Source organism: Balearica regulorum, chromosome 4, assembly GCF_011004875.1.
Source record: "Balearica regulorum gibbericeps isolate bBalReg1 chromosome 4, bBalReg1.pri, whole genome shotgun sequence".
Taxonomy (NCBI): Eukaryota; Metazoa; Chordata; class Aves; order Gruiformes; family Gruidae; genus Balearica; species Balearica regulorum.
The window spans coordinates 54,837,842-54,909,200 of record NC_046187.1 but is presented as its reverse complement, the minus strand read 5'-3'; the positions used below and the strand labels follow the sequence as shown (position 1 = coordinate 54,909,200).

The following is a 71,359-nucleotide window of genomic DNA, read 5'->3' as shown; positions in this document are numbered from 1 at the left end:
GCTATGCAATGCTGTCATTTTCAGATCTGTACATCAGAAATACACAGCAATTGGGATGAAGATGGCTTTGTTTGTTTTGTGTTGGAATTTTGTATCCTAAAGATGACATGCATTTGTAAAGAAGAAAGCTCAAACCTGGGACTCAACCCTTAACTCAGGATCATGGAATAAACTTCTGCAGGGTCATAATGCATCACCTGCCTAAGACATAACAATACATATATACATACTTAAAACACAGGTGTGTTTGTGCATACACACACGTATATCTATATATTGCACATATTATATATTGCATATGATAAACCACATGAGAATCAAAACTGAGAGGGTCTCAGTTTCCTAATAATTTTGTAGCTTATGGGCAGATTTTCTTGTGATGGATAAGGTGGAAACATTATTGAAGCTTTTTTCATGGTTTGCAATACGTAAAAGTATCTCTTCCATGATGGTTAAGAAGGACTGAGAAGACCTCCCACTTTACTTATCCATACATTTTAATAACATCTGAGGGAAACCAACTTTGAGGACTGCCCTTCTCTGCCTGTATCCATTCTTCCTGTATCCATTCTATCAGTGGAAACTGATCACTGGATGCCAGCAGTATTTGAACTGAACAGATACAAAGCAATACAGTGGAGAGAGCCTAACCTAGTGACGACACAACCCAAAAGTCCTAATGTTGCAGGTTGGTGACAGCTCACCAGCTCTAGTTGGAGAGCAGTGCACGCTTATGTGAAAGGCAGCCTCAGTTAATAAGACCTGTCTCTACATCAGCACCGTTATCCTGTTTTCAGGGTGACCTGGCTCGCTGCTGAGCTCTCCTCTGGTTCCAGTCCTCAAGGTCAGGTCAGGTCAGGTGCAGACAGGTTGCCTATATCCTCACACTGTCCCAAGTATTGGCCTTTTCCCCGCTGCTCCATTCGACCAGAAAGGAATAATCTAATCTATTCCTGAACTAACAGTGTAAGAGATCTTCCTATTTAGGTACAGTCCTTTGCTGGTATTTGCATACTACTGGTATAAAATAACCAGGAAAAATTGCTTCATCAAACAAAATGAATGATGGCTAGAGGTACTGTGAGAGAGCAATAGCAGCTCAGATTATGATAGAATCATGGAATCATTTTGGTTGGAAAGGACCTTTAAGATCATCGAGTCCAACCATTAACCTAACACTGCCAAGTCCACCATTAAACCATGTTCCTAAGCACCACGTCTATACGTCTTTTAAATACCTCCAGGAATGGTGACTCAACCACTTCCCTGGGCAGCCTGCTCCAGTGATTGATAACTCTTTTGATGAAGAAATTTTTCTTAATATCCAATCTAAGCCTCCCACGGTGCAACTTGAGGTCATTTCCTCTTGTCGTATCGTCTGTTACTTGGGAGAAGAGACTGACACCCACCCAGCTACAACCTCCTCTCAGGTAGTTGTAGAGAGGGATAAGGTCTCCCCTCAGCCTCCGTTTCTCCAGCCTGAACAACCCCAGTTCCCTCAGCTGCTCCTCATAAGACTTGTGCTCCAGACCCTTGACCAGTTTCGTTGCCCTTCTTTGGAATTATTATCAATTACAAATTTGTCATTAAAGATTTGTAGTGAGTTTAACATCCGCAATGGTTTGGGGACTCATTTACTACCAACAAACTAAGAAAAGCTCAAACAGAAGCAACAACTACAAGCTAATATTTTAGACTATTTGGTTTAGTGTATTTAATTATTCCACACTGCACTATTTAGTAATTTAGTAATTAAGAATTACTGAGATGGACTTGAAGGGAGCACTAGTACTAACAGCTAACTGAAATCTCCACTTGGTGAAATGTTTGATTTGTGGTGCAGGGGAATGAGAGGGAAAAAAAAAAAAAGCAGCTGAACATGTTGGTTCCAATTCTAGTCTTTCCTAACATATGTAAATATACTGACTCATACACGTGGGAATATTCCCAATTCACAGTGATGTAAGCAAAACCAGAATCAGGCTTGATTAGTCTGGCAGGCTTTGATGAATGGAAAGAGCTAAATTTGTCCTGCGGAAGGAACAAGGTTAGAAGAAAGTCAGACTTTGTGTGCTTGTTTGCATCCGCCTAGAGTGGGTACTACTATCCTTAGTTTAAGTGGATGGGGAAGTCTGATTTCATACCAATGACTATGTAAAATGCAAAGCAGATGAGACTCGGGCTTCTGCTAACTTTCACGTTGCCGTTGTTTCTCTGTCTGCAATGGAACTGCCCTGTTTTACGCCAGTATGAGGAAGATCAAGTCCTGCCACCAGGCTAACAATCCTTTCCTCTTTTTCTCTGTGTTCTGAAAGACCTGCTACCATTTGAAGAATATCTTTGCATATTTTTCCGTAGTTAAAAAGCTGAAAATAAATAAAATTTACAAATTATTTTTGGAAACAAGCTCTCAACCAAATGATGTATGTTCCTGGTGCTATTATAAGAGAATTATTCAAGTACAGAAGGATATCATAGCTTACACAGCTGAAGAGCCACTTTAGTATTCAAATGCATCTGAGATGAAATGAGCAGCCTGAATTTGTAAGATAGCCCATGGAAATCCCATAGACTTATTGCTGTGAAGGTGTGGCACAAAAACTCTAGATTGTATCGGAGGACTTCTGCTGACCTAAAACTGGAGCATTGAAAATAGTTGTTTTTCTAATGATACTTAAAACGCTTAATATCCTAGAATAAATATAGTAATTAAAGTACTTTAGTACTTTAACATTCATTATAATTGTTGGCTATCCAGGGAGCAAAATCAACAGCAAACATTTTTTCATTCCTTCTTTTAGCTTTCCTTCCATTTTCCTGATTATAATCAATTCAACACTTTCTCCTTTTATTTGCCTCATATCTTTATTTCTCCAGGTGGAAAATAGCCTGTCTTCTCTAGCTTCCCACTTTTTTTTTTTTTCCTTTTATTCCCTTTCCTCCTGCTGCTTCCACCCTTTTAAAGGATTTTTATTTTTATAGGGACATAAATAATAATAACACTTGCCATTTATATTGCAGTTTGCACATGCAAGGTACTGCACTGACATTACAAATTGAGTAAGAACTTGCAAGACTCTTCTGATTCAGCACTATTTATCACAGAGGAAATGGAGAATTAGAGCCCCGTTTCTCTCACCTCAGTTGCTAGAGCAGTAAAGCCCTTCCCAGACTGGTCCCACCTTATCCCTCTCTGATAAATTGCTGCCGACAATCAGAGCTGTACTTCAGCAGCATCAGAGAGCCCCTGTTGTCAGTGATAAATAGATGAATTTAGGAGTAGTGTACAACCCCTGTTCTACTTTCCTCCTGCAGAAAGCCATATTCATAATGAGGAAAGAGGTTAAACATAGGCTACCATATTTTGTTTAGCAGATGATGTTGAAAAAGAATATAAACTAAGAAAGCACTAGCACAGTTTATAGGAAGGTATTGCAAATTTGAGGCAAGAGGGAAAAGGCTGTTTCCACTTCCTTTTTCAAATTATTTTAGTTACATAATTTTTTTGTTATCTTTGCACTCCCCAAAGTAACATTGAGAGAAGATAATTTCAAGACAGTAGCTGGTCTTCTATGCCTTTTTACTCCCTCCTTTGAAACCTCCTTGCTAGGTCCTTACCTTGTGCCACTGCCACGCTTTGGGTGTTCAGAGCCTCCCCAGGATATACACTGCACAGATCTGGCCTTTGTTCGTATTAAATCCCACCCCCAAAAAATTATATGGTCTGTTATTTCCAGTGGAAGTAATACATCACTTCACCTGTATTACATCTATATTACATTTAAACTTTCTATAGGTACTTTCAAAGAAAGGAGACTTTTTAATTAATAATCTCAGAACAAACGGCAGCGAATGACTCATTTTATGCCAGTGCTACATCTTCTGCAACTTCATGTGCATTATCACCTAGGCATTAACTTGTTAGAAAAGAAATCTCGTAAGATATCTGCCACATCCTACCAGCAGCAGTGTTGCTCCGAGGGCTAAACAGAAAACCATAGGTCCAGTGAGGTCCGTCTCATTCATAATGCTGCCATCTGCAGGCTTCATTGGATTTAGAACTGTTAATGTTTTTTGCCATATATGCTCAAAATTGATCCCAAGTTCTGCAATGAGAAATTCCAGGATTGTTAATTGCTCACAAGAAAACAACACTATTACAGAAACCCATTCGCTACCACAAAACTCAAACCAAGCAAACAAATTAATCGTTTTAATGAAGATAATATTGTAGGATGGCATTTTCTGTAGTAGGAGCATGCTGTCCCTGCTATATACCCAGTATATTTGAGTCAGCTCTGATTCTATATTAGAATATTAATTTATTAAATCCAATTTTAGGCATTTTTGCCCTCAGCATTTCTGAGTTAATATTTGTTTTTCTTGTATTTAAAACACATATATCTAATGTCACACTAACTTAGATGTTGAAAAATATGCTAATTAACAGTAACTGCAGACTTCAAGATACTCTACAACACCGAGGACAGAGATATATGCCTTAATTCTGGCAAATCTGACAAGAGAAGTGCCTTAAGCCTGAACTGCCAGAGGCACTTAAAAATGACATTCTTTCCTTCAAGGCAAGTTAATAATACTTTGTGCAGTGCTTTATAAGCTTTTTTTGCATTTAAAAACTAATTACTGAGGACCCCTAGAAACAGAACAAAATTCTTCCCCATTAAAGTTGATGGGAATTCTGCCATTAACTTCACAGGGGCAAAGATTTCTCCTGCAACTTCTGCAGAAACACTTCAGCTTGCAGGAGTAATCAGCTTCCCTGAGATGCTCCAACAAGGGAGGTTCAGAACCGGATGCCAGAATTACTGAGACTGACAATGTGTTAGATCTGTTTGGAAAGCCAAGTCTTTATTCTACGATCCATCATCTCGAGCTAGGCCAGAATATTATCTAAATAAAGTTAGTCTGTATTAAAATGCGTGGCTTTGGTTAGATTTATGTGGTATGCAGATAGGAACATCTCTGAAGCACTGCGGATCAGAGGCGGTTGTATTTCAACATCCTCTTTCGGAGGGTGGGCTGCCTGTGGAGTTAAATGCTTGGAGGTCTGAGAGGTAAAGATCTAGCAGTTATCTACATCAAAGAGAGTGTTCTTGCTATTTTTAAGGCAGTAGGAGTATCTTTTGAGTAGTAACAAATCCACTTGCCTTCCAGTATGCAAAAGCAGGCTGAATATGCTCTTTTCATATTATACTGAAATAATCACAAGCAAATTCTTTGATTTTTTTTAATGTAGCACAAATATTTTGTAAAATAAAAAATTAGCCACTAGCATTAGGATGTTTCGATCATCATAAAGAATGATATTGTTCGTGTAGTTAAATGATCAACTAATTGAAGCTGAAAGCAGCTTTCTCAATTTCCCACTGAAACAAGTTATTTAGCATCTTCAAACCATTAAATTCATTACTAGATATGCAAAAGGGATTATTATCAGTATTTATTAATTATAGATGTTCCAATATGTATGGAGGATAAACACAGAGTGGGGAAAAAAATTTGGCAAAACTTATTGTTATGCTGTCATCTAGTGGTAGTAAAGTATATGCTATACATGCCATAAGGCTGAACAAATCCATGGTGAATTCAAATAAGAAAATGTAGGTTTGGGGGCCAGGGGCTGTTGGTTGAAGCTCGCACAGACAGGCTTGGCAGCTCTGCTGCAGTTTCTCCAGTGACTGCCACTCACTGGCAAAGAGAAGTACCGGCACCCCCAGGGTCCACGCGCATCGTCCGTGGTTTTACTTTTACCTTCCAGCAAAGGAGGTTCCTCATCAAATCCATCAGCGTAACTAAGGTGAGAGAGAGTGTCGGGACTGTACGTTGGCTGCAAAATCTGACCTGTGTAACTTGGAGAGGACAGATACATTTCTGATGGGGCAAAAGCACCGGCTGGAGGTTGCTCTCCTGTTTGGCTCCTAGGACAAGAAGCAAATCACAGCGAAACAAGTAACTGCAACGAGCAACTTCACAACAGCTTAAAGCTGCTTGCCTGTGTGCCTTGGTTTCAATTTTCAACTATTTTCAATGTGAGGAATTTGGAAAATTTTCTGGGCGCGGTGACCTCCATGTGTAGTGAATGGCGAGCTGCTGACCACGGCTTTGCTCCCCTTCGCTGCCACCCCCCCTGAAACCAGGCAGGGCTCCTTGCCCGTGTGCCAGCACGTTGCAGTCCATCGCACCCACTTCTGTGCCTGTCCAGCTCATGGCACAGCCCACGGCCCCAGGCTGGGGGCGAGGGAAAAGGGAATTTAGGAGCTGTGAGGGCACTCCTGACTTTTCAACCAAGCAGCCTGGTGACGTTCCTCAGACATGTCCGTATGGCTAATGAAAGACCCATATATTTAGATTTTTTTTTTTTTCTCAAATCTGAGAAAGAGACTAAAGAATTTGTAGCAATAACTGTCCCCAAATCCACATTAATAACATATAGCTCAGTCACTCCAATTAGGTAAATAACCTGTAACATCTGTACGTATAAGAGTAGCACAGAACCCAATCCTTCATATAGAAAGGTTTAATTATAAGTAATTCTGCTTTGGGAAAAGTCTAGATGATCTCTTAAAGCTCTTTTCAGCTCTATTTTCTGTGACTCCCTAATTATGATTATATATGATTTTTTTTCTGTATGACCAGAAGGCATAAACCAAGCCTGAACTCTCATTTCACTGAAACCAATACGTATGTAACAGCCAGTGACATCCAAAAAGGCTGATAGTAAAAATGAAAGAAAACCCCAAACAATGCAGAAATAGTAAGGATATAACACAGAAGAGCCCAGGAGCTCCTAGGGAGAGCTAGGGCCAGTCTCTCATCCTTTGATTCCTATTTCAGTGCTTTAACTAAAGCCATTCTTTATTTCCTGAAATTTTCCAGCAGGGTGGCGCAGACATTGTGGAGCACTGGCTCCATGGGCAGGAGGGACTAAATACCTTTGTGGGGCTCAGGTTTTTTTGCCAGGAGGCCCAAATGCATGGCTGGGAGGACACTGTTGGCTTGAGCTGGTCTCCTGCCATTCATCCCCCTCTGCAAGACCCAAAGCCAGCCAGATCCATCAGCTGCTAAGCAGGGAAGCTGCAGCAACACCCAGCCTCCTACCACACAGTCCTGTAGAAATCTCCTTAAGGGGAAACTCTCAGAACTTCTTTCCCTCAATGTCCCTCTTCCATGGCCCAAAGTCACCAATAGGTTTAAAAAAAATACAAGAAAAACATGAAAAAATAAGATTCATCCTGTGTTTCTACTGCTATGACTTGTATTTCTCCACTAAAACTTCCACTGTGCTGCTTATGCAATCCTTTTTTGGCAATTGCATGCTGGTTTTTGACATTAATTTCATTTGAACTTTGAGATATATCGCCTTTTTTCTCTCTCTCTTTTTTTTTTTTTTTTTTCCTTTTCTTTTATGGATACTTACTTTCTGCTTCCACAGAGGTTTTCATTAGACCCGTAACTGTTGTAACCTTCTTCCTGGTCATCTATGGTATAATTGGACTGGTAAAAGTCGAAGTGAAACTCCTCAAAATTTGACATTCTGGTTGGAAAAAAGATTGTAAGTATTGATAAGATAGCCTTTGGAACAAGTCAATATCTGCTTTGAACTGTCCTACACTGAAATGAAAACAATAAACCTTAAAGACACAAAGTCAAGAGAAACTTTGTGTATAAACTCAGGATGATTTGGAAGTGACAAAAATGGACTCTTTACTTTCATTTGTTGTAACAAGATAAATTAATCTTCTGTTATCATTAATGACTGTATATTAATTTGCAAATGGTATACAAGACTTCCTGTCTTGTTAGTGTTACCAAAAATAACTTAAGTAATTCTGGAAGATATATATCAAGTAAACTATTGTTTTAAATGGTTCATTTTCCTATTTTAAAAGAAAATTGTGGCCATGTGTAAATTCTTAGAAATTAATTTTTTTAAAAAGTATTTTGGGCTTCAAACCAATTACTAATTTCAGCTATTTGTGCTTAGCAATATTAAACATGACCATCATAAACCACTGGAAAAATACAAATATATTGATAGATTTTGTGATTTCTGTTTAAGAACCCTGTAGCTGGCATATTAGGAGTACCAGATAAATATGCTCACTGGTTAGCCACATGACTTTGAAGAGGAGAGCATACTGAATGATTGAGTGGAGAGTAAAGAAAAAAAAGCAGGAATGAAGACACACGTCTTTCATTCTTGCTGACCCATAGTCCTGCTCTGTAGGTACAGACTGATTAGATTAAAAAAGGCACAACTCGTCTGCTTTCCCTTCTACATTGTGACTAACCTAGGATGGGGTCGTTCCTGGTTTTGTAACGATTTGAATTGTGCACACACTGGGCCCATTTCATGTATCTTGTGTGTAGGCAGGACCGGTTGTCTGGGTCATATGTAAGCTACATAAGAAATGAAGCACATTGGTTCTGTAAAACATCGTGTACCTTTTGGCGTTATAAAGTGTTTCAGATTGCAAACGTAATTGTATTAAGACTTAGAATTGGTCTAGGTGCTTCTTATGTTATTACCATGGCTGACTATAAACAGCTTCAAAATTGCCAGGTCTACCAAGACAACTAATTCCATGCCTTGAATAAGAGTACCCACAAGTTTAAGGACCGACCTTGTTTTGCCTGAGCGTTACCTCTATGCTGAGCAGCAGCAAAGCCATTACACCTGCTCGGAGCAGTGCATTGGTTCAGGGAGTCCCCCAACCACCCATGGGTTGAGGCTGGAGAACCTGGAGGACGCCTCTGGGGATTCCCTGGTCCAAGCCCCTGACCAAAGCAGCCTCACCGGCAGCAGGCTGCTCAGGGCCATGTCCAATCGGGTTTTGAAAAGCCTGGCTTCATCATCTTTACTCCCTCCCATCAGGGGGTTGTATGCATTGATGAGATTCCCCCTCAGCCCTCTCTCCTCCCAGCTAACGTCCTTCAGTGATGTAGGGAATGGTCTGAGCTGGATTTGCCTGTAAATGCATAGATGTACGCATGTGTTTCACCATTTGGCTAGCATTTATGTAGTTAAACTCTTAAAAAATACAGAGAAGTTATATAACCTGTCTGATAACCATGACCATATCGAATTTACTTAGATTTTCATGTAAGATATTAATCTCCCCTAACATTTCCTGTTTTCTTCACTTTTGCCTCCTTTTCCAAATGCCATTGGCAAAAATACGCTTTTACTCTCGCGGTTACTCTCATAGGTATCTCTATATTTATCAAGCATACACTGCTTATGGAAAAGATCTTTGCAAATCTCTTTGTAAAAGGCAAAAGTTATAAAAAATTAGTATTTCATCATGGACCTTGAAATGCTGTGTATTAAAGTTTCTAAAATGTATCCCATAATCAGACTAATCTGTGGGGACCCAATTCCTTCATTTACCTAGAGCATTCAAAGCAGAAGTTATTCTTATATTATTTTCTTAACTGCTGACCAATCACGCAGGATTTCCAAATTTATAAGGGAAATAATTTTTACATTGTAAATATGAATTAATAGAAATTATTTGTACTAAGCTATTTACTGTGGTTTTATTTGGAATTGCAGACCAGTTATGCATTTGTTCAATAAAGATTTTACAGGGAATATATTTTTAAAAACTGTAGTTGGTACCTCTACCCCAATAGTTCAATTCTAGTAAGTCTTTCCTGTTCTTTGCTGTTACTATAAGGAATGAAATAATTACTTAACCAGGTATGCTACAATCTGTGTAACAGAGTTCAGAAAAGATAAATTTATTTTCCAAAAGAATTTGGAGTTAAGGTTACTTACTTTTTAAGATATTTGATGAAAACTCCAGCCTGTTGAATTTACATGTTGGAGAACACCTAAAATATCCTCTTGCTTCAACAGGGATGAGCTTAGTGCTATTTATAAGATTCTAAATTTGATCTTTGAACAGATGCATATGAAGGAAAAAACCCCCACAACCTGTCAATATCACGGCCATCATTTAACAAGAGCTAACAAAAATAAGCAGAAAAGGACAGGAATCTTCAAGGAAGACAGAACAAAATGAACAAATACTGTTCTATATATTTCAACCCAGTAATCTAGATTGCAGTTTAGAGCTTCCTTCTTAAGTAGGTATTTATGAAGATCTTGGTGGAGCCCTCATGAGCTGAGCTGTTGTATATCAAAAAGTTTTAACAATGTGTAATAATACATGTTAAATTAGTTGGGTAAATACATTTACTTGGGGGTACGTTTCTAGGAGACGCTCCCTCAGCGTGGGCTCTGGGCCAGACGCAGCCTTCGAGCCCTTCCTTGTGGCGGGCAGAGGAGCTTTCCACGGCGTGCCCCTTGGGGACAATGCAACGCTCCCTGAGACCCCAACAGCGCGGGGAGGGAGGGTGAAGGCGTCGCACATGGGGCCAGGTCCGCCCGCTGGTCCAAGGCCAGGGCCCCGTTCTCCAGGCACATCCCTCTGCCCCATTGCCTCTCCGGGAGCTCTCGTCCACGTGCAAAGCAGTCTCTTGCGGTGCAGCACCCGCCACGCCAGGACAGGGGCAAGTCTCTACAGGGAACCCTCCTTCGCTCTTTGAGGGCCTTTATTGAATGTGCAGGCATTAGAGTCACGGTTAATTTTTTTTCATGCTCAGCGTGATATCCCTTTCGGTACCTGACCCGTTATGAATAAAACATTAGGAACCTCTGTTCTATAGCGCTGGCTACTAGAAAACTTGTAGCACAGTATGGATTCTGAAATAGCATTTAAACTTCAAAGACAGCTTTCCTATTTACACATGCTTTAGTATCAGATACTTAACCAGTCATAACAGGTGCTGCCTTTTTCACTTATTTATTAGATAGCTTCCCAGTGAGCGGTTGGGCTGGTTAATTTAAGGAATGGGACATTAAATGGGATGTATTATCAGGCCAGTAATCTATGCCTCAGGTGCATATTAAATTCTGTGAGATTGAAGGCCAAATTACTTCCATTTCATTAGGAGAATAATCATGCTCTGTTAGTACATGACCTACAATGCTATGAAAGAATTATAATATAGGTGCATTTTTAAATAAGAAAAAATGAAGTATACCAAGTTTTCACTCAATATATACGTCAAAAAAAGAGCCCAGAAGTGAAGGATGTTGAAAAGTAGAAAAACGTAACATTTGTTTCTGCTAATTAAGGGTAATCTAACACGGTATTTATTACATCTATTGCTAAGCCTCCCTCACGCTCTTAAACTTCTCTCCTGCCATTTCCATCATAACAGTTCATGCTGCTACACCCACCACGGTGAATTTTCAGTTTCAATTCTTAGCAAACTGCTAATCCCTATAATGTCTAATCACCTCAATTTAGATAATATGATTTGAACTTGTTAATATCAAATCAGGGGTGGGAATGATATAGAATTAACTTGTCCTTCAGGAAGGTAACTTAAAAAAAATATTTAGGGTTAGAAAAATCTTAATTTACTAGGGTTATGCCTGTTTATTTTAATTACAAAAGTGGTTACTTTTGCTACTGTCTGTTAGAAAAAGTTTTATATATACACACACACATTGCATACAAATATATATCCATATATACATGCTGGCTGCCAGATAAGAACTGGGAATAACTATGAGACAAGGCACTTCAGAGAAGGAATTTAAATAATAGAAAAAAACCCCAATGACTGGTAGTGGGGAACGGTTGAAGAATATTTTGATAGCTGTTTAACATATGATGGTTAGAACAGAAAGCCACCTAAAAATTACCAAAAAAACCCCAAACATACATATATATATTTCTCTTCCTATATAAAATTAAAATATAACTTGCTATACATATTACACATGATTTCGATATGTATACTACATTAATATCCTTGTGTATATAGGTATATAAATGGACACCTAAAATACAAAAATGGAAAATAATAGTAGTTAGAAATTATGATGTAGACAATTGATTAAATAATAAAAGCATTAAATAGTTGATAGTAAAGTGACTGTTAGAAACAAGGACTGTCCAAGTGATTTAGAAGCAGATAGAATCATACCAGTATTGCCATTCTCTATTCAATCAGATGAAAAAGGGATCAATAAAACAAAAAGACAGAAACAATTCATTAGAAATCCTCAAATCAACATTTTAAAATTCTGCATCTAAAAGTTTTAGAAGAACCGATCAAAATCTTTCTACATTGTTGAGTTGGGAAACAACAGGAAAGTTTGAGGCAATCAAAACTAAGTAAATACGCCATTTTGTAAAAGGCTAAATGAGATGCCTTGAGTAATTATTGGCTCATCACCATGAGATTAATCCTAGCAAATTATGGTCTCAAATAATAAATAACTGAATCGATGAATCCAATCAACATGGGCTTTTGGAAACTAGCTCATTTCAAACTAATTTATTTTCTAACAGGATTTGTAGTTGGGAAAGGTAACCACTGATGACCTATATTTATACAAGGCATTTTATTTGATTTTGCTTCAATAAATATAGAACCATCACTGCTTAATGGGACAACCATTATTCTGATTACGTAAGTGCTATCCAATGTGTCTCGAATGTAATAGTAAAAGAGAGGAGGATTTCTAAGTGCGTGCCTTACAGGGCAGAAGCTTTACAAACCTCATCTAGCAGGCACTTTGAAGCAAAATCTACCAACCGGAGCCAGTCACAGGGTGGTTTGACCACAATCTGTTAGGACAAAACAGAGAGCAAATAATAAAAAGATCCTTGAAGCTATTAGTCAACAACAAAATAAAACTCAGGGCAGAAGAGCTTGAAAATTCTCGCAGTGACAGCAGCAGTTGACCACAAGCACAGTTTCCCAGAAGTGCTAGCAGGTTTCCTGGAACAGGGCACATGAAGATCAGATGCGATACTATATTTTAGTTCAGGTAGGGAATTAATTCAGTAATGCTCCATGACCTCCATTTATCCAGGATTACAAACTAGATAGCACAGGTCCTTTCTAGTCTTAAAGTCTATGAATAAGAAACTATTTTACTCAGGAGCAGGGTTGAAGAATAAACAAACCATTCTGAGGTGAAAAAACTGTAAGGCTGAAAAGGATCAGAGAGGGGCTGTGAAAAATGGATGTGTCCATGATCACAACAGCTATAGCAAATATTAAATGTTGAAGTTTGGTGCGAAAGGCGCACCCAGTCATTATTTACTGGTACAGGACAGTAGACTGAGCGAAAGGATGCCTGAGCTGAGCATTTCTTCAGGTACCTGATGTTCAGTCCATCACTGACACACCACATTAGAGAAGAGGAAAAGTGAAATATCATCAGTTTTCATAAGCTTACATTTTCATTTTCAGCTTTTTTGACAAAATGGGGTAATAATTAAAGTATTTTAAAAATTTTGGGTAAACTTATTTTTAAAAAATAGAATCAGATTAAATGGGATAAGTAGGAAAAGACTATAGAATTCTGGCTATAAAATCAGTTTGGTAACCCTATATTTATAACTCAAAGTAAACTGATGAGTATGGAAAATCCATTATAATAATTAGTCAATCATCCTATAGTTTTTTCAAATGTAAAAATTAATCACATTAAGGATCAATTCAGCAAGTCTTAAGCTTAATTACTTACATTTACAGGCCCCATTAATAATTTTACGAATGGGACATTATTAAAATATGTTACTAAAGAAGAGAGGAAAATTTAATTGCAAAGAAATACACCATTTACTGCTTCTATGAAATATTTTTTTACCAAAGTAATTACTTACATTATATAAAGTGTCTACTAAATTAATTTCATGCTTAGAGGCCTCAGACACATCTACTGTAATACCCTAATTCTTTCCTATGACAGGTCTTCAGACGGTGAGTAAGAGGCCAAAAAAAAGTGAAATCCGAAGCTATTAGTGTTTTCCTTTTTTATGCTGAACAGGTTTGTTAGTCTTGAACCAACAAGTGAGAAGTTAATGGTTCCTGCATGAAAGCTTTTACTTATCAATACCCCCTAGCAATCAACAACATGATTCTGCTGCTAGAAATTATTAGGAAAGGAAAAGACAATAAAACAGAGAACATCATTGTACCACTGTATAAATCTGTGATTCACTGACAACTTGAATACTGTGAGCAGTTCTAGCTCCCCTCCCTCAGAAAGTGTTTAGCAGAATGGTGATGCGCTGAGAGAAGGGCAGGGGAGGTGTGCATGGAACGGGCTCCACGTGAAGAACAACCAGGTCAGCGAGGAGTCCTTGGGCTGGGAAAGCAACGATTAGTTTACAAAAAGTTTACAAAATTGAGTGATGTGAACTGGTGGGTAGGGATAAACTGTTGACTCTTTCTTCTGAAAGAAGAACAAAAGCCACGAAGTGTTGGTATTAGGTTCAAAAGAAAGAAACAAAGGGTTCATGGGTGGCAAACTCCTCGTCAAAGGAAGCTGTGCATGTTGAATATTTATATGGATCCAGAACAAGTCCATGAAAGGCTAACCCACCAAGAATTACTAAATACATAGGAACGGCATGCAGCTCAAGAAGTCCACAAACAAGAATTAGTAGAAGGCTAGGAAAATATTCAGGGGAAGCAATCATATTCTTCTCCATGCATTCAATCACTGTCATTGCTGAAGAGAAGACTTTCTGGTTTGACTTACATGGCCATTCATATTCTTTATGTTTGTGAAGGAGGAAAGCAATTCAAAATAATATAGATTCAAATCTAACAAAAGGGCAGAAACCAACTACCTGAGAACGTAACATTCTTCATTCTATGTGGGATGGATTTGTTGACTTCCGACAGTTACCAAAGCTAGTGCTTTGTATGGCTTCAACTATACCTCTCCTTCCACACAGCTTTTTTTCTTCAGATTGGGGTCCTTGTTCTCATGTCTCTGTTCTGAGTTAGCCGCCTTTCAGCTTCTGACTCATAGTACATATCTTCCTTATGCAGCTTTTTTTCTGCTGAAAGCAGCAGAAAAAAAATCTAAAATTGGGTTAACTGACCTGCTTAGATCAACGACTTCCAAAAAAGTGAAAGGAACTTTTCTTGATTTTTCCAGAGTTTCTCAACTGAAACAACTGCTTTCCTGTGTAACAATTCTGTACTAGTATTGCTGGGAAAAAAACCCAAAAATTTCTGTGCTTCTTTGTCTTATGCACAAAATATCTTGAAGAGTTCAGTTTCTGTTCCTTGGAGACACTGCCTGCATAAGGATATGCCAAAAAAAGCATTACAAGTCTGCTTATGTTGTTGATGTTTCTCATGAGAAGAAAGATAATTTTGAGAGAAACCTTAGTTCTATGGTATCAGAACCAACAGAACCTGATTGACGATAGATTAATATTTTGTGCTTGAAATCTTTAATATCTGATATCCACCAAGACAGAAACTTCAGTTGCAGCTTTTTTTTTTTTTTTTTTTAATGGCTGAATCGCACATAATAGCTTGTTCTCAGGTTAATTCTTTGGTATCTAATAAGCATGAGTTGTCTTTTAATATTTTTCTCAATGGAGGTACTAACATGAATTCTTACATCCTAGTAGTTGCCTATTCTCATGAAATTTGTAGAAACTTAATTAGCATTAAGAGCTCTGCCTCTCTGTTCAACATACTCAAAATTAGCCAACAAATTCAAAAGTCGTGGAGAACGCCAAAACAGGTAGATAGGCAGCACGGTGCAGCAGTCTTTTATCTATAGGAAATAAAGATTTATATGTAATAGAAAAGACAGTAACATCTTAATTTTAATTTCATTTTGATTTTTTGCTGTACCCTTTCAGTCTACTGCACTTTCTTTCAAATCTTCATCTTCTTGTGGAGAGATCAAAATATCGAGGCATATAAAGTACAATATGTATTTACACTCCAGGAGAGCTCAATTTGAAATAAATCATGATTAAGGATGAAGAAAAGAAAATGTGTTCCTTGAGGTACACTTGTTTGAAATGTAGCTATCTAATTATATTGGCTTATCCTTGCATTAAATTAAGAAAACATCATTTCCAGGAATACTGAAACAATAGTTAACGTATAGAAAATACAATCTCTTTTTTACTATTTTGTAGGGCTTTTGCTCACTAGATTGTGAAGTGGTTTATGCAGGAAGTAGGTATTGTTGCTGTTATACAACTGAAAAGGGAGTTTAGGCAACCTTATTAAGCTCACAAAGCCAGCAATACTGCTGGGAATGAAATTTTAAGCTTCTGAGACACGGGACAGAATTTTTTCTACTGTTCCTAGAAATGTTGGTTCTGTGGCAAGCCTTATATAAGACTATGGACAAGCTTTAAAATAGAATGTAACACTATTTAAACACACACAATAAAGATATTCAACATTTGGGAAGTGTGTTGCATAATACCTACTTTTCACAGGGCTCTTAGCGGAATAACAAAACTGCAACACCGCATCCTGCATAATCATAATGATTCTTCCAAAATTGGACTGGGAACAGGAGAGGTGGTAACATTTCAGTAAAAAAAGTTTCTTTTGTGTGGAGGTCACAAAGCTCCTAAGGACAAACTGTAATTATTTCTTTAGAATAAGCACACACAGGCCCCGTAAGCTATAAAGGTTTCAAAAGAGCAACTACAGCATTTTGTGTCAATAATCTATGGATCACAAGTTGCCTAAAGGGAATGTTAACTCCAGAAAGTGAGTTTTACTTTTTGGAAAAACATATAGATGAATTTGGCATCCTTAAAGGGTTTCTCAGGCAAAATTTCAGCTTCCTTTCTGTGCCTAGAGTAATTATGTACGGAGGAGTGTAACCGGGCTTGAAGCCAGATAAAGAGCAGAAAAAAAGGCATTGGTGATTTTTAAAACAAGCAATAGACCTCTGGAGATATTTGCTGCTTTGCTCATATTATTTTACATATATAGGGGTTGCATAGGACAGAAATGTTGAACTAAGGGAAAAGCATACAGTAAAAGCCCCTGTTTGTTGCCGTTGTTTTGCTCCCACAGGAGCAGAGGAAAGAGAAGAGGAAATAAATCCAAATCTTGGAAATAAACCTAAATCACCGGAGAAAGCCTTTACTAATAATTAATCTGGGCCTCCTAATGAATTTCTATTTAGCCGACTATATCCTGACCTTGGCAAAAGTCAGACAGATGCCACACGGATCCTGTGAGTTGCTATTAGGAAGAAAGGGGGTAGCGGCACAGGGTCTACTCCCCTGTGCAGCAAAATTGGCCATCGCAAATGAGCCCTTCCTGAACCTAGCCCAATTTGAATAGGAAAATGATATACAAGGCATATTTGTCCAGAAGACAATTCCAGTCACTGACACAATGTTGGGTGCCAAAATGGAGCGACAGGGATCCGTGAATTCAGGATTCATCCCAGCCGAGTTCATCCAGGGTGCAGGCTTGTTGTGACACAGAGCATACACTCAGTTGTAATCCAAGCAACGGATTAGTGCGACAGCCCACGCTGTAATTAAAGGCCTTATATAAAGACCTTGTTGCTTGTAAATTTGAAAAATCTTAAGTATTTGGGCTTAGACTCTCCATGCCTTTTATTTTCAAAGCGAAGAAAATTCAGTGAAAAAAATGCTCGCTCTTTTCTGGGAATCATTTTAGGGGAAAAAAAAAAAAAAATGGTTTCTGAAAGAGAAAGTACTTGAACAAGTATGAAAATGAATAAGCAGAATTAATTCAAATCATATTTGTGAAGAGAATCTCACTCCCAATGCTTTCAAACTTTTCAGACTTCATAGTTAACATTTGCTTAGGGTTTTATGTGTTGTTACTCTTTATATCACAGTAGCCATTATAAAAGATGGATATAGAACAAGATAAAATTTATTGGCTAAAAGCCAACAGCAGAAGGTCAACAAACATGGGGCCAAGGTATTTTTTTCCTCTCAACATAGAAAAGATCCACACCAGAATAAATAAATAAAAAAAATGAATACTAAAACTACATGTGTATAAATATCAGAGCCAAAATTCTAATGGGTGAATTGCTTTTGGAAGTGCTTATTAAAATGATCACTGTTCACTATTAACTTTATTTTAGCATTAAGCTGAAAATGGAGAAAGAAAAATAATTTTAAACCAGTTTGGCTAAGATAACTAAGAAAGGAAAAAAAATGCAAAAGATTTTTATGGCAAGGTTTACAAGAGTGCTTGCCGTATTCATTTTAAATCTCCTTTCTGAATGATAAAAAAGAAAAGCTTGTCATGAATTGTATTACTAAGCAATTCTTATTTATTGCTACAGATTGAAGAAGTACTCAGAAATATATAATGTAATTTTCAAACAGAGACATTCATTTCTCTGGCTGGACAAGTCATACAACATAGATATTGCTAGCTCATGGGAAACTTACATAGACCAAAAAATTAAGCACAACAGTACAGAAAACTTGCATCCTTCCGTTGTCATCAAAACTAAAAAGTAGGGATACAACTGTAATTCACAAGATACCGTGTTGTAAAAATCAAATCCTCGAAGCTGTCCTTTTGGAATACCTTTAATACTTATGTCTAATATGAACAATCCTTTCTCTTCTGCTCAGAAACGTTTTCTTTATTTGCAACTCTTTTTGGGCAGTAACCATCAAAAAGATTTTAATTGTCCCTTCTCCACTGCTGGATGAATCTAGCTTTCTAACACAGACAACTTAATGAGAGAGAAAAGCAATTAAAATTGGGATTAATGACCTTGACCTGATCTATGTCTGGAGGGAACTGACTAGAAATAGCAAGGAACGTGGATTTTGTTCCTCCAGATATGGTTCATATGCCCTGCCGAATACTGTTGTCATCCTCAGGTCTGTCCCATATATTGTGACCTCATGTTTAAACAATAAAGTGCTAAATTCTTTTCTCTGCTTCCGGAAAATAAGACCTTAAGATGAGATGGTGAGCCAATAGAGTAAAAGAGGCTATAACGAATGGCAAGGAAACCAAAGAAAGGGACAGAGGCTGGGCGTCTTCACGCTGGAGAGAAGGCAAAGTGGGACATGACTGAGGGTGAGGGGAATGCACTGGAGGGCTTGGCCAAGCCTTCATGCTCCCAGTAAATAGCACTTCCTGCTACTGCTGCTGAAAGGAAAAATACCGGGCTGGGCAAACCATTCATCTCGCCCAGTGAGGTGTTCCTTATGTTCTTAACCGCTTTCAGCTACAGTTGTAACTCCTCCTAAAGTATACATTTAATCAGTGCAAAGACAAGGGTGGGTTAGGTCTACTGAGTTATATAAGGTTTTGTTTTATTAGACAGATGTGGAAATTAAAGTGAGGCTATTTTTTGTGGATAGTTAAATTAGCCATATTAAGCTGTATATATCTTTGTGTTGTTTTTGCGTGGCAAGGTTTTGGTAGCGGGGGGGCTACAGGGGTGGCTTCTGTGAGAAGCTGCCAGAAGCTTCCCCTGTGTCTGACAGAGCCAATGCCAGCCGGCTCCAAGACGGACCCGCCGCTGGCCAAGGCCAAGCCAATCAGCACCTCAGTGATAACATATTTAAGAAAGAGAAAAACAGTTAGAGAGTGCTTTTGCAGCCAGAGAGAGGAGTGAGAAGATGTAAGAACATCTGCAGACACCAAGGTCAGTGCAGAAGGAGGGGTAGGAGGTGCTCCAGGCGCCGGAGCAAGATTCCCCTGCAGCCCGTGGTGAAGACCATGGTGAAGCAGGCTGTCCCCCTGCAGCCCATGGAGGGAGGATGAGGGGGTGTAGCGATTCCACCTGCAGCCCGTGGAGGACCCCACGCCGGAGCAGGTGGAGACACCTGAAGGAGGCTGTGGCCCCGTGGGAAGCCCGCGCTGGAGCAAGCTCCTGGCAGGACCTGTGGATCCGTGGAGAGAGGAGCCCACGCCAGAGCAGGTTGGCTGACAGGACTTGTGACCCCGTGGGGGACCCACGCTGGAGCAGTTTGCTCCCGAAGGTCTGCACCCCGTGGAGGAGACTCACGTTGGAGAAGGCCGTGAAGGACTGTCTCCCGTGAGAGGGACCCCACGCTGGAGCGGGGGAACAATGAGTCCTCCCCCTGAGGATGAAGAAGTGGCAGAAACACCTCGTGATGAACTGACCGTAACCCCCACTCCCCGTCCCCCTGTGCCGCTGGGGGGGCGGAGGTTGAAGCCGGGAGTGAAGTTGAGCCCGGGAAGATGGGAGGGGTGGGGGGAGGTGTTTTTAAGATTTGGTTTTATTTCTCATTTTTCTACTCTGTTTTGCTTAGTAATAAATAAGATTAATTCCCTCTCTAAGTTCGGTCTGTTTTGCTCGTGATGATAATTAGAGAATGATCTCTCCCTGTCCTTATCTCGACCCGTAAGTTTTTTTTTTTCATTGTACCTTTTCTCCCCTGTCTAATGAAAGAGGGGAGTGATAGAGCGGCTCTGGTGGGCACCTGGCCCTCAGCCAGGGTCAACCCACCACAATCTTCTTTGATTTTCTTGACTGTAAGAAACGCAATAGTGTTCCCATCAACCTCCAGCTTCCTGCTCAGGCTGTATGCTGTATTACAAAGTACCCATTGGGCTGCAAGTTGTGACTGATGCTTTTTGGAGAGAAAAACCTAGCAACTCCCAGTTCACTAAAGTGTTGAGAGGCATCATATGGTTGTGACAGTGGCTGAGATGGCAGGAAGGCAATGATGAAACTTAGGTTTGCACTACACAAACCCATCAGATATGGGCTCTGCATGGGCAACTCCATTGCTAAGTGCACAGGCCATGCAACCCTAGGCCAGCCAGCTTTCCTTTTTCTAGAAGAATCTAAAGTCATTCTTTTAGCATTTTGGCAAAGTTTTTTTCTAAACCTCTTAGTATCATTTTTCCTAATGTCTGCAGTTCCTCCATTCAGCATTTTGAAGCTGTGCTGCTACAAACAACACTAGTTTTGAGAAAATGTTATCTCTTTGAGAGGCCTGTCATGGGAAAGTATTGAGTCCTTAAGACATCCATATTGAGGGAACCAGAACAACTGCAGTGTCACACTCCTATATACATTCCTATAACCAAATATTCCCAGTTAAAGCAATTGTGACTCCGACTGTTTTTATAACTACCGAATGCAAAGGAAAGGTTAACCTCAGGCAGCAGTTGGGCAGCAGAAGGAATGGATCCAACCAAAGAAGATGAAAGACGTTGGGGTGGGGAGAAACGGGGACATGATGATATGCCACAGCATGCCACACTTCACGTGACACACAGAGATTTTGTTCCTACAGCACACTGTCAAGGAATCCCTGAAATGGGGACAAATAGCAGACGCGTGTCTTGGAAGGAAGCCTAATGAAATAGCAGCTGCAGCAGTCAGTGACTGACCTATTTACAGTGACACCAAAGGAAATACCTATTTCCCTGGGGAGCTCAGTAACACAGGATTTGCTCAGACTTCAAATGCAAATCGGGCCAAAAGGCCAATGCCATAGAGAAATTGAAAAGACACCAAACGCTCAACAGGCTGCAGTAGCTCAGAAATTGCCTTTTAAAAGTGGAGATGGACCAGGAGCACTTCACAGGATGGCTGTTGATATTAACTATAAATACACAGGCTCATGGAACCGGAGGGAGTAAGTTCCCCACCTGCCTTCAAACCTGAGCTTAAGAATCGCTGATTTTGGCAAGGTAGCTGTAGCTTCTTACAAGAAACTGAGATTGTCAAAAACCCTGCTGAAGTTGAAAGTGAGCTGCATCCTTTGGTATTTCCCCCTGTACTCATCAGGCCAGGCAGCCTGTGAAAAGATAGTTATCTGACTTGACATCATCTTCTCCATGAATCCAACCCATCTGTTTTTTTCTTATTTTTTAATAGACATTATAAATGAAGTAGCACTAATGTTTTTCTGGGTATCACAGTGAGTGATTATCAGGTCTTCCTCTTCTCCGTTTTAGGTCTGTCCTTCTCTTACGAGACCTGGATGTCTTCCATGACCATCTCAAAGACAAACAGTAATGCAAATGAACTATCTTCTCTGTGGACTGTCACCCTTCATAACCTTCCTCTTTTGGTGCATTGGAAAAGGTGCTTTAGGAATAGGTAAAATGGTTTGCTCAATGCATCACTGAGCAGGCCTTGGGCATCCTGAATATGTATCTCCAGGCCTTGCACATTACAGACGGGACATACAGCATAATACAGTGTAGCAGCAATGTTTATTCTCACTAAAGCAGAGGTAATTAAAATCACCACATGTACAGAGGTACTTACAAAAGTAAACTTTTATATCAAAAGTAAACTCGGGGGAAAAAAAGTTTTAATATGAAATAAGACAAATTATCACTTTGATACTGCAGGTTCTGTACTATTCAAAGTGTCTACAACTAGTTGTTACTTATTCTCATGTACTGCTGGTAGCTGAAAGATATTGCTGCTTCAGTGACTTACCCACTCTTGCCTGACTGAGGTAATATTTTTTTAAAAAATTATTTATTTATTTCATCTTTTCATACATATAGCATTGTTTTGTTTTGGTATTTTTTTAAATAATTCTCTGTTTTGCTGCTTTCTATTAATCATTGAATCACTTGTTTTCCAGGATGCTATTGTGATGATATAGGTGTAAAATAACATGTTATACTTGGTGGTTTCATACAAAGAACTGAATTTTGTCTGAAAGTCAGTTTCATGCTGCCTTATGTTGGTTAAATGCCCCTACGAAAAAACAGAATCAGAGCCACTAATGTGTAAAAAAAAAAAGGTCAAATTGTAAGTAGTCTAAAAAAGCCATAGACTTTCTCCACCTTGGTGGAAGATAAGAAAAATACGTGCAGTATGAAAAAGTCAGAGAGCATTTTTTTACATTTATGAGGCCTCATCCTTAAAAGAGGTTGTTATTATTTTTAAAAAGTTCCAGCAACATCTTTATGAAATGGTTAAAAGAAATGGTTATGATAGACCATGGCTCACTTTAATGTTCTACAAGCTAGGTATCCAAGCACAGAAAATCAATCTTCTATAGTAACAAGCCAATCTGTTGCCTTTCCTAACTCTGTTTACTTATACCTAATTACAGAATGTCTCTTGCAGTATTCCCATTAAATATTAACTCAGATAAATAATCACTGAATTATAGATAGAACACAACGTCACATGAAACAGAACAGCTTTAACAAAGGGAAAGAAAGCAAAAATGGTTTCTGTACTAAACAAGCTACAATATTTTGGTCCATATCATATAAATGGAAGAAAATACAAGGTAAATAATATTCCATTTATCTAGTCAAGGCCTCCTAAAACATAATAATTCTACCATTACTCAACAGCCTGCTATGCTTTTTAACCAGTTTTCTTTCACCATATCTACAGGTAATGTAACTAACTCATGACCTTACAACTATTAACAGCTTTTTAAAAAGAAAACAAGGTATAGAGACACTACTTTTGTGAGGCACTTTAAGAGGTTCTTGAAAAGTGCTTTGCTGTCCTTCATCTCTTTACACTGCCATAAGCCAGAACTACAAAATTAATCAGACTATATCTTCCTCAGCACGACCCGATTACTAGTGGCCAGCATGGTGAATCTGGGGTCTTGAATTCTCTCAGTGCCACTTACTTTCCCCTGGAGGAGAAAGGAAATGGTTTTTTTGGGAAATGAACAGCCTTTTTGTACCTTTTTTGAAAGGATGGGGCAGGGAACAAATGCAGGATGGCATCCGAAAACCTGGATTCCTTGGAGAATCACTAAGGCTGGGCTACTTTGATGTGGCAATTTCATAGACTTGATTTGTTTTTGAGAGATTACTCTAAACATTTTAAAACAAAGAAATTTGTAGGGAACTAACTTTAATACCCATTAACAATAACAGAAAAAAAAATAAAATGGGCCTAGGATACAGAGCTCTGACTGCCATCCAGAACAACGACAGACATCTTGCTAGCTGCCTAAAGAGCCGCAGGGCAGTCAACGAAGACAGAGGCTACACGGGTTAAACAAACCATTAGTCTTAAAAGGGAAGAGAAGGTATAAGAAAAAAAATAATCCAGAAATGAAGGAAAGTGTAAGTTGATAATAGTTACTGTAAGTAAGGAGATGAGAACTATAGATATTTGCTAAGAGAGCTGTTTAGCTTAGTTAAAGGTGGTAAGTGCTGACTCTTTAATGTTTTCAGGGAATGAAATCCATTCCTCAGGAGAAAAAAACTCCAATCATGTTGATGCATTAAGTGATTCACTTATTAGATGAAAAATAATATTTGTTATACAGATACAGTTAATTTCTGTCAAAATACAAACCACATTTTTATATATGTGTCATACAATAACAAGGGTCGAATTCTTTACACTCTATTAGCAATACCAGAAAACGCTGCAGAGTTAAATTTTAAAATCGCTGTATCCAGATAATTTGCATACAAAACTTTTAAAAGTGCTGCCTGACAAGTTCTGTGCAACATTAACATTGCTTTTCAGCAACTCTTGAAACACTCTGTCAGTTCCAGAACAGTGGCAGAGAGCAAATGTGTTTCAGCTTTTAAAGAGGGCAATTATAGGCTTGTCAGCTGGATGTCAATCATATGTAAAATAATGGAATGGATGCTACAGGACTATAATTAAGAATTAAAGGAGGATAACATAATTAATGCCAATCAACCCGGATTTTTGAAAAATATATCCCATAAAGGTAACTTGATTTCTCATTTAAAATAAGGTTATAAGATAGATTGACAGAAGTGGTAGATATCAGTCTTAATATAAAATATGTAATTTCTACATGACATGTGACTTTGATAACATGCAATATTTGATTACGAAATTCCAACAAAACAACTTTTACACCACACATCAAATGGATCGGTATACTTGTCAGTTCTCAAATGCATGGTGAGAGGAAACGATCATCAAGCACTTGAGTTTCTAGAGGAAGCTTAGCAGAGTTTTTCCTTGGTTGCATACATTTTAACAAATCTTTTTATTATCTCTGGGGAACAAAGTTATTTCTAACAGACTTAAAAACTACACAAAGATTGAGGATTGTTTAGATAATGAGAAAAACAAGTCACTGATGGAAAGCAATCTGAACTGTATTGTAAGGTGGGCATAATAAAACCAGCTATCTATGATGTAGCCAAAGGTAAAGTTCCACATTTTGGACAAAGAAAGCGGTCTCTGCTTACATGGTGGCAGCATCCGCTTCAGAAACTTTGTGGCAAAACAATTATCCTTGAACACATGAAGGTCAATAATGAGAAAGGGAAGGCTATGCTACTAGCTTTTTCTCATTAAAAAATCATTTGTAGAGAACGATGTAAATATGATAGAAAATTAATTAATTGGGAAATAAAGAAGGAAAAACAATAACAGAAATGTAATTCCTTCCATCAAAAACTCAGGGAACGTAGCCTGGCTTACAAAGAAGAGATTAAGGAAGGCCAACTGATCAGGTAAGAACTTATATGGAAGAGAAACTTTCATGATGTTCTTTTCAGTCTTAGCAACAGGCAGCTGATAATAGAGTAATTAAGAATAGAAATAAATCCAGTTTTTTAAAGATTTAAAACTAGGCAGCTGTTAGAGTAATCGTCCCATGTGGAAAAAGATTCTGCATCACTGACAGCTTTCTAAATCCAGACTCCTTGCTTATTATTCATAATCATATTCCAGTGCAAAGAATTAAATCCAGAAAGTCTTTAGTCTTCAAGTTAGAAACTTTATTATGTACAGGTGACTCATAAAGGACATCTTCCTTTTTTTGGTCTTTTTATCCAGATACATATGACACTTTTTCAGTATTTCAAAACATCTAAACTGAATTTCAGTTCAGGATCATGTCTCCTGTAAGACAATTTATCTTATTAAGTATATGCTATATCTATTCAGCATGCTATGTCACTTACAAAGCATCCCTTAAGATTTAGCACATTCCTGTAAAACTAACTGGATAATACAAGGATGAAAACACACTTGAAACTGCAATGTTTCTATACAGAAGATATTTCATTAGAAATAAAACTCTCATCAGTAATCTTTACTGTTCAAGCATTTTTCTCAATATGCAGTTTGTTAAAATGATGCAACTTATTAAACATGTTCGAACTATTTTGTAAACACAAATCAAGATAATAGGAATCCATCTAATATTCATTAAGCCTTCTCAAGAACATCTTAAAATAGGCAATTTTCCATTGGACTGGTAATCTCATGCAAAGCTGCTAATCACAGTCTATATACTAAGAACTTAGTATGGGGGAGAGGAAGGGGAAGAAATATTCTTGATCACTGCTCATTAAAATGTGTTGGAATTATGAACCCAGGGAAGTAAACAGAATAAAATTCTAAAATATTGTCTTTCTATTAAGTAGAATATAGAAGATGAATGTCATAAATAACAAAGGTTTTCAATATAAAGAAAAATATCAATTATTATGTTGTTACATATTTCAGTGCATACTCTTTTTCCTCTGTAGGCAATAGCCTAGAAGCATGTAATTTGGCATAGCTTATAGAAAATAGGAAGCATTCTGGTTTTTATTTTTATTAGACAGATTATAATAATCTTAGGTGTTTTCTTTCACAGACTAAATCACAACTGTTTCACTCAGTTTCTGCTGTGACTTTTGAAGATAAGAAGACTCCAACAACCTTTCCTGCTGTATTTTTAAGGCAAGAGATACAGATGTGTCTTCTACTTTTGTCAGCCTGGCTACAACAGAAATATTTGGTCATCATCACCACAAAATGCCAAGAAATAAAAGTTTAAGCTGCATTTTCAAGCACAACTGGAGAAGAACTTGAGCTATTGCGGTAACATGACAAGTCAACGTCAAGGAAAGGCTCCAAAACAGAAATTCACTGTCAGCCTGAAGCAAAATACTAACTCTAGCCACAGCTGTCCTTTTGCACCATTCTTCCTTTGTCATAACTTTGCTTATTAAGAAAGGTCTATAGCTGATACAAGGGCAAGTACAATGTGGAGATTGCACTTGGCATTTTTGGATTGCAAAAAGAAAAAAGGGGGAAAAAAGGCAAAAGGAAAAGGATTTGCTTGTTTTTGTCCTCCCAAGAACAGTAAGGGCCTGTCAAACTCAAATAGATAACCTGAGTACAATTGTGGGATTTGTCTCCTGGTTAAGAAACTGGCAGACCAGGTCAGTTAATTCAGGTGTCTGGTCAGGCACTGCACTCTGCCTCGTAGATGTGTACTTAGAAGATGAGTGTTAGTGACCTGTCCTATAACGTGTTTAGTCTCGGAGTTCCAAGGCTGAAATTCATTAACCTTGGTTTTGTTTGCTGGGTTTTGGGTTCCCTCCCTCCTGCCGTCCGGGAATTTTTTTTCCTTTTGATTCAGTTTATTACTGTGCAATGCAAAGCCTATGAATTTGGCTTCAGAGAATACATTTTACAGCAAGGGGAAATTTCTGCTCATGTTATCTTTAAGGAAGTCATTACCTTTTAGAATCTGCTAGCAGCAGCACTTCCCAGTGACAGGAAAGGTTTTTGTCACAGTTACTCCAGTGGAGCAACTTGTGGAGAGTAGAAATCTGTCATCTCCTTTACCCGTGATTCTGCTACAGAAATCCTCACAAATGAGAAAAAGACATACCCACTCCCTTTTTTTTCAATATCGCCATGGAATCTTGTTGTTTTTATTTCGATTTTCCACAGTCTCACACTGCTACCGAAGATTGCTTCCAAATGAGGTGCATTGCTGATTGAATAGCAAGTGGTAACACTCCCTGCTGTGTTTCATAGATACTACTGAATACCAATCTGCTTAGCCTTGTGCATATATATATATATATATATATATATATAAAATGCTAAGAAATCTTAGCTGCATTTTATCAGCTCGTATTTTACTATTGGGGAAATGCTTCTTTAATTTTTATTTTATTCACTACATTATGGTACGCTATTCCATTCTGTGTGACTGTCACACTAATGGAAGTTTAGCAGATGACTAAGACCACTGACTGTAAATGCTTACTTTTGCAATTTTATCAAGTTTATGGGAAAACATAACTCCTCTTAAAACTCAGACTATGACATCATGTCAATTAGCGAACGTGTTTGTTTCTATTGAACACAACTACCAGGAAATAACACATAACACTCACTGATTTGCAATTATGGCAATTACATTAAGTCTTCAACTGAAATAATTATTGATAGGACATTCAATGCTGCATCCATATGTAGATATAATGAGATACTCTGGAATCAGACAAGAAATTCATGCTTACATTTTGTTTTCACATTTTCAGTCATGAATCTGTAAGTATTTGAATTTACCATTTTATGTGGTTGGTTTCACTGTTACTCTATATAGCTAATGATAGGTACATTTAATTTATCCTCATTATAACTAATGGCTTTTGAAGTACAGGAAATGTTAATTGTGTACATACATCCATCACATTTTGACACATAAATGTACCACTTGAAAATTCATGACCGCTACTGATTTGTGGTCCCATAAATATTTTAACATTTATTATTCTGCTGGACATCTTTCCACAACTATTCTAGTAAGTATGTTGCATTGCACATGGAGCTCAAATCAAATTGATCAAAAATCTTAATATTTGCATCATTTATTTATCCAAGCTGTAAAGCGAAGGTCAAGACGGATGACTGTCATTTTTACGGTGCTCTATCCTGGCTTACTGATGAACCATTGATCTGAACTTGTATTGTATTCACATGACTAGGAGTCATACCTGAAACCTAGTTCCATTCCTGCTTTTCTTCATTTCTTTCAGATTTCCAAAATACGTGGACTTGCTGATAGCTTAACCATTAGGACTGCAGTCTCCCCGCATGGACCAGCACTCACTCCATCGGTGTTCACTCCCTGCCAACAAGACAACAATGAGTTCAAGCATGAAGACACAGTGCATAAGCTCATTCAGTAACTACTCCAGCACACCTTCTTGTAATCCTGGTTGTATGCAGCCAGCTTGGTGTGCGGGTGGTGCTAATACAAACCTTGATTCTCTAAGGAGTAAATATGGAGCATAAGTGCAACCTTCAGCATGCTATTTGGTTTGTAGTAACTTTCCATTTTGCAGGTATTTGTGTGACTATGCAATTTTGTGCATGTCGTTACACGTAATGAACAATGTGTGTTGCTAGTGTGAATGTGTGATTTAGCTACCTCTGCAGCTGCTTTTTTGGAATTCCTCAAATATGGTATCTATAGACGTTGCTCTCTGGTGGAGATATTTGAAGACATTCTGTACAGCATTATTTTAATTCCTGCTAACAGAATGCCTTCTTAGATTTGTTGGTATTCTTGTCTCTTGGGACAGTGAAAACATTTAGGAATTATAGGATTGCTACGTGTTTAAGTTCTGTTATTGCACGCGGGTAAGCCAATACCTACAGCACATCACACTTAACCTGCGAGTAGCAGGAACACGGTTTTCTTCCAAATACGGCTGCTATGCTCACACACATGCTCTGGATCACAACTCTGGATTTGTGGCTCCTGTCACACTCATTGTCCATTCAAGGACATGCTTCTCTTGCCCTGTATATTTTCGTGAATTTGCTGAAGGACTCTCTTTGCCCGTTACTACCCAAATTCGATGTGATCAGCACAGTGAACTATGCTAGAAAATTCACTACCAAGCTGGTATATGCAGAACTCTTGCGCCCTCTGCACTATGTATCAGATACTTTTATGCATCCTTTTGAGACCAAATCATAACTTAAAAAAGGAATATGAATTTTATGCTGATATCCTGAAATTAAACCTCATTTAAATGGTTTTACTGTCCAAATATACTCTATCTTGCTTTATTTGGCACATTTCTAGATTGTGAAGCTGATAAAAATATTTGCAGTTTTCTTAGCTGGCATTTCTGAAGTACTTTGTGTAACTACAGCTGAAATCCTGATTGAGCAAATGAGAAAAATAAAGCCAATACATATAAACTGAGTAGTGACCTTAGGCCTGCATGTTTTCCCAACTTTGTGAAACATTAATGCAAAATTTTCAACTAAGAAAAAAACAGGAACGTGCAGGCAGTAATAAAAGCTAAACTAGGAAAAAGCTAAAAAAATACCTGGAAAAGACAATGTCAACCCACAGAGACTTTGATAAAGAGTAACACAAGGAAAACATATCTGAGAATATGATGACATTATTCTGCTCCTAGAATTTTACAAAGCACAACTGTGAAGGCCAGAACGGCCATATGCTGGCACAGCCGCAGACATACAAGGCAACAGAACCCTCTGTAATGCCCGTAAGTAAGTATTTCAAGGCAACAGTATTCTATGCCCTGCAGCAGCACTGAGATTTTGCAATCACAAACCAAGCTGTTCTTGTGTGCAATTTCATACAAAACCCAGCTTTAAAAAGGAAAACAAAGTTCCAAAAACTTGTAAAAATACCATTTGTGCTCTATGTAAATAATTAAAGGCACCTAAAAAAAAATTAGAGAAGATGTCCCAGAGACTGTTGCTGCTAGGACATCAGGTAGCAGCAACTGGGCCAAACTGCTGTGTTGCTTTTGTTTCGGTTTTTGTTTGTTTTGGGGTTTTTTTGGTGGGTTGTTTTGTTTAAATAAAGACCCAAGGGGAAAGCCCTGTGGGGGCTCTCCTCTGAGGTTTCTGCGCTTCGGAAGCTGCACTAGGAGGCCGATGGAGGAGACTGGGCAGGCACAGCCCGGACCCAGACAAGACCGCCGCCCGGCTGGGTGCTCAGCCAGGCCGGCCCCGCCGGGGAGCCCACACCGAAGGGGCGGACAGCAGCCACACACCTACAGGCGAAGGCGCGGCCCGGCAGGCCGCAGGTCCCGAACAGCCACAGCGGGCGGCGCAGGCGGCCGGAGCCTATTGAGGTGAGGCTGGAGTGAGCTGCCCGGGCACCCCGACAGCAGCAGGCCCAGGCCGCCGGCCACAGGCGGAGCGGGGCAGGGCTGGGCACAGCACGGCGGGAGAGGAGGAACTAGGGGGAGCTCTGACCACTTCCGCTGCCGCCGCCGGGAAGCGCTTCCGGGGCGCGAGGTGCTGCGTCCGGCGGGCTGACCGCTCGTGTTCGGCTCGTGCCGTGGGAATCACCCTCTTCCCGCGCGCGGGGCGGGTCGCTAGGCGACGCCGGAGCGAGCCCGCGCGGGGGAGCGCGGAAGGGAAAGGGAGAGGGAGATAGGGGCGGCTGGGGAGCCGTTAGGGAGCCGTTAGGGAGCCGTTAGGGCCGGGCCGGCGGAGCAGAGGCGGTCTGCGATGGGGCCCTCACCCGTCCGCGCTGTGAGGGTGTGAGCCCAGCCCCGAGCGCGATGGCTCTCGCCGGCAGGACGGCGATGCGGTGGGCCTGGTTGCGGTGCCCCTGCCCCGCTGCCGCCCCGCTCTGCCTTCCTCCCTGGCTGCCCGCCGGGCCCGTGGCGTGCGAGCGGCCGTACAGCTCCCACGGCAAGGTGAGTCCGCAGGGCTGCCCGGGAGGGGTGAGGTGCGGGGAAGCGTTTCGCCTGCCCGGGGTTGTTCTGTGGCGAGTCCCCGAAGGCGGCGGTCTTGCGTGTAGAAGATGGCCTTTCCAGACAGGCGGTGCCATCCTGGAGTAGCCGTTTCCCGCTGCAGGGGCGTTTGCGTCCCCTTGGCAATAATAGGAGAACTTGCCGTTCCAAGCGGAGGCATCCCGCAAGGGACGCGGCAGGTAATGGTGGGTAATGCTGTGTATTGATAGTAGCAAAGAACTCCGGGCTTGCTGTCTTCTCTGCCTGGCCCGGAGCTGCATGCCTAGCCTGTGTGAGAGAGATGAGCTCGTGTACCTCTAAAATTGGCGACCAGAGTTTTTCAGTAAAGTTTTACTGATTGCTGTTAGGGGTCTCCTGGTTGCTGGTGCTGAAAGCTTTAAAAAGCGAAGAAGCCACCTTTCTTCAAAATGTTGTATTACTTGAGATGAGCAGGAATAACACAAAGAAAAGTTTTTTAGTGCTGGACCTTTCTGTATGTGAACCAAGAAGTCAGCTGGTTTTCTGCATTTTTGTTTTTTTTAAATTTAGCCAAGATAAGTGCTACCTGTAGCTTCCTTTTCCACAAAGTCTGCTTGCTCCTTATGATAAGGTCACTGCTACCTGAAATGCTAGGTAATGACGCTGTATTTGTATCATACTTGTGAAGAATTATGTCCTTAATGGCTCCCTGAATCCAGTTTTCTTAATCCTTAAATTTAGTAGTTAGCAGACTTGAAACTGTTTTAAGTATTCCAACTCCCTACATTCATAAGAACATAGTACCTTTCACAACTTTCCAGCATACTTACTGATTATTCAGATTAATAAATATATATGTATGTATGTATGTATGACTAAAAAAAAATGCTAGCATTTTAATCACTGATGACAATTTAAGGTTTTGTATCTATGCAGCCTATGTGTCTTCTAGAGAAAAAGAGTTCATTATTTTTTTAAAGGCAAGATCCTATTGTATGTAGAGACTGTAACCATGGTTTATGAAAATAAATTTCTGTAGTTTTTTTTTTTAGGAAAAATTAGATATGTCAATGTATCCTGTTGAAAGCATTAGAAACTTCAGTATTATAGCTCACGTAGATCATGGCAAAAGTACACTAGCAGACAGATTGTTGGAAATCACAGGTAAGTGTTCTCATTTCATACTACCTTTTCTGACATGTAAGATGATGTGTCAGTTTCTGTAGCTTTGATTATTACTAAAATTTCTAATGTCTTTGCTCTTTTAGTGCCAGATTGCTTATGCTTTTAGGTTTCCAGTTGTGTAGTGTTACACGTGTGAATATGATGGACTTTTTTTCTGGTTGAGATGTGCCTACAGCTAGGGGTAAGAAAGTGTGTAACTCACTGAAGGAAGTACGTATTTTAGAGACTGAAAAGGAGTGTACTTCCTTGTTCACAATGCTACTTCTGTCATTCCTGACCATTTGTCCATTAGACCAGTAAGCAGCGAGTTTGTGGTGTATACTGCCAGTGTTTGGGGTGGACTGTCATGACTTAGGAATTCTGGACACAGTAGTTTTCAAAAGTGTTATTGAAACAGAGAGGAACTTCAGCTGCTTGTACTTGGATGAAAGAAATTATATGTCCTCCTGTGAGCAAACCGTAAACAGCTGCCTTTCATGGTGGTGGAGCTCACTGGTACTGAAGGTGATACGATGCTGCATAGTAAGTTTTAGAAATGTACAGCCCTATGTTGATTTAGATTTAGTGTGTAGAATAACTGCTAGTAATTAAGTGTAAATTCCATAGATTCTCAGCTGCTATAGACTTGTTTTTTGCTTCACCATAAGTATTGCTGAGGTTGTGTTACTTTCATCTTCAGAGGTTTTTATTTTGTCCTCATCGGAGTGCTGCTTGGACTTCAGTATTTTTATTTCTGCGTTGTTGTTGAGGATAAGGGAAACTACCCCCCTTTAAAGCGAAAGTGAGAAACAATTGCTAAGTGACTCTGAAACTAGGATTTCCTTGGGGGAGAGAGAGACAGAAGTTGCCTTAGAAGGTTCTCTAAGATAAGTTGTAAAGCAATTGCTGTATCTCCCAAGAGGAGACTGATTTCAGAGCAGAGTTTAAATTAGCTACTCAGAGATACCCTTTGGAGGAGTCTTGTATTTCTCATTTAAGTGGTGAGCGAAACAAAACCTGGGAGAGAAGGTTTCTATCAATCAGAGCTATTCTTTATAATTACCTCTTATGTGTGACTATGACAATTTTATCTGATGCCTGTGATAGAATGGAGCTTTGAATTCAGGTCTGTCCAGCTCTGTGATAATACTCTTCTCGCAATTGAGATTGGCACTGGTCGGAACTGTGGGCCATGGAGGTGAAGTTTCTTCAAACATCAAAATTATTTAGCACTGAATGGAATTTTTGGTACTTCTTAATCTCTAATTTAGACCTACATGATGTTTTGTATACTGCTTACTGAGGAAAGTATTTTATATAAGTTCATATGTAAAAAATTTATTTAATAAATGTTAAGAGTTGAAGCATAATTTTATTTCTAAATGAAAATCTAAGTTTAGATTAATCAGATGGAAAAGTTTCTTTGCAGCTGCAAGTCCTATGTTCTGGTTAATGGCATTTTCAAGAATTATTTATTTTGAAAGCTAATGTACTAAATGAGATAATAAAACTGGTTGGTTTTTTATCTTAGGAACAATTGCTAAAACTGACCGTAATAAACAAGTGCTGGATAAACTCCAAGTGGAACGCGAAAGAGGAATTACAGTTAAAGCACAATCTGCATCTCTCTTTTACAGTCACGAAGGAGTAAACTACCTCTTAAATCTTATTGACACGCCAGTAAGTTAAGTATAAACAGTTTTTAAATCACACAAAGCTAAATGCCTTTATATTTAAAAGTAGGAGATGTCTGGCTTCTTGTGTTTATTCAATTTCTTTTTTTCTTTTTTTTTTTTTTTTTGTAAGAATTGTGTTTTGGATGAACATACATACAAATGAAAACATCATAATATAGAAATCTTTGCAAAGGACTCTAGCAGTACTTGAAATTGTAAACATTTATTTTTTCCACAGGGCCACGTGGATTTCAGCTATGAAGTGTCACGGTCACTGTCTGCCTGTCAAGGTGTCATACTTGTAGTGGATGCAAATGAGGTGGAGTTCTTAATTCCCGTTTTCTGTTTAGAATTTCAGCAATTTCATTAAGTAAGCGAGGGAGAAGATTAGGGTTTTTTTTTTTTTAATTTTTCCATCAGTGTTTTTGCCCCTGGTCTGTCTCCATGAAAGTATTACGTTGCAGAAGAATAATAATGGGAGTTTTAAAAAAAATCTGGACACAAATACTTATGTGTTGATAGCTACTGCAGTTCCAAGACGCAGAAATAAAAGCACAGGATTAGTGAAGAATCAGGTCCTTTGTACAGCGTATGAACTTTGCAAATGGCAGTGTGGAGAACTTTTAGCTGTTGGTGCTAATACTGATTTGAATACCCTCAGTTTCTCGTTGGAAAGCTTGATGATTTGTTCAACCAACCACAGTTAGTTATAAGTAATTGCTGTTGTGTTTTTGATTGTCAGTAATACAAACTAATACTGGCAACGTTAAAGCTAAAGGACACTATAAGCTGAATGTGAACAGACATATTCTTGAAACTTGAGAAGTTTTCTATCTGCTAGATTAACGTGTTCTTGACTGATCTTTCAGGAGAAGCAGGAGAGTGAGGGAGTAAAATGTTTGTAAGGTGACACTCTCATAAATTTACAAAGTCTATACTAGGAGGGAAGTGAAATTAGAGATCTTAGTTGTACTTTTATTTGTACAGAGCTAGGAACGTTTTGAAGAATCAGTTAACTAGAGTATGAGGAGTATGGGAACATGATTTTAAATGTGGACGTATTCTCACAAAGTGTTTTGATAATTTTGTCTGTGGCATATTTATGATTGGATTGTACAAGGATGAAATGAATACTACCTTTTTCCTTGTTATATGAAAAAAAGTAACTTCCTTTCAATGATTATGAAAAAAAAAAAGATTCCGTGTTAAACTTTTTTAATGCTTATTTTCTAGGGTATTCAGGCTCAGACAGTGGCAAACTTCTATCTTGCTTTTGAAGCACAGCTTGCAATAATTCCTGTCATAAATAAGGTAATAAAGGTTTTAGAGTTTCATATTAAATAGCTGCGTTGTTTAAAGGTATAGGAGATTTATAAGAAATGTATCGTCAAAATAGCTAGAATACGGTAAGAACTTTGTGTTTTACTCATAAATACAGAAAGGTTCCTTGACTTGTATATTTGGAAACTACAGTGCTGGATTGTACAGAAGAGGTGATTACCTGTATATTTAGCAGTTTGTTATTTTTCAGATTGACTTGAAGAATGCAGACCCTGAAAGAGTCGAAAAACAAATTGAGAAGCTGTTTGATATTCCTGTAGATGAATGCATAAGGGTAAGATCTCTGCAAGTTTTATAACATGCTTATTGTATATCTGTATCTACTTTGTAGCTAATGAAAGACATGCACACATAGTAAATCAACAGGGTGTAATCTGTCTGCCTGTCTTTGTCTGATACGCATGAATTTCTTTAAAGATTGTCTCCTGGAAAACAAGAATGGAGAACATCTCAATTAAAAATTTTAGTGTGTCTTGATGAATGGCGTCAAGTAGATTTTAAATTATTTTTCATTGTGGGTCTGCAAATTGTTTGCACTTTTACTGTAACAACAGTTGCCATTCAGTAGAGGGAAAAAAACCTGTTACAGAATGATTTGGAAGTGTTTAAGACCAGGTTGGATGAGGCTTTGGGCAGCGTGGTCTAGTTGAGGGTGTCCCTGCCCGCAGCAGGGGGGTTGGAACTAGATGATCTTTAAGGTCCCTTCCAACCCAAACCATTCTATGATTCTATGATTTATAATCAAATAAGCATTTCATAATAATAGCATTTGAAAGTGTGCTTCAGAGTGCTTTTATGGGTAGTATTATCTGTGGCCAAATGTAACACTGTTGAATAGAGATACTGAATGAATGTAAGACACGTCTTATAAAATTGTTGTTGGACTTGTTTTAGATTTCTGCTAAACAAGGAACAAATGTTGAAAAAGTTCTTCAAAAAGTCATTGAGAAGATTCCACCGTAAGTTCTGTATTTAGTTTTGAAACCTTGCAAGGTTAATTAGGAAACCATGAGTTGCATTTATACAGTATAATGACACTAGTTTTGCACTTTATAGAGTATTGACTTTTAATCAGATAAATATTAAGAGATGTGGGAGAAATCTAATGTCTGAGCTGGTTAAGTCAGTTTCAAATTGCAAATCAGAAAAATGACACTTCAGATTTGAGATGCCTTTTAAAAAATGCATGTATGAATGTCAGCAGAGAAGACTTTTTGTTCTTAAGAAGAGGGAGAGGAAAAGAATTCAATATGCAGTGAAAGATGAGAGGTGAGCCACCAAAGGTGATACTTTTATGAATGTTTATATAGCTTCCATGAAACTTAGTGTTTGAGCATCTGTGTGTGCTATTACTCCTTTTGAACATTGCATTGTTAAAATGATAAAGGTAATTGAAATCTGCTGTGTTTAGAGTTTCATATCCTGAACCCAACCTTTAAATAGACTTTTATCTAGGAACTTATGACAAAGCTGCTGAATTACAGTTCAGTTACAGTCAGCATATTGCTTTTCAATCTTTTTTCCTACTGTTAGCTAATAATTGTAATCCTCATATTAGTTAATAATTATAGTTAAAAGAAACCACAATGAAAATCTGAGATTAGGTTTCCATGAAATATGGCAAAATCAAAATATCAGTGGACTTTTTTTTTTTCTAAAACCCTCAGTTGTTTGAATGTAACTGTTGAATTTTTGTTTCCCCTGTAATACGATATTTTAAGCATCAGTCTCACCTGTTGTGAAATAAATATGATGAATATGCACTTGCTTTTGTTCTGTTTGTACTGCTGTTGCACATCAGAGAAAAAAAATGTAAAGATTTGCAGTGTAATAGTGAAACATTCAAATGAAGTCTGGTATGTGTTTGTTTATTGAAAGTTACTTGGTAGTTTTATCTATTTTAATACAGAAGTTTTTGAGGTGGTGGTGCTTGCTCACTTGATATTGACTGAAAAACACACTGCTTAATACATTGTTTTACATTTTTTTGTGTTAGACCCCACTGTAATACTGCTGATCCATTGAAAGCCTTAGTATTTGACTCCACGTTTGACCACTACCGAGGCGTCATAGCTAACATTGCACTCTTTGGTGGGGAGATTCAGAAAGGGCATAAAATTGTGTCTGCACACACAAAGAAAAGATATGAAGTTAATGAAGTTGGAATTTTGTCTCCAAATGAGCAGCCAACGCATAAACTGTAAGTAAAAATTTCTTTCAATGGAACAAATCATGAATAGATGTAAGATACAAAGTCCTGCATTTCTGTTCAATTTTTGCTTTGAGTGGTAAAGACTGGGAGATGCCTGGGGTTTTTGTTCTTGTTCTTTGGTGGTGGGTTTTTAAATGATTATTATCTGTAATTTAATGCTCAATGTCAGTGTTTTTTCATTTTGGGCATGCTGAGGCAGAAACTTTTGGGGGTTGCTTTTTGGGCACTGCTAGAGGGAGGAAGCCATTCTATCATCTATAGTACATGGAACATCTGGACAGCTAGGTTTTTTTAAGACGAGCATTTGATATTCTTATTCAGCTGTCCAATTTGTTTCTAGGAACTACCTTGTTTGAGAGTGGAAGGGAATGGGGCTTCATCTTAGTTATTGCTGCAGCATATTTTGAGGGTGGAAAACTTAAAATCCATGAATGCAACAGCTTCCAGAAACTGGCTCCTCATGGCAGCAGTGGGAAGAAAATCAGGTACTTAGAATTAGTGGAGAAGCTTTATCAATTTGCATCCAAGTATGCATTAATGACTTTCTTGGAAGATTCTCAGTGAGACTGCGATACTGTGTGTGGTGGGTAGAACCCAGCCAGCAACTAAGCACCCAACAGCCACTTGCTCACTACCCCAACCTCAGTGGGATGGGGAAGAGAATTGGAAGTGCAAAAGTGAGGAAAGACTCACGGGTCAAGATAAAGACAGTTAACTAAGTGAAGAAAAAAGAAAAGGAGGGGAGTGATGTGAAGCCAATCAGTTACCACCTTCCACAAGCAGACCGACCACTAGCAGACAAGCTAGTGTACAAGCAACAGCCACCTCGGAAAGACCGCTCCTTGGTTTTTATTGCCGAGTATGATGTTCTATGGCATGGAATATCTGTTTGGTCAGTTCAGGTCTGCTGTCCTGGCTGTGTCAGCTCCCAACCTCTTGCCCTACCTAGCCTATTTGCTGCAGGGGGACAAAGTGAGAAACAGAGAAAGCCTTTATGCTGTGCAAGTGCTGTTCAGCAATAGCTAAAACACTGGTGTGTTATCAACGCCATTTTATTCACAAATCCAAAGCACAGCACTGCATGGGGCTGCTATGAAGAAAGTTAATTCCATCCCAGCCAAAACCAGTACACTGTATTTTACTCTTTATCTAACCATGGGTTCCTCTCATAAACATCATTACGTGCTGATGGAAGGCATTTGTCTTTATTGTTTCTGCCACTTAGTATATGAAACTTGCTGTGGTGGCAGCTGGGAACTCTTCTGGTTCTGTTTCTTAGATCCTTGAGAAGTTCCTGGTAGCTCTAGCTTTCAAACTGGGAGTAGCACTGAATTCAAAATCCAGAACTATAAATGTTCATTTAACTGTAAGAGAAATAAAGCTGCTTTAGTGAACAGGTAGTTTGTCCCTTGAAATGAAGTTCCCAGCTCAGAGGAGAAATGACTTAAATCTGGCTTTTGGACTGCATATGGGGCTTTTAGGGGTGTGATTTATTTGAATTTCTGACTGGGCTAAGTGAAGTGGGAAAAATAGCAGAAATACTGATAATGCCAAGAAGCATGTCCATGTAATGCCAATTTTATTTAGATATGCTGGACAGGTGGGCTACCTGATTGCTGGAATGAAAGAAGTAACAGAAGCCCAAATAGGAGACACGCTGTTTTTGTATAAACAGCCAGTGGAGCCTTTGCCTGGCTTTAAGTCAGCGAAGCCAATGGTTTTTGCAGGTGAGGAGTAAACCGATATAAGGTGGAATTACTTTTTTCCAATAACAAGAGTAAGAGAGCTGTTAGAGCTTCTAAAGTAATATATGTGTATATTAAGAGTTGTGAGGATTGGAATTTTAGCAAAGTTAAGCTACAGAGGCACATCATTTATATAGCTTTGTGTAATTTTCCCTGTGACTCAACAGACAAGATTCATAATAGTTGTAGACTGGTTTTAGATGAATACAAAACTAACATGTATTTTTTAGCCACAATTATTGCTTCTAATGCCAGTAAATTCGTGATAGCTGGAAAAGAAGGGTTGAGACTTTAAAAAATGAAGTCCATTTATTGGAATTCTTCATCTTGATAACCATAACTATTGCGAAATCTTTGTTCTTTTAAAAATTAGCAACTGTTTAATTTTTGTTAAATATGGTAAACTACCAAAGCTAATATTCAGAATGATTCTGTAAAATATTTGACTTTTTAAACTTGAATAGTTCTGTTCAGCTGTTGCCACCAGCTTCTGTTACTACTACAAATGCTATGGAAGATGGCTTTAGAGCGAAATAAATTCTGTAAATCGCTTTCTACACTTGTTGCGATGGAAAGTGTAAAACTCACTTGAACTGTGTCATGGAGATTATGCTGTCTGTCAGGGAATGTAGAAAAGTGTAATCCTGTAAATTTTTTGTGTGTGCATGTGTGTTGCTTCTTGGTATAGAGCAATCTATATTTTCTGAACATAGTGATGTGAAAAGTGGTACAATAGAATCTATTTCAGGCAGTAATTATACAGAGAGCTGCTTTTTATTAATTTAAAAAAAATACAGAAACATTCACAACTTTGATACAGCAATTTTTTTTTTTTGCTGTTCAGCCTTACCTTTGAAAGAACATCTCAGTGAAGTCTGTCTGCTTATTCATTTATGCTTAAGCTGTACGTTTACACTGCAGCCCAGCAAAACAATGCTTATACTCAATTGTCCATATTCCACAGTTGTGAAGGCTTAGATGAGTACAGTATCCCTACCATTATTGTTTGAATGTTAATTCCTTTTTTTTTTTATGTAATCTAATATTTTGTTACATTTTATCTAATTTTTTTTGGGAAAAAAGTCCTTGTATTGTTTGTCACATTTTAAAAAAGTTGGAACAGAAAGTAAGCTATTTCTGATTTTATTACTGTGTTCACTGTAAAAGGCATATTTGAAAGCTCAGTATAGACTAGATAAAGCTCTATCACATGACTTCTACCTAATATGTTTTGACAGGAATGTATCCTGCAGATCAAACAGAATATAATAATCTCAAAAGTGCTTTGGAAAGGCTGACGTTGAATGACTCCAGTGTAACTGTTCATCGTGACAGTAGCCTTGCCTTAGGAGCTGGATGGAGGTGAGGCTTTTATACTGCTTTCGTTTTTGGAACTGTTCATAAATTGAGAGTGCAGGTTTAAGTCAACTGAAGGTTGAATTAAAATGAATCGAAGATTAGGAGCTTTTTATTCAAATTAATGGTAGGTAAAGATCAAAAGCATTTGATTCTCTTACATTCTGTATTTGCGCAGAGTATGCAATTCATTGTGATTGACAGTTTTTGTTGTTGGTTTTTTTTTTTTTTTCCAGATTGGGTTTCCTTGGTCTTTTACATATGGAAGTTTTTAATCAACGTTTGGAGCAAGAGTATAACATGTCTGTTATTTTGACTGCACCTACGGTTCCTTATAAAGCTGTTCTTTCCTCAGCAAAGTTAATAAAGGTATGTTAAGTTTATTACAGCTTTATGTAAATAGCAGCTAAAAAGCTTCCTATAGTAAATATCTACACTTTTTGGTTTTTAATGTAGACTAGTACTTCATTTTATAGCAAACATTAGAAACACCAGCGTTTAACTTAAAACTATTTTTAATGGATTTCTTTAAAGAATGTTAGCTTTCCTGCCGCATTCCACTTAAAGTGCTCTCTTTTTTATCTTACACCTGTCCTTGAAAATGGAAATAAAGGACACATTTCTTGTTGTATTCTTTTAAGTGTATACTGACTGGACTGAGTTTAAAGCAGGTGAAATAACATCCCAGACTTTTATCAGTCAGAAAAATGAACATTTTTGGGAATAGCTTGTAATTCTACTGTAGACTGTCAAGGGCTGGTAAAGACAAGTGAGTTTTTGATCACAGTGAAACAGGCATGTGCAAATGTCATTGAACTGGGTGCAAAGAAAATTACTGTGAGTTTAGAGAGAGTTGGAGTTATGAGCACCTGCTGACAGAGGAGGCTGCAAATAGATTGGCTTCTTATTGTCCACCATGTACCTCTAAACACAACGGAAAATCTGTAAATTCTGAACAGCTTGTACAAGAAACGTTGCTGTACTTGCAAAGTGTAAGGCATAGACCCTTTTTCTCTCCAGTTATTTTGCTTTCTTCCTGAGGCAGGGTAGCAGCTATGAGTGAAGTAGTTGACACCTTTGCTGCATAAGTGATTCTGGATTGCTGATGTGGAACGCTGTTTTCAAACAGTGCTGGAAACTGGGTCATTGTTCAAGAATGCTGCCTTGCCAGTGGAAAGTGATATAATCACGTGATTTGGTGCTTGGGGAGAGTTGTATGTACATGACAAGAAACACAACCTTCTTCTATTCTTAGTTCAGAAGGATAACTCCAGCCCCTATCAGGATGTTGGACTAGAAGAAAATAGATCATGAAAGCACTTTCACAGGAATCAAAAACTTAATTTCTAAACCCACTTCAGCTTGTAACGAAGCCTGAACAAGTTCTACTTAGAGAAGAATGTCCCCATCACCAAACACCAGAATACTTAGAGCAGGTCTTTTGTTGAAGCTGTACCTTATGCCTTCTACGATCAGGATGGAGTAAGAAGGAAGATCCTTGCTCTATATGCAAGAGAGAGAAACGGAAAGATGGACAGAAAGGCTTTTATATTTCTGTGGATAACCCTGGGTTGTAGTCCTAGTTCTAAGCACTTCTTCTGTTTACAGTTCACTGGATAAAATTCTTAAAAAAAAGTTTTTCTAGTGAAAAGTAATTCCTACAATCTTTCTATATAATAATACTCAGAGATATGCTGATCAGGGACTTCCGTATGTGATGTAGAAATCCCTTTCAAAATTGTGCTTCGTATGAATCTGGGTTGCATAATTCACAAGTGTTTCCAAGCAATTGAAACATTTTTTAGCATTTTTTTCAATGCTATATTTGTCTCACTTGCTATTTAGTCTACTTAATTAAAATTACAGTATCTGTTTTGTTTGTTTGTTTGTTTTCAGGAGTGTGGTAAAGCAGAGATTACTATTATCAACCCTGCTCAGTTTCCGGATAAACTTTCAGTATCTGAATATTTGGAGCCAACCGTACTTGGTACTATTGTAACACCTCATGAATACATTGGGAAAATAATTACTTTGTGTCAGGTTGGTATATAGTTTTAGTTTTGTCATTTAAGCTCTTCGTATCATACTTGAAGACACTAGATAGTAAGATACTAATACTGTTGAAGAGGATCTTTGATGGTAATTATTAAATATTTTTGAAAGAAAATATTTTAAACTCTTTATATGTAAAATTACTTCTCAACTACAAAATCCTTATACTGAAAATTAGTGATGAAGCTTAGTGACAGTAAGTACCTGGTCAAGCATCCTATACTAGACAAATTCATAACTACTTCTATTTTCCTGAAAGAATGGAATCTGCAGCAGGGGAATAAGATTGGTTTCTAGACATACATTCACGGAAACATGACTTTTGTTAAGCTGTAATGAGGCTTCATATGTTTTCAGTACTTCACTAGAGTACATTTATGATAGTGATGGCCAAACACATTTCATCAAGTGTAGTTTTAACTGCTGTGCATATTGTCTTTATATAATTTCTTCACAATATTTTTCTTAGCTTTTAACATTTCAAAATACATAATACAAAAGACTACAGTGCTTGTCAGTACAGTAAAATATAAGATCTATTAAAAAGACTTCCTGAAATAACTTTGAGAACACCCTTCTGGCAGAAAAGAAGATGCGCCTGCGCCTGCGAGTTGTATAATACTCCAATGTATGTGAAAATCTAATGTCAGTGAGATTTTGTTGCCAAATAATTTTACATTTAAAAGGCAGCAGTAAGCAGAAGCTGTTAAGGATTTCAGAAATTCAGCTTTTAGAGAAGATAAACTTGAATCATTTGTCCAGTTAAGTTACAACCACTTCATTTTTTATGGTGCTGCAATTTGTTCTGGGACTTCAGCAAATTAACGATAAGAAAGTTACTTTGGGCCTTGAAGTATGGGAGACTGGATAGCTGTTTATTTTAATTTGCTTTGTATTTATTTGTAGAGAAGTTCTGTTGAAGGGAACTGAAACAATTTTTATTTATCTAGGATCGTAGGGCAGTCCAAAAGGATATGTTGTACATTGATGAACACAGGGTTATGCTAAAATACCTCTTTCCACTGAATGAAATTGTGGTGGATTTTTATGATGCCCTTAAGTCTCTGTCTTCTGGTTATGCAAGGTAACTACCTCTTCTGTTCCCCCTCCCCTTCCCCCCAGCCTTGACCCTGAGGCGTGAACAAAAAAAGATCTGAGAAGACGACACAGAAGGGCACAAGTGAAGAATATTCTTTTATGATGGTGCTGCAAATTGAGTCTTACTTCAATGAATTAAATTCACTGTGAAAATGGATGGAAATAAATCTGAAAAACACTAAAAGTGCATCACTACCTACTAATCATTTTCTTTGATGCATGTATTTTTCAGGTGTGACCTATAGAGCAGCACTCACTCATCTAGATGAGTAAGATCTAGATGGTTCTTTCTTGTCTGAAGTGACAATGGGCATTTTCTATCAAAGGAATCACTGAAAATGTACTTCCTGCTGTATTGTCTCTTGGTGGAAAAGGGAAAATAACCAAATACTGATTCTTTAAAGCTAGTAAAAACAATCAACAAACTATAATTGAAACAAACAATGCTTACTTTACTTACATGCTTTATTATGGGAATAAAGTAAATCATCTGTATTTTGAGACAAAATGTTCTGCTGTGGATGGGTTCTATAAATTCAGAGGCTAGAACAAAGCTCAGCTGTTAGTGAGAGCCTTTTTCAGTTTAATGGAAGAGAAACTGTTGCATGTCACATGGGCTTATACCACAGGCAACTCAATAGCTCTTACAAACCTGGTATGTAGACACGTTGTTAGTTAGTAAGATGTAGTACATTTTGACAGGAACTAGTATACTTAATTATACTATTAATTTTATAAGCATCAAAATGAATTTTACTGGAGGACTGAATTTGGTTTGAGTCTTTGTTTTCTTAAATATGCCTTATAAAGTTAAGGTAAGATGTGTTTTGCCTGGGTTTGTGTATATTTGAAGTAGAGGCATAAGCAAAAAATAGGGAAGCAAGAAGGACAGGTAGAAGAAATGGGGGGATGGAGATTTTGAATTTTCTCTGAGGATCTAGATAAAAACCAATCTTTATCAAGAAGCTATCTCATTAGCAGTATTATGCTGGGTTTCTGTTGATTCAGCTGTAATTGCAAACAATGTTGCATTGTCTTATTTCTCAATTTTTATTTCCTAATTGACTCCCTAATGTTGTGTATTTAATGCTCTCAATAATCATACTTCTGTTATATGAATCTGTTCACACAACTGTGGTTTATCTCAGCCAATTAAGACAGAAGTACTTTCAAATACTCTCAAGATTTTTTTCCCTTCAGTTCTGATATTTCAGCTCTGACCAGACTAGTGGTATTGGCATTCTCCACATTTCTATTTACATACGAGATAATATATATGTATTACATACCTATACGTCTGCATCTTCTACTTTTTAAGAATTTTTGCAAACTGACAGACAGACAGCAAGGCCCATACCTACTAAAGGAGAAACATGGTTTGGAAATGAAGAGGAAAAATTTGTTGTCATAGAGAAGGGTCACAGGGGTCATATAAAAAGTCTGTCAAATGAGAGAAAACAATCCAGTGTTAGTGTTTGATTTGTGTGACATCAGGGATGTTTGCTGTTCAGAAGCTGTGTTGAAGGCTTCTGTTGCCTGGAACTTGAAGGAACTTCCAGCTGATAGAAAAGAAGTGTTTGAATAAACTCTTTAAGAGATTGCAGTAAGAATGTCTATTTTTGATTGATTTACCTTGCTCAGTAGCTGGAAGACGGGATGATGTCTTCTGCTGCCTTGGAGATGAGATTTATCTGCATTAAATTTCTAGTCCAGCCTTGCATAAGGGAGATGTACTGAGAGACTTAAAAACTGTGCTCCTACTAATAAAAAGTTTGAGTGTTTATTAAGAAATATGTCTAAAACTTAAAACTTATGGAACAAAAAGTGCAGAATATAATTTTTAGAAAATCATCACTAACTTTTAAACTGCTTTCGTTTAGTTTTGATTATGAAGATGCAGGATACCAGGCAGCAGACCTTATCAAAATGGATATTCTTCTAAATGGAAATCCAGTTGAAGAACTGGCAACAATCATACACAAGTAGGTTGACTGGATTCTCTCTTCCAAAGAAATAAGACTTCCTATTAATATACAATGAAAACATATTTGTCATATATTAGTAATACATACACATGTATGAAAACAGCATTGAGGATTTCACCACATCACCACTTTTGGAGATGAACTGAGAAAGAGGCATTTAAGTGCTAGATAAAATATTTTGTGGTAATGTAGGGCAGGGAGAAGGAAATGCAAAATGCCAGTCTTTTAAGGGGCTGGAAAAATTTAAAACCAGACTGGTCTAGGAGATGCCAGATGAATAGTTCATGGCACTTATGATTTACTACTGGAAAAAAAAATAAAATTTATTTTATGCTCCCAGTAATTCCTTTTCTGTAGAAGTTTGTTGTTGTCTTGTTTCCAGCCAGAGTACCAGGAAAATGTAAATATTTACCAGATATAATTACCTCAGAAACTTTTTGCTAAAATGATTCAGTTTCTGTAAGTTTCTCAGAAATTACTGGTTTGCTGGTGAGAATAATGCCTTCCTGTTTCTAGCCTCTCAGTAATTCTGAGATCAACTTTTTGGGGTTTTTTTTTGTTGTTGGGTTTGAGGGGGTTTTTTTCCTTCTCAAAATACTAACTTGTAGTTGCTAAAAAAATATGTATATTTTCATATTTTTTACATAACTGCAATCCTAAAATCATTGGAATTCCTTAACATCAGAAGGTCAGCGTAGGAAAATGAAACTCTTACTTTGTTCAGAAAGATCCTGGGGCTGAAGTGGAATAACTCTCTCATTTGCTACTTAACCTGTTTTTCATAAATAAGCAGCATTTAGCAATCTACTTGCATGTCTTTTACTTCGAAAAGATACAAAATGGAGTGGCCAACCTTGCAAAAGTTAGTTATTGCTTTAACATGTGTTTCTTGATCAGTTTAGTTTGCACCCATGAACTGTTTTGCTCACTAAAACTAATGACAGCCTTTTTTTTGGCTTTAGCTTACAAATATTTTTTTAAGTTGTAGACAGCATTCATTCTGCTCCTGCTTCAGTTATTCTCAGAGTCTTCTCAACTGTAAATAGCCTGTATATATAAAAAGAATTATTCTGAATTACATTTATAGAGAAAGAATTACTGAGATTACTGTAAGCTCAGTATTAATCTAGCCAATATTATTTGTCCTAATTATACAAATAAATATCTGTATCTTCTAAAACTGTTAACACTTAATGAACATTACTTAAGTACTTTATGTTTAAACTGTTTGCTTTATACAGGTAGCCAGGAGTCACATTGTTGCTACATGAAAACATGTAAAACTATTTACAGCTGTATGTTGCTAAAAAATATTTACTAAATATAGATGATTTTAGGGAGAAGAGACCCATTTAGCTTCAATGACTTCTGAAAGTATCTGTTTAGGAGCTTCTTTAGACCTTTTATTGTTTTCTCTTTACAAAATATGAAGCATATGCAGATGCTGAATATAGTTGGATAATTTTTATTAGCAGATGACAAGAGTACATTAAAATGGTTTTGGGTGGGTTTGGGTTTTTTTGTTGTTATGTAGAAACATATATTTTAAAAATATTTCTCTAATATGTAGACCTTTTGATGTTTTGGGCCTACCATCAATGAAAATCCTCCTTGACCTTCTAGTTTAAAATTGCATTTGAAGCTGTGACAGTATTCAAAATGGCTTCAGTGTGATACGTAATCAAGGTGTTTATAATAAATATTTTAAATTTATTTTAAGACCTTAATTAATACAATTTTACATTAATACAATCTTATCACCTGTTTGTATGAAACAGGTGACACAGAGATCACTTATTAGATGTAAAATTATGATCTGATCAGTTTATCTTTTGAGTTAAAAAGAGGAAAACCTTTACTAAAATCCTTTTATCTAACAGTTTGGTCTATGGATATATTTTTAGGGGTTGTACTGCTCTTTCTGAAAACACTGGTGACTTTATTTTTCAGTGATAAGGCATATGCTACTGGTAAATTCCTGTGTGAACGTTTAAAAGATGCTATACCTAGACAGTTGTTTGAAATAGCCATCCAGGCTGCTATTGGCAAGAAAATCATTGCAAGAGAAACGTAAGTGAAGCCCTTCTGTTTCCTTCTTCCCGCCCCCCCCCCCCCCCTTATGTTAAGCTACTTAAAATACAGACTCTTAATGTCTTACCTAGTTTTTCACATTACAGTACTTGGATTTTACTGTAAAGCCATATTTTTCTTGTATATGCTACTGGACCGCTTGGCAGGGAACAAAAAACCCACCCATTTGGTCTGTGACTATGACTAAGGACTTTTTATAAAATTTAATTGAAAAAATGTATTTTTATTTTAAATTGCTTGTGGTCAGCAATGCATTTAATGGGTAGAGTATAACTTGCAACACCCATGTGTCCACTTCCTCTTGGGCAGTGGAAAAATTTTGTTACTACTGAAAAATTTAGCTAGTTGTGGAATAGTTTAACCTCTGGGAGGAACAGCAAAAAAAACCCCCAAACTTGCTATTCCAAAGGAAATGTGTTGCAAGCTGAACACACAACTATTTCTTAGCAGCACTCACTTTTAAACTGTTTCCTTGATGTTGTGTTTTTTGTCACATTTTTGCTGTTGCTATTTAAATAGGATTTAAATTGTGGTGAAAGAATTAAAGGTAGGGATCCAAGCAGAGGTGCTGTAAGAATTTGTGTGTACGTATCTGTATACACACATATGTAACACTGTGAATCATAGCAGAAATCCTAGATAAAAAGGCAAGATTGTAATTTTTATGTACATAGTATACACCCTGAGGGATATTTCTAGAATTGAGAAACATGAATTAAGTTCTCTGTAGAACTTTGTCTTCTGTATACAGAACATGAAAATATCCTGATTCCAGTGCAGCTTTCAAAACTACTAGAAAAAACAATGCTTAGTATTTTGACAACTCAGTGTTTAGCTTCACACATAGGAGATATTCTAATGTGCTAAAGTGTGTATGTTATTTTATTTTACAGGCTGAAAGCTTACAGAAAAAATGTTGTGGCTAAATGTGTAGGTATTTTTTTTCATTTTTTGATGTTTCTGATGCATGTAACCTGTCTTGCTAATGCAATTGGTCTATCTTTTCCTAGAAACCCAGCAAAGATATGTTCTGCTTGTTTTCCTAAGTATCAATGGAATATTAACAGATGCTTTTAAACTTTTATGTTAAAGTTCAACTCATGTAACCTCTAGTTGCAGCTTGCAGTAAGAGTGGATCAGAAAGAGTAATGGCTTTTTCAAAATTACACACTTGGAGTGAACTCAACAGAGTGTGTCTGTGTTCACTCCTGTCTCCTCACCATTTTCTAATAGTTGTAGACATACAGTAATTGCATGTGTGCATGTGTACACACATGTATGTGTAACTTCACATTTCCTACATTTGTTTTTTCCAGGTGATTTAAGAAACTATAAAAGTGCTTCTTTAGTGACTGATTGTGATTAGACTTTCACTTGGGTTTTCAGTAATACATCATGACAAGGCCTTAAATATGCAGTAGTTGAGTATCAACAAGCCTGGACAAAGCTACGGGAAAAATGTGATGTCTCTTACTTGTCTTTAGCTCTCTGAAGCGCACGTGTTCGGAAAAAAAAATTAAACAAGTACCCCTTTCTCACAACCATTATAGAATTCTTCTGCTAGGCACATACGTGGGATGGTGTTTGCTCAAAATCATATAACTTACCTAGATGTAAGCACCTGGTGCTAGTCAGGATGCCCCAGAGTATCTGAGCTGGCATCCTGCTGCTATTTCAAGGGGATTTGGATATCCCGTAGGTTGTGTCTACCATGAGCCATGCTTATGTGAATGTATATATTTAGGTAACTGAATTCAACCCTCAATGAACATGCATAATTGGTCCCTTGTTCTTTTAACTAGTGGCCTTTTGGGATAACTATTTGGAGTATAAAATAATCTTCTGTCATAATATAAGTAGCCTTTCTGACTATTTTTAAGCCCTTGAGTTTAGTGTTGGTGACATGTACTGTAGTTGCATTTAAGCTTACTAGAATTCTTTTCCTTTTCATAGTATGGTGGAGACATTACAAGAAGAATGAAGCTTTTGAAGAAGCAGGCAGAAGGGAAGAAGTTGATGAGAAAAATAGGCAACGTGGAAGTACCAAGAGATGCCTTTATACGTGTTTTAAAGAGACAAACTGACAAATAGAGATCCGTGACACGCAGCTGATTATTCTTTCAACTTTTTGTAGACAGTAGCATGATGAGCTAATGTGTAATTTATCACTGAGAGGGAACATTTTTGACTTTAAATGGTGTAAATTAAACATATGTGGGAACATAAATTGAAAGGACTGTGTACTTAAAATGTACAGATACATGTAGATGATGATTATGGAATTAAAGTTATTTGACTTAAATGAATCTAGAAGTTTTCATTGTATTGGTTTTCATTGCATTTCATTATTATCATACTTTCAACACTTAAATTTTAACATGGTTATGTTTTATTTTTGTCTCTGAGAAAACAAGAACAATGTGACAAAAAGTTTATAAAAATAATTGAAAAGTTTGTATAGACAAACAATGCTGTTGGGGTTTTTTGGTTTTGTTTTAAAAAAGTTTGAACTATTGCCACAAAAATATAAAGCTACTTCCTGTTTTACTTTCTAAAGTTGCTGTTGTCAGGAAATCACGATGATGATGGGGAAACACATCAAGAAAAACTAATCATGACTTCTTTTAATGTACCACACTTCATTTTAAACTTGTTAAAATCTGTCAGTTTACCATGAATACAGCCTAGCTATGCTAATCTCCAAAGAAATTGTTAAGTTTTAATATATTAAAACACAAGGATATGTAGCTGCTCCACCAATAATATCAATTCAGGCCTTGATTCCTTTGGCACAAAGGCTTAGAACAGTCTTAGGGTACTTTTTGAAGTTTTACTTCTGTTGTTCACATATTAAAGTTTGTCAGTGAGTTCTCACTTGAAAGCTGTAGTTAAGTCTGCTTAATATGAGTTGTTGCTTTTTGAAGTGCAAATAAATTGTTAACACAAGTTAATGAACATGATATACTGTGTTGACAACTACATGCCCATCTCTGAAAGCTTTAAGCTGTATTTATTTTTTAGATCTTCAGGGATCTTTACTTCTTGTTACTAAATTATATTTTAGAGAACAAAGTTCTAGTAATATCTCTTAAATTACTCAATCACCAAGAAAGGTGATTGCTCTTAAATTTAGGCTTGTAACTACAATTTGAGAGTGATAGTTCTTTTAGTTCAATTGGGAACATCCTTGGAGGGATGGAATTGAACTGGATACCATCAGAGGTCCCTTTCAACCTGTATTAGTCTAAGTCTACAGAAAAAGGAGGGAGGGAATTTTGATACTTCAGTGGTTGGTTTGGGGCTTTTTTGCTGTTGCTTTTTATTTGAAGTGTTGAGAACACAGTATCCCATCTTTCTAATAAATGTACATAAGCTGCTGCTACTACTGATCCTGAACATAGGAAAGATGCTGTGGACAATGGCTCTATCATTAACATAATTATTATTCCTCCCCCTAAAAAAGCTCACAGGAATACTATCTGGAAAGATAGCATTTAAGAAAGTACAGACATATCTAAGAAAGTACAGATATAATAATATATGCTAAGAGCAAAGGAACTAGAGCAATTTTTTAAAATATTTTTTTCCCTTTTTAAATAGACCTAGAAGAGAAAGTACTGGCTCTGTACTGAGGAATAAGGTAGAAGCTAAAGGTAAGCCAGATACTATCCAAGTAGTAAATCTCATAAAGTTGCTGAGTATGACACATCAAATATGTCACCTAATTAAAGAACCACTACATACATGGATAAAGCCACCTTGGGAGGGAACAGGGTGCTGCTGCAGCAACAAAGGCAAATCAGATCCAGGGCTGCATTACTAGCAGAGATAGCCCTCTGCTCAGTGCTTGCCAGGCAGCACCTGGAATACTGTGTCCAGTTCTGCTCCCCACAGTTCAAGAGAGAGATGGTCAGGCTGGAGAGGGCCCAAAGGAAGGCTGCAAAGATGATCAAAGATACGGAGAACCTGAGGAGTTAAGCATTCCCCTTTTCAGAGAGAAAAGACCTAGGGAGGACCTCATCACAGTATTCCAGTATTTACATGGTGATGACAAAGAGCACAGAGGCTGTCTTGTCACAGGGAACCACATGGAGAAAGCAAGGGGCAACAGTTGTAGCACTCAGTAAAAGTTGCACTGGGGAAGATTTCATTGCAATAACTAATTTTTTATAATAAAAAATTCTTTAGAGTAAGAATACCTGCCTATTCTTCATCTAGGTGAAAAGTTAAATTACTGAAGTTGTTCTCTGTTGTGCTTTCTCCCACTGAGTATTTTACACAAGGGCATGCCCCCGCCCCCTGCAAAAAAAGTCTAAATCAATAAACTCTTCCTCCTAGGTAGAAGGCAGCACAGAATTCCTAACCTTCCCATGAAACCCTGACATACTTATTCATGCCAGAATTTATTAAAAACAAAACAATGTTGACATTATGGATTTATATCTAAGTTTTACTTATATTCAAAGTAGGAAATAACATTCCTTGTAACAGCTCAATGTTTCTAATGATACAATGAGAGGTAACTATTGCAAAATGATTAACAGTTGACTGTAAATGATCATGTATTAAACTTGCAGACATTATATTCCTGTAAATTAACCTCTTCTCAGGCATTTAATAGTAACATCAATGGTACAATTAAACAGGTACCTTGAGAAAGGAACATTTAGATTCTTCCTTATGTATAAAGCTCAATTACCAAAAATATAAAACTCCTAAAGTAATTTGAAACACATGAGAAGAAAAAGTGCTATGACAGAAGTTCAGTATTTTTATCTGTGGAATAAGTTACAACTTTCAACAATTTGGTGCATTTTTAGGCACTGTTTTTGTATTTTTATTTGCCTGAATTGTACAGCAGGACTTGAGATGCCCCAAAACTGTTTAAGATAATTTAAGGCAACCAAGTGCAAAACCTCAGTGTACATTAGATATATGTAAACAGAACATTTTATAGTAGAAATTGTACAACTATTACAAGTCCATAGTATTGACAAAGGCCAAAACCATTCTGCCTAGAGACACAAATGCAAAATGTAGTTACACTAATCAAGCCAAAAATTACAACTTCCTGGAAATAAAGTATCATCTTCTGTAACACAAGGCAGATGCATTACATTGCTCTGCTAGAATAAGTGATCTGCTTCCCCACCCCCCTACATAACATGCAGTCTCCCGCTGGTTTGTTCTGTTCCACTTAGTTATGTACCTGCCAACAACAGAACTCCAAACATTAAAGCAAAAATGTACAACACAGCAAACAGATGGAATGTCAATGTACAGATATTGGACCTTTTAAAAAATACAGTACCTAGGATTCCCCATTTTGATCAGTTTTCAGCATATTGCATAGCAGTGAACTCATCTGCTACCTAAAACTGTTGCTGTTGACCCACATGGAGTTCCTCTTCAATTCTTCTTTCAGTTTTCTTTCATACTGTACAGTGGGTCCACAAGCTTATTGTGCACATGCATTAAACCTTGGGGGGAAAGCAACAATGCCAGCTTTACATTAGTTATACTTTTTCAACATGTTTTTTTCTATCCACATTTTTATTTGGAGTTTGCTTCAAAGTATACATTTTAAGTAGTTCACTGAAGAGAATAACAATGACTATTCCAAGTTGTTTAAAATCAGAAGTTAAAGACAGGCTATATATTCCTGTATCACTTGAATACTAATGACATCTTCAGTAGAAAGTGAGCACAGATGAGACAGTTCTCTGATAACAGAACCATCAAAAAGTAGATCTGGAATACTTTCAAATGCATTGACTACATGGGATCCACCCATCTTTCCTTTGTATTAAAAATTGCATAACAGCAACATAAAATTCCCTCACACCAAAGTCTGCCATAAAAATCAGATGTACACGTACTGATACTTTTACAGCTGGAATTGCAATGTTATGGCATTGTGGTATTACTGTCTTTGTCACTAATAGCATACTTGTGGTCCTAGACAGACAAAACTAAAGTATCCAGACTGTTAATGCAGATTCATAACTCCAGCAGTTCAACTGTTTTCTATTCTAGCTGGGCTTTTTTTTTTGTCATTTACAAGTCATCCACAGCTGTGATTAGGGGAGGTTTTCTTCTCTCCTGGTAAGATAATTTGATTTTGGAAAGTGCTGAAAAGAAGAGCAATAGGAAAAAAAAAAAAAGGTGCTGCTTTGTTTACTTTGTTACAACTTAGTAAAAATGTTACCTACATCTAGGTCTGTATGACATTCAGTCACTGATATGTTTTTAACCTCATTTCACCTTAAGGACTAATAACAGTAACTGATCAGTGTTCACAATCTGCAAAGTAAAAGTCCATTTTAGCACCAAACGAAGGATTAACTTCTAAAATTACAAATTTAAGTAATATGCAACATTAGTAGAGCAGTTTTCTTAAAAACCACAGAAGTGTGACAGTAGTGCACATTTTAGTGATTATCTACAGCAAAGAATATTCAAATACCTTTGCTACATGATGCATCTGGTGGCAAACTTAGTGTCACTGCAGTAACATGAAACTTGAATAACTGTACAATCTGAGGCCATTACTGTAGGTGACCACAACAAAAGGTATTTTATGCAGCATCTACTTCTAATCAGTGTGCAATTATTTAATATAAAATGCAGATGTTACTATTTCCATCTTCACTTAGTGACACATTCAGCCATACTAAACAGCAAACACACTTATAACTGACTCAAGAATCCAGCTCATGCTGTCTCTAGAAGTAATGACTTAGCTTCAGATATTTATGCAATAAGAAAACCCACCTTAGAAGGCAACATAACTAAAGAAGAGTTTCTTAGATTTCATGAAGGAAAACTACTGGCGTTGATGTACATGGGAAAGATGAAGTCAGTAATAGTTTTCAGGAGTTTAACAGTAAGTATTAAGTATACATTTGATAAAAAAGCCATTTGTACTTAAAGAATAACAGCTGTACACACTACCCAAACTATAACTATGTTTTGGACTTTAAAGCATTTTACTTCCTACCAGTGTTTTTCTCTTCTAAAAAAGGGAAATGAAAAGGAGATAATTTCCTACTTCCTAAAGGCATGAAAAATGCTTACAAAGTATTGCCTCTGCCATATTTAATGAAGGATATTTAAATCCTGTTAGTGAAATTGTTTCAGGAAAAACAGTTAGAAACATAAGCTTTTTTTAAAGGTATGCAGAGTTCTTACTTGACAGATGACAAAGCAATTATTTCAAAGTCAAGTCTCACTGTATATTCCAGTATGCTTTGAATAAACAGATTGCTGCAGTTTTAAGAGCAGCATGCACAAAGACGGAAAAACTATCCTGAATTAACTTATCTGCAGAGAGTAATTTGTAAATTCAAAAGTCATTTTCCACTTCATTGTACAAGAAAGTTACCTTTCCCTTTTCCAATAAGAACATTTAAGTACACTTGATAATTTTAGCCTCCAATAGGTTTTCCGAAAGAAAAAAATGAAGTAAGAGTTATTGCAGTTACCAGCCAGTGCAGTACTTGACTATCCAAAAGATCTGAAGCTTCATATAGTTCCTCGAAATTTTTTTAAATGGTGAAAAATTGCAGTAAATAGCTGCCACAATTAGCAGTCATTAAGAACTACCTAGCTTCCTAAGAAGTCTAACCCAAAGATCAAGATTCAGAAATAATTCCAAATTTGACCCACATTGATTTCTCCTCCATCTTAAAAGGGGAAAAACCTCACTGATTTGAGAACAGGTAAAATTAAGCAAGTTTAAAGTAAACAATCTTTTTAAGAGTTCTATTGCTCTGTATTACAGGGTATTTAAATACAGTGTGACACAATAGCACACATTCATATAGTGTAGCCCTTGATTTTTTAAAGCAATTTTCAGTGTCATTCATGCCAAATAATTCTACATTAGGTTTATATTTTTCCCAAGCATAGCTTTTGTTTATATGAAATACAGGATAATGTTTTAAATTTATCTAAGCAGTTAAAGGAGTTTGTCTTTGAAAACAACAACAAGCCCTATCTAGCAGTGTGATACAGGTAAAGACTAACACACTACATAGCAAAGAACAGGATACTGAAAAATCCAAAATTAACAAGTTAGCCACAAACAATGTCAGGATAAAAGTCACATCAATCCCAGAACTGCAATCTAATACATATATGGACACTGGTGATGTAATGCTCTATAAAGTAGTTTCATAAATTACAAGCCTTTATCTCAGATGCCTCAATGACTACAAGTATCCATGCTAGTGAGAAAGATGAGTGATTTACATGATTGGATTTGCTGTGCTAATATAGTTAGGAAGAAACTACTTTTCTGAGCTTCTACAGACTCAGTGAAACAGAATTCACATCTAGGAACTTCCAATGACTATAAAAAATCTCAACTTTAAGCTTGCCTCAATATACCTGCTACAAATACGAACAGCACAGTAAAAGGCTGCAGTGTATTAAAAATCAGTATAGATTGTTACACTAATTGCACTGTATGAAAAGTGTCCTCAGGTGGCTTCAAAATCTGTATCACACATTTCAAGTTCACTAGACAGCACATTAGAGCACATAGCAAAAGCAGCATGAAAAATATACCAAGATTATTAAATGTATCAAGTTTTCTTCAAGTGAAACTTTCCACTATATTTAAGACCAGTATTCTGGAACACCACACTGCTGCTGTTTTACATACAGTTGAAGATTACTAAACTATCGTTTCAAATTGGAAGCAAAGGAAATATTTGTCCAAAGTTGATTTGTCAGGAATGTAAGGAAGACAAGTTATGCCTCCTAGCACTTTTCCATCCACAAGAAGTAAGTTAACATTTAGTATTTTGACTATATAACATTATACATTAGCTAAAGTGTTGGAAGGCTCAGACTTAAATCAATATAATCTAAATAATTTTTTAATACATGTAACCTCTGATTCAGTGCTCACCTTTAAAGTACTTCACAGTTTTAACTCTTAGCTCTAAAGTAGCATCTTCATCACACACAAAGATAGTACGAGGGTGCTGCTGGAAAGCAGAAACTGTCCACATATGATTGACTCCTTCTTCTATTGCTTTGTACAAAGCAAAAGCCTTATGTGCACCTGTTATAAGAATCATCACCTGCAAAACAAAAGTCTCTTTACTTTCAATCCCAGTATCAATACCAACTAGTCTCGAAAACAGACACATGCAACTAGAACTAAATGAGTTCTTACTTCTCTAGCATCCATCACTGTACCCACACCAACTGTTAGCGCCATAGTTGGTACTTTAGATAAGTCTCCATCAAAGTATTTAGCATTTGCCAAAATGGTGTCCATTGCTAAAGTCTTTAATCTTGTTCTTGAAGACAAACTTGATCCGGGTTCATTGAATGCAATGTGGCCATCTGGACCAATGCCTTTTCAAAGTTAAAAAAAGTAAATCATTCCAGACCTGTGAGTCAACAATTATCCTCAAACATTGTAAATGAATAAAAAAACCTTTAAGACTCATTCTTTCCTTTTGGTTCCCCATTTTCAATACAAAGCATTCCAAACTTACTTGAAGTTAAGTTATTAGAAAATTGGACACCAACTATTATGCTTTGGTATTCACACTGATTCTTTGTTAGTCCAGAACTTACACCGTAATTGAAAACAGTGGGTTTAGCTAAGTTACAAAAATAGTCATTAAAGAGTCAGTATATTTGTTTGAACCACAACTAACCACACAGCATTTCCTCATACCTCCAACGAACAGATCAATCCCCCCTGCTTCTTCAATTTTCTTTTCAAATGCATCACATTCCGCCTGTAAGTCTGGAGCATTCCCATCAAGGATATGAGCATTATTTGGATCTATGTCAATATGTTTAAAGAAGTTATTCCACATGTAGGAATGATAGCTCTCTGGATGATTTCTGGGAAGCCCTGAAATAATTTAGAGTGAAATTAACATATTACAAGATTTAACTAAACAGCCTTAATTCCAGTCTATGTGTAACCGATGTAGGGCATGCAAGGCAAACCTAGGTCAGTATTTTAAATTACATTGATAAGAAAGATTTCCTGTTGGCATGCACAAGGTAATTTGTTTACATTCCCTTCACATACATCTTATCACAAAGACTGTAAAGTATCCAAAAGAAATGCAGTCAAAATATTACATGACAACATACTTTCTACAGAAGTATTGTGAAGTACTGAATTTAGCCCAGGATCCACCTATTTATTATTTGGATTTTTGTGGATGAAGGAATAAAGAAAAATGGTTAAGATGACCTCACAGACAGAAGTCTAACATAGGAGTACAAACATACTAGACTGACCTTGTGCTTTGATGAAGTATTTAACAGTTTTCATAATAAAAAAAATTATCAGTATAGTGTGTTCTCAAATAATTAGCACATCTTACCTACATATTCATCCATGTTGAAAGTCTTTACATATTTGAAAGACAGATCTCCATTCTTGTGATATTCTATCAGCTTTTTGTAGCATCCCAAAGGTGTACTCCCTGTTAAAGAAAGTTTTTCTACTGTTCTATGTATCTGCACAACATTTTCAGTTCATTGAAATCTCTTCATAGTCAAATTTTACTACAATGCTCTTCAACATAAAAAAATCTGTTACATTTCTCATTTAATATTTCTCAGCTTCTCAAACTGAGAAATCACAACTTTCTACACAAATCAAATCCATATTTAAGAAGTAGTATGTTGGAGTATTACCAAAAAATGTAGTTGCGCTTTTAAATACTGTATCTGTTAGCAATGACACAAACATAGTTCTAGGTTTAGTCATTTACATAGGCTTTAAATAAAACTTGCCTGTTGGTAGACCAAGTGTGAAATATCTTCCTTGACTTGGCTTGAATTGGATAATACGATTACAGATGTATTTTGCTGCCCATTCACTAGCCTGATCATAATCTTCAAGAATTACTAGCCTCATTACGGCAGTGAGGAACTTGTATGATAAAATCAACTTATACCTGGAGAAAATGTCAAAATTTTAAAAATAAGCACCATATGAATAGTTGCAAAACTCCTAGATTACAGAAGAGATTAAAAGTGACCTTTTATACAGATGACTTATAGCGCTAAATAAAGGATATTTTACTTGCATAACCACATTGCACTCTTGTGGTCCTTGTTCAAGCTAGACTGTTGGACAATCAAAGCAAAAGCTACAGAATCCAAGTAACAGATTACAGTCAAAATATTTATCAAAATTCACAGACTAATTTAAAATAAGTTGTAGGAAAAAGCTAAACCAAAATGAGAACAAGCCACATGGAACTTCAATCTTTTAATTAGTTGTTACCATTACAAAAGAGGAAACACTCTGCTTGAAATAAAAGCAAATGAACAAGTCAACCAACACTGAGATTAACTCCTTTTTCTTAAGACCAGCTGAACACCTAAAATTTCAAAAACAAGGCCTAGAATAACCCCATGCTTCTATATTCAAAATATGTAACTGAAAGTAAACAATTAAAACTCCTTTCACTCCCATTCTAGCTTCATAACAATGCCTCAATAAGCTTATTAATCTGCAAAAAAAAAGTTAAAGCATTAGACATATTTGAAATCTTTACAATTCACAGGAAAAAATACCTATGAGGTCACTTTTTTTTTCCCAACATAACTTTAAACAGAAGTCAGTCAGTCATTCTTTCTAGGCTCTGATTTTTAGTTTAACTATATCAACTATTAAGATGATATAGCTTGATAACAAGTTTGGCTGTTAAAAGTACATGAGCATTTCTTATATTTAAGTGAAACTAATTTTTCCATGAGTTTTTGCTTACTAGAGTCAGGTAATTATCAGAAAGACTGAAGCTTTTTAGCCAGTTTGCAATGTATTGCTCTCCACTTCCCAGGTCTGAGTATGCCTGGCATTAGCCAGAAAACAACACAGCTGCCAGAAGGCTAAGGCCAAGCTAAGTGCCAAACCACCGCTAGCACACACTACCCTTGTGTGACCCAAAATGAGAGGCCACTTTTAGAAGAAATATGAATTAAGCTGCAATAGGGCTTAACAGGGTCACACACCTGCTCTTCACACTGAAGGAGGAAGGAAACGAACACCACCTTGTGCTGACCGAGCTGCTTCCTCTCCCTGGACAGTAAAACCGTGACAAGTCAAACTCACCTTCGCAGAGGAAATGCTATTCCACAGGAAAAGGTTAATGCTCACATTTCCTCAAGGAGGACACAAAAACAGGCCACCAGAAGGAGATCCCGCGGCTGTAGGGCCGCCTCACAAAGCTTTAACGACTCTACCTGGAGAACACTGTGATACTCTCCAACAGAGGAGACGCTCGCCAACGGGTACCAGAACGACCACGGATTTTCGGCTGGGGGGGCGGGGTACAGCTCCCTTTTGGGGAGGTTGGCGAGTCTGCACTGTTAGAGGAAGACACCTACTGCCGGAGGGCCCCCAGCCCGCCAGCACAGCCCCCCGAGGCCCGGCGGCCTGCCCCTATCCCCTGCCCCCCCCGCCCCGGGGCCTGCGGCCACCACCGCAGCCTCCACAGCCGGGCCCAACCTCACGCACCCACCAAACAAACCGACCCTGCCCTGCCCGGCCCCACTCACCCCCAGCAGAGCCCACAGCAGGCGCCAGCAGAAGCAGAGCGGCACCGGACCGACACCGGGAGGGAGGACGGGGACCGCGACCCGCCGGAGCGCCCCACAGCGCCGGCCCTCCCACCGCCAACGGACCCGGACGCGCAACCCGGAAACACCTGGCGAGGACCGGAAATAGCTTCGCGGGTGGGTGGTGCCGCGCATGCGCAGCGGCAGCGGCCTCCTCAAGGCGGGATTCGGGGTCCGCAGCCGGGTTCGGGGGGTGTTGTCTCTCGTCCCTTCTCTCCTGGTCGCTTGTTGCAGCGGTAGGGTATGGGCGAAGGAGGCCCCTGCCCTTAGGGGAGCTGCCTGTGTGGTTGGGGTGGGTCGAGGCTGCTGCAAAGGTACCGATCTGCTTCGTAGGCTAAACTAGAATAGGGCCTTTGTGTGAGGCCTTCTCTTAGAGCTGCTCTTCTGGGGGAAGCAGGTGGCACACTGAGATCTTAGTGAGAAAAGCTTCACTTTCACTGAAGCGTTTGCTTCAAGTAGCTACAAAAAAGGCAGTTTATAGTTATTGCAAAAAACAGTAGGTAGGGCATTGACTTCTTTCTCTTTTTTGCTTTAAAAGCAGTTGTAATCTTACAGATGTGGTTAAGCTATAATTTAAACAGCTACAGTGTGATAGATCTTGCTGGTTGGGAAATGGTTAATCTCTTAAGGGCTGCTCTTCAGAATTGAGTAGGGAAATGGGGTGGGGAAGAAAAGAGGAAGCTGTGTGATTCTGAGTATATATGTATGCAAATGCCATAGGCTTTGCTGAGATCCTGCCATCTTAGAAAACCAGGATAAATTTGTTTACTGGGCAGGAGTATAACTTACAGGACAAACATAATGATTGAAGGCTAAAGGGGGAGGCAAGCTAATAAAGGGAAGGAACAAAAATAAATCAGGACTACTCATATGAACACTAATACATTTTCTGGTAACCTGACTTGAACTACTGCAAGGTGGCTTAGAAAGAGTGAGTAATATTTTGCCAAGGGCATGAAAGATGCATTTGCAAACATGTGAAGACAAATAAATCCTCCTGGAGTCTCTGGAGCTTGGCAGACAACCAATAAAAATATCCTTTGTTTCAAAATCTGTTTTTTTTTTATAATTTCAGATATCAGCAACATAATTTAGCTCATGCCTGATCTTCCTATAAAGTTTTTATCTCAGAAGTTTTACTAGGTACTAAAGAAAATTGTTTTCTCCTGTGCCATTTTTTGAGTCGTGCTCTGAACCTCTGCTGCTCTCAGGGTATGCTGCAATGGAGGTTGTGATTTTCAGATCCTATGTAAAAAACTAAGTTTTGCTTCTAGATTTCCATTGGGTTTTTTCCTATCCATGTGGACCATGTGTAACACTTCAGTGGTGAACTACTACATGTAGCAGACTAGTTAACACATTTCTTTGGTATTACTATGCACTTAAGTACCTATAGGCCTGAAGTCACATCCCCGGAACTGTAGGGGACATCCTTTTCTTCCCCTGGTGAGCCCTGTTCTATGAAATGTAAGCTCAATGTAAGATACTACTTAATTATTTTCTCACAGTCAAGCATCCATCTGTGCTGCCCTTTATCAGCTCCCTGCTATCCTTCTAGGGTTGTCTATTCCCTTTCTCTGCACCGTTGCTGTTGCCAGCTTGTGTCCCTGAAGGCAGCAAGAACAGGTTTCTCTGCTTCCCTAAAACCTTTACTTGCCCTGATCTCAAGGTGGTAGATGGTTTCTGAGGATTTTCACTCTGGCGTATGCTTGCTACCTGCTGCCTTAACAAGATGTGAGTGGAGCGTGCCTGAAGGGATGGTAGAGCAAGAACAGTGTCATTCACGGGTCTCTCAGGCTTCCCATCTCTGTCATCCCATTCTTAGCTCTGCCCTGTATAGGCATGACCCTACCATATATTCCTTATTCTGCCCTAGTCCATTGGCTTTGTTCATCACCCTGCATATGAAGTTGTTAATACGAAACGGAGATTGTTCACACAGGTTCTGTGTGTTTCCACAACTTGAAAATTCATTATGTTCATCGCTAATGAAGAACTCTTAAAATTCAGATAAGGGGCTCCCCCCGTGCTGCATGTTCTCCAGGAGCTCAGAGAATACATGATGCACTATTCTACGCTCAGTGGAACTTCTTGCACTTTTTCCTGCTGCCTCCAAATTCTGAGCAACCTTCTGTCTCTGTTTCCTTTTAGCTAACTTGGCAACATTATCTAAATTACTTCTGTTAGACATGCTCTCAGACAAATTCCCTGTCTTTTGTGAGCAATTCTGCCTCTCCTTGTTAGTATGGTAATGCATAGGGTATGATTTTTCCCAAGCCATTCTTCAGGTTTTCCTTTCTAATTAGTAGTAGATGTGAAATGCTCTATGTGCACTGAATGTTGTTAGTAGCAATTAGACAAAAATCTTAATTCCTTATTAGATTTCATTGAGTAGCATTAGAGATTTCTTAAAATCTCACAGTCACAGTATTTTAAATCCCAGTGTTTTTCTGTTGCTTTTCAAAACAGTATTTCTGTGATACACTTTTTCAATTTTTTTCTTAATGGCCCCTTCTGTTAAGTATTAAATCATTTATGAGTCATGGTGGTCTGATTTATGTATCTGCTATGATCAGGTGATTTTTGTGTTGCTTTTTTTTTAAAACCTGCAAATCTTAGGTGTCTAATCTCTGTTTTTAAGTGACTAGGAATTTAAACTGAATGTACTTCAGTAGTAACCAACCTGCATCAAGTTTTACCCGAGGAGGGCCACCTGAGCTTAGAAGGCTGAATCCCATCTTTTAACAAAGCGGTTATCCCTTCAGCTCCGCTCCTTTTTGGTATGAAGAACAAAGGATCCTGCTCAAAGTTGAGACCTGTGAAGGAAAAAGACTCAAATGGATGTTGACATTCAGGAAAGACTCTGAGAAGTCCAAAAGGTTGCAATGAAAATATTTGCCGAGTAAGGCATTAAATGTAGAGGTTGAGAAACAGATAATTGATGAAAAGGCTTAAAAAAACCCCAAAACAAACCAAACAAACAAAAAACAAAAAGGAAAAAAAAAACCACCAAAAAGACTAGCTCTTTTCCCTTTGCTGAATTAAACTCTGCTGTGTACCGGATGTGCATCTCAGGAATAAGGATACAAAATAACATAGCAACTGAAACCTTTTAGAGGGTGATGACTGGGTAGAAGGAAGAAAACTGCAGTGAAGAGAAGTTTGGGTGGGTTTTTTTTTTAATTTTCAAAGCTCTGAAAGAATGTGAAGAGAGTGGTAGGTAACTGTACTCCATTTAATGCCACAGGGTCAATAGCTGCCTGCTTTTCTCAGGCTAAAGCTGCGTTTCTGGTAACTTCATTTGTCTTCTGAACATAAGCCTGAGGGGACCAAACCCACCTGGCAGCTTTGGTTGCTGCTGGCAAACACTGAGGATAGTTTCACACGCTCATGCACCCCTGTACTTGTCATAGCTTTCTTCAAAGCTTCCTTGGCTAGATCTCACCACGCTTCCACAAGCTGGGGAGTACATGGCATGTGATGTCTTTTGGGTTTATGTTTTACGCAACAATCCCATTGGAAGTATTTTCCAGTAAAATAGGAAACAAGATTCTGTGATGCCAGGAATAGGATCTAGCTAATATTTAGCACCATCTTAATTTTCATAGGCAAGGCTTTGAGTCAGTTTATGAAGCTATACACAATAGCAGATAAGCACCTTATGCTTTTGTTTTCCATTTCTACTCTCACTTGCCACATATCGGTGCTTCCTACATGGATTCTAGTAGAATCTGTACCAAACCAGACCGTTACCCAGTACCAGCTGGTTCCAAACATAAGAGTTGATCGCTACAGGGTAGGCATTAAAGGTGATGAGGGGAGAGATGTGTGACTTCAGCATTGTATCATCACCCTATTACCTTATTGCTGGTGAACCCTTCAGTTCTTCAAAGTAGAGGTTCAGTACTGGAGTTTTCTTCTCAGTACTACTTCGTTTTGCCATGTAGAGAGAGCTGATGCTGGTTGTTTTCCTGTGTGTGTCTGGAGTGCCAGGGAATTTCCCCACAAGCATCTCCACCTGAACCAGCAGGCAGGGCTGCCTGCTACATTTCCTCCAGATGAAACCTTTCCCTCGTTACTGATGCGTGTCAGCTGCCTCGTTGGTATGAGTGCACAAATTGATGGTTGGCCCCTGTAGTGGGGAAAGGTTCTTGGTATATGTAGGGATGCTGTTGAGAGAAATTTTTGATCATGTGCTCAGCTGTTGTTTAAGCTTGTTCCTTTCAGGGTGCACAGTTTAGGTGGTCACCATTTCTGTCCTTTCTTATCTCTCTCCCCTCTCCTAATCTGCTCCTCCCTGGAGCTGAATGAGTGAGACTTTCCAGCCCTTCCAGGAATGTGACTGGGCTGAAATGTGTACAACAGGCAGCCCACTTGACTTGTATGGTATCTTTTGTGAACTGAAACTGTTTCTAAAGGTAGAAATAAGGGGTACCAAGCACAGGGTCCTTTGCAGGCTTAAGACAAAAGTTGTGCCTCTACCTCAAGCTCTGTGCAATGAGGAAACACTTTTTTTTTTTTTTTTCCTTCTCTCTACGGGGAATTGCTGTTTAGTCTAGTGCTTCATGGAAGTTTTATATGTGAAGAAGACTGGTTTTGAGGCCTTTTTGCAAGGGGTACTGTGATAGCTGTTGAGGAGCGAGAGTGAATGACAAGGGATTTACGTATGGGTATTTGCTCAGTGTGCTGACTCTTGTCTGCCCAGTTAGGTGGCCTGATTAAAGTGTGGGTAGGCTGATTCACACCATCTGCAGGACCATTGCCAGAATGTGGCCTGCTGAGTGATGAGGGGAATAAGGCATCTGTCCTGGGTGGTTAAATTCTAGCTAGTCTTAAGCATCTCCTTCAGAAAAATGTGAATAGCTTGAATATGGGCGTTTGTATGGAGTTGAATATATGAATATGGAGTCAAATGGATTGCAGCTCAGGTGGCAGTGCTTCAGAATTTAGCTAGCACTGGTCATTTCAGATTCTTACATGAACAGACTTTCTATTTTAACTGCACACATGATGAGAAAAAATCAATATTCTGATTATCTTTTTGCAGGAAGTCACAGTGCAGGCACACAGTATACCTGTAGTCCTGTGTCACGATATACTGTCAGGCAAATAGACGGCTGCTTGTACTTCTCTGCCTCCTGTACCCTCACGTTTTGAAAAGATAGGGAGGCCATGGCAAAGTGCAGAGGAACAGGAGAGCCTGACCCTGATGTTGAGGGCTCCATCTAGAATTGCGTGTTGCCATGTGCTGCACAAAGCCAGTGAGAAAGCAGCAGAGGTAGTAGGTGTTTCTGTGGAGATATTAATGAGATCAGGCACAAAAATGTGCAGGATATGTTTAATGCTCCATCCTATTCCAGTTCTGCACATGGGAAATAGGTTCCCTGTTTTTGCAGCCAGCAAACATTTTACTAGCTTGTACACAGGCCATCCTGTGACAGTCAGCTCAGTGCTTGGGAGTGTTTCGGGGTGTATGTAATTTGTAAGTATTGGGAAACTCTGTGAGTCCCTAGTGCTCATGAAAGTGTTCTGCTTTTAGTTTGTGCAAAACTAAACCAGGATTTAAAGTTTCATGCTAGGCTTTTGAAGATGATGAGAGATAACCAGAAAAATCATGCTTAGTGTTTTTTATTAGTACTTGTAAAGAGAATAATGTTGCATCCTATTTAATATTGCCCCTTGTTTTTTAAATCAACTTTTTTAGAAAAGCTTGGGAAGACCAGAGTTGTAAAACAGCTTCAGGAAACGTAGATTGCACTTATTATCTCTCTCTTTATTGAATAAACCTTTAAAATATCATCCTTGGTATTTTTTTAAGGTTTTGGGGGTTTTTCCCCCCCTTAAAATGCCATTATTTCAACAGACTGACGTCATGTGAAATGAGCCGTCCTTTCCATCGGGCACGGGGCTGGGGGCGCGGGGCGATGCCGCACTGCGCCCGGCAGGTGGCAGCAGGGTGCCGCCGAGCCGAGCCGAGCCGAGCCGAGCCGAGCCGAGCCGAGCCGAGCCGAGCCGAGCCGAGCCGAGCCGAGCCGAGTGGTTTTCTCTCTGTTCAGATTGCTGCCTCCCCTCACGGACCGTTTCTGCTTCTGCCGTGGTTTTGTGGTCGTCTCAACCTCTTGGATTCAGCGTTGCAAATCATTAGTTAGTTAAATAACTCGATGTTGAATACCTTGTGTTCTTACTGCCTTCTTTGCTTCAACAGCTGGCATGAAACAATAATAACTTTATGCACCTTTAAAAAAAATAAAGTTCATATTTCTAAAAATATAGAGACTCCATTAAAATGTAATTAGTATATGATTTTTCCAGGGTAATTTCTTCTAATGTATAGAACCTTATTTTTGGAACCTGATGGTATCCTTTGCTGTGTTGGCCATTCAGGCTAGACTGAGGTATGGCTTGAGCAGAAGATCAGAAATATATTTGCACTTAGTTTGCAGAATGTGCGGGAAACTACTGATGGATGTTTATCTGGATTGACTTGGTGTTTATCGTGCTACCATTTTAATCAAAGGCTTTCTGAATCTAGTTAGCACTTAGCTGTAACAACCCACTGGCAGTTAGAGCTTAGAAAATGGTTGTCCTGCAGTTCAGTGGCTGAAGGTCCTACCTAGGTCATTATTTCCTGAAAGGGAAGGTAATGGTTCTTGCCCGACCTGGGGATGTTACAAATCAACTGAGAAAACAGAGAGGGCTTAAGCAAATTAGTCCCCCAGGAGAATTCTTTTTTAATCCCTACAAACCAGAGCGGCTGCCTGTCCCCAGAGGGTAGGCTGTTCTCTGCTGACTGTACCGTTTGCAGCTGTGTGCGTACCTGCTTCATGCAGTTCCAGAGACAACACAGTGAATCTCCAGGAGAGCCCTGATTACAAACCCTTTTCCTCCCATAATGCATAACTGACCTTTTTTATTTTATTTTTTTTTTCAGGATTTTTGTTCTCATATGAGGACCTAGGGATCTCCAATGGGAATGCAGGTGTGTGGCTGGGGTAGTTCCCACCCATCCTAACCCCATCCTGGGACCAGTCAAAATATCCCTCAGACTGTGACACTGGCAAATACTGATCATTCTCATCAACTTGATAGTATAATTTTGAACTTTGAGTGAGATAAATTGTTACAAAGTTAAATATTCCCTTTAGAAATTTATTTTTATGTCATAAAGCTACCTTAGTCTGTTTGGTTTGAGTGTGATGTGATGAAACATGGGATGGGAGAGGATATCTGGACATGACAGAGCCTCCAGAAAGTATAATTTATTGTACCAAACAGAAATAGTCCAATATTTTATTTGACTCCTCTGATTTCTGTTGCCACCTCTCAAGCTAAGGGGGTGATCAGCAGGCAGAAGAGTTGAAAGACCTGAGGCCAGAATTGTCCCTGACTCTCTAATACTGCATCCTTTATTTCTTTAACAAAGTCCTTGTACAGCCAGGCTTTCCAAATACATACTCTTTTTTGAAGATCTAAAAATATATAGAATGCAACCCATTTACTTCAAAACCTATAAAATCTATTCATATTCTACAGGTGGGATAATACTGGCATAAAAGACAGAATATGAAAAAAATGTGCATGTCTTAATTCATCTCAAGGTTAGTGCAGTTGGGGAAGGAAAATACATTTGTAGTTGACATTACCTTTGGCTTTAAGCGTTGTTTTTAGCAGGCATTCAGGGAAGCTTGAAACTATGCCAGGATCTGGCTTTGGTAGGCAGAGCAGGCAGAAAGGATCCACCACTCCACCATCACCTGCATCTTCTAGGAGCACAGGGAGGCAAATCATATAGTCACAAAGTAGGAAGGGCAGGAAAGCATGGGCAAACACTTAGGATGGCTACTGCTTGCTGATCTCTCAACACCTGGAGTTGCATCCACAGACAATTTGACTAAAAGAGAAACCTGTCTCCCTGTGGGCATGGATGTAAGGGTGGCGTAGGCATGGCCAAACAATCCACCCAAGCAGGGAGTTACAATATCTCACTGGTCTTTGGTTAAGAGAGTTGCACACAAGACTTTATATGAATGTGCCTCTCCATGATCAGTGTGCCATCCTTAAAGATCACACTCATTCCACCTTCCTCTCATAGTCTTCCTCTGCTGAGGCTTTACCATGCTTGACGTCCTCCTCTGAGAGGAAGGATGGGGCCTCTCTTAGTGTTGCTTTGAGCTGTGTAGACAACTGCCAAAGATAGTTTTCAGCAAGTAAGTTGTCTAGTCCCAGGCTTCTGGAGCTGTCACACTACTTGTTGGCATCAGGTTCTTTTCATGCTGTTCGGCAATGTTTATGACAGTGCCCCATTTCAGTTAATTTGTATGTTATCAGTGATATCAATGTTTAGCTTGTTAGTGGAAAACTTGTGCTTTGTGCTGAACTCCTTTCAGAAGTTCCAGGTTGGTTGCTGCCTGTGTTTAGTGGGACAACAGCTAGTACGTGGGGAGCTCTTTTCTTCGGGCTGCTCTAGCACTCCCCTGGGATGTTTAGATAATGTAGAAAACAGGCTGTATATTACCTCCTGTAGCTTTCTCTGAGGCACAAGGGGTACTTTGAGAGAGTACAGGACATATTCTGGGAGTTGGGATGTCCTGCAGGTTTGTAAAGCATTTGAGTAATTTGTAGATGCCAGGCCTGACTTGTGCTGCTTACAAAGCTGTGGTAAAACTCACTCTGACATGTTGATCCTGCTCTCTCATGTTAGGATTTTTACCTTGGAAGGACCGGAGACTGTGGTTGTGGCAATAAGATGAATAGAAAATAAGGTGGGGCAGGCTCAGGCCAGATCTTCACATGAGGTAGATCTACCCATATGGATTATCTGGATTAATGTATTCAGCATTTTCAAAACGTTTTCCTCCTTTTACCTCTGCAGAAGCAGAGATGTGAATTAAAAAGAGTGCATATTTGTGAGTGATGAACAGCACAAAACTTGCAGAAATATTTCTTGCCATTTGCTTTAAAATTCAATAGATAAAAAGAAAAAATGTGCCAGTGAGATTAAACTTTATTAGCCTTACTCCTAGAATGACTGTCCTCCTCTAATAGGAATGACTCTGTGTTTCTAATTGCTTGTTGTCACATCTCCACCTCTCTGCTTTACATACCTCTGCTAAGGTTATAAAACCTTACCAGGAGATAAAAAAACCAAAAACATTTTAATGCTGAGATATGTATGCAATTCCATGAGGTGAATGAAAGTAAGGGGTGCTCTGAATGTGAATGATGGTTGCAAATTGTGATTTTTAGCTGTTGGTCTGATTTGTGGCCGGAGCTGTTGGAACTTAGACATGGCATGTCGGGCTGCCTGCACTCTGAAATTCAGTCTCATGCCTGTGTTGCTACAACTGACATCTGTTTCAATAACCTGCAGCCAACGTTCCCCATGAGTTTCTGTAATTGGTATTGGCAACTGACTCAGCCAGATTATGTCTAGGAGTAGATGCTCCTGCTGATTTCAATTTAGGCAAGGCATGAATCCACAAACAAGAAGTCACAAACAATTGGAAGGAGTCAGTTCTTAACTGACTCACTGTACAGTAAGAGTGGACTGAGAACAAATCACACGGACTTTGTTTGCATACAGATGACCACTTGCTTAGCAAAGACCTCCTCTCTTCATTCTGGGGATATGTCAAATTCTCTTTGACTAATAATAAGGGACAGTTGCCTCCATCCTTTCAGTTGCTTCCAATTCAAAACCAAACATCACCTAAATGCTAAATGCAAACATGCTAAATTTCTTTTCCCATCATAAAACCTTCTGCTGGGCTGGATAGACCTTTGGTTTGACCCAGTGCAGCTGTCCTTCTATTCTTTAAAAAAAACCTAAAAAAATTTACTGGCTTGCAAACTTATCTACAGTTGGGGAGCATTCCTGATGGAGCAGAAGCCAGCTGAGAACATCCTGTTGGTCAATGCTGTGGAAAAACAATGTAAGCTGGAAATACAAAGAAAGGGTGAGAGACCCTAAGAGAAAAGTGAAGATGGGCTTGCAGGAGAGAACCACTGGAGAAAGGCAGCGATACAAAGAACAATGGTTGTACTGCTTCCAGAATGGAGAACCCATCATGTATGGTTGGGTGTCACCTCTGTGCACAATGGTCCAAAAAACAGTTTGTGCCAGCGTTTAAAGTTACATGGTGATCTCTTACAGGTTTTCAGTTATGCACATGCATTTAATTTACAAAGCCTCTGTACAAGTTTCATTAGGTTTCTTGTAGTAGCCTACCTCATCTATTGAACATCCAAGAGAGATTGCCTGACCTCTTCTTTTTCCAGTTCAACCTTCTGTTTCCTCATCAAAGCCCAAATATAGTGGTTTCCTTTCCTTCCTAGTTCAAGTGCCTACCAGCTCCACCTCTCCCCTGGTTCATAGAGCAGCTGATCTGCATGACCATATTGGTTTGTGGGGCAATGGATGCATAGAACAAGCTATGTATGTCCCTCACTTCAGTGGTAGGGACTCTTGCCCAACCTGTTGCCTCTGAATCTGCTACTCCTCACTTGAGTCCCAGCTGCTGACACCCTGGTAAAGTAATGTATTTAGGGCAAGCAACAACTAAACTATTATGTATTTCACCACGTAATCCCTGAGGTTGTTCTGAAAGGCATGGCACTTCTTTGAAGTGTATGTCTTTTCTACCTGTCTTCCAAGTAGAGAGACCCCAAACTTTTGGCTTGGAAATTCTTCTGATGATCCTCCAATGCAGAGGCTCACAAAGAAATGTTATGCCGTGCTTTTTAAGT

At 38.3% G+C, this 71,359-nt stretch overlaps 3 protein-coding genes and 1 long non-coding RNA gene across 8 annotated transcripts in view; 2 read left to right on the top strand and 2 right to left on the bottom strand.

The window, feature by feature from the left end:
• The window catches only part of YIPF7 (Yip1 domain family member 7), a 15,596-nt gene extending 5,718 nt beyond the window's left edge, over positions 1-9,878 (bottom strand). Inside the window, exons 1-4 of one of the 2 annotated variants that reach the window (XM_010312178.2) lie at positions 9,803-9,878; positions 7,439-7,555; positions 5,773-5,939; positions 3,961-4,106 (exon numbers count right to left, since the gene is read on the bottom strand). In XM_010312178.2, coding sequence (XP_010310480.2) covers positions 3,961-4,106; positions 5,773-5,939; positions 7,439-7,554 — 429 coding nt within the window. In that variant the 5' untranslated portion in view covers position 7,555; positions 9,803-9,878. The remainder of the gene's footprint in view (positions 1-3,960; positions 4,107-5,772; positions 5,940-7,438; positions 7,556-9,802) is intronic. The other variant, XM_075750736.1, reaches the window with a different exon arrangement.
• Positions 9,879-30,838: 20,960 nt separating this feature from the next.
• On the top strand, positions 30,839-50,304 carry GUF1 (GTP binding elongation factor GUF1). Of its 3 annotated transcripts, XM_075752228.1 has the most exons (18): positions 30,839-31,263; positions 32,331-32,442; positions 33,974-34,122; positions 34,357-34,437; positions 35,352-35,429; positions 35,650-35,733; positions 36,354-36,418; positions 37,456-37,659; positions 38,112-38,156; positions 39,259-39,398; positions 40,655-40,778; positions 41,009-41,141; positions 42,669-42,812; positions 43,775-43,908; positions 45,803-45,904; positions 47,858-47,977; positions 48,892-48,928; positions 49,952-50,304. In XM_075752228.1, the coding sequence occupies exons 1-18, from the start codon at positions 31,126-31,128 to the stop codon at positions 50,087-50,089; spliced, it is 2,028 nt and encodes a 675-aa protein (XP_075608343.1). In that variant the 5' UTR covers positions 30,839-31,125; the 3' UTR covers positions 50,090-50,304. The 3 variants fall into 3 exon arrangements, with proteins under 3 accessions (XP_075608343.1, XP_075608341.1, XP_075608342.1); XM_075752226.1 differs by lacking the exon at positions 38,112-38,156; XM_075752227.1 differs by lacking the exons at positions 38,112-38,156; positions 48,892-48,928; positions 49,952-50,304 and adding an exon at positions 47,478-47,584 and having other exon boundaries at positions 47,858-47,975.
• A 2,123-nt stretch (positions 50,305-52,427) lies between these two features.
• On the bottom strand, positions 52,428-60,718 carry GNPDA2 (glucosamine-6-phosphate deaminase 2). 2 transcript variants are annotated; one of them, XM_075752229.1, is made up of 7 exons: positions 60,554-60,718; positions 58,777-58,944; positions 58,366-58,463; positions 57,699-57,881; positions 57,186-57,370; positions 56,916-57,090; positions 52,428-53,478 (listed from the first exon to the last, which is right to left on the bottom strand). In XM_075752229.1, the coding sequence occupies exons 2-7, from the start codon at positions 58,902-58,904 to the stop codon at positions 53,420-53,422; spliced, it is 828 nt and encodes a 275-aa protein (XP_075608344.1). In that variant the 5' UTR covers positions 58,905-58,944; positions 60,554-60,718; the 3' UTR covers positions 52,428-53,419. The 2 variants fall into 2 exon arrangements, with proteins under 2 accessions (XP_075608344.1, XP_075608345.1); XM_075752230.1 differs by lacking the exon at positions 60,554-60,718 and adding an exon at positions 60,008-60,123.
• A 171-nt stretch (positions 60,719-60,889) lies between these two features.
• Positions 60,890-66,790, top strand: LOC142601760 (uncharacterized). Its single transcript, XR_012835366.1, has 3 exons — positions 60,890-62,059; positions 63,255-65,824; positions 66,477-66,790. It is a non-coding gene; the product is annotated as an uncharacterized LOC142601760 (long non-coding RNA).
• The last annotated feature ends 4,569 nt before the right edge of the window (positions 66,791-71,359 follow it).

What these genes read in the sequence shown, in the direction of transcription:
- GNPDA2 (XM_075752229.1), bottom strand. Translation starts at nt 58,904, where the DNA reads ATGAGGCTAGTAATTCTTGAAGATTATGATCAGGCTAGTGAATGGGCA. An exon ending in CTTGGTCTACCAACAGGCAA is followed by an intron (nt 58,464 to 58,776) that starts GTTTTATTTAAA and finishes TTTAACAGGGAG; the next exon opens with TACACCTTTGGGATGCTACA. An exon ending in CAACATGGATGAATATGTAG is followed by an intron (nt 57,882 to 58,365) that starts GTAAGATGTGCT and finishes AAATTATTTCAG; the next exon opens with GGCTTCCCAGAAATCATCCA.
- GUF1 (XM_075752228.1), top strand. Translation starts at nt 31,126, where the DNA reads ATGGCTCTCGCCGGCAGGACGGCGATGCGGTGGGCCTGGTTGCGGTGC. An exon ending in CTGTAGATGAATGCATAAGG is followed by an intron (nt 35,734 to 36,353) that starts GTAAGATCTCTG and finishes GACTTGTTTTAG; the next exon opens with ATTTCTGCTAAACAAGGAAC. An exon ending in GAGCAGCCAACGCATAAACT is followed by an intron (nt 37,660 to 38,111) that starts GTAAGTAAAAAT and finishes TGAATGCAACAG; the next exon opens with CTTCCAGAAACTGGCTCCTC.